Source organism: Carya illinoinensis, chromosome 15 (genome assembly GCF_018687715.1).
Source record: "Carya illinoinensis cultivar Pawnee chromosome 15, C.illinoinensisPawnee_v1, whole genome shotgun sequence".
Classification (NCBI taxonomy): Eukaryota; Viridiplantae; Streptophyta; class Magnoliopsida; order Fagales; family Juglandaceae; genus Carya; species Carya illinoinensis.
This window is the reverse complement of record NC_056766.1, coordinates 41,922,766-41,994,854: the sequence shown is the minus strand read 5'-3', so window position 1 is coordinate 41,994,854 and position 72,089 is coordinate 41,922,766. Positions and strand designations below refer to the sequence as shown.

General features: G+C 34.1%; 3 protein-coding genes and 2 pseudogenes across 9 annotated transcripts in view; 3 read left to right on the top strand and 2 right to left on the bottom strand.

Moving 5' to 3' along the window:
* The first annotated feature begins 15,484 nt into the window (after positions 1 to 15,484).
* LOC122297536 lies at positions 15,485 to 17,273 on the top strand. Of its 4 annotated transcripts, none has more exons than XM_043107635.1 (3): positions 15,485 to 15,645; positions 15,746 to 15,917; positions 16,553 to 17,273. In XM_043107635.1, the coding sequence occupies exon 3, from the start codon at positions 16,606 to 16,608 to the stop codon at positions 17,236 to 17,238; it is 633 nt and encodes a 210-aa protein (XP_042963569.1). In that variant the 5' UTR covers positions 15,485 to 15,645; positions 15,746 to 15,917; positions 16,553 to 16,605; the 3' UTR covers positions 17,239 to 17,273. The 4 variants fall into 4 exon arrangements, with proteins under 4 accessions (XP_042963569.1, XP_042963572.1, XP_042963568.1 ...); XM_043107638.1 differs by having other exon boundaries at positions 15,504 to 15,663; XM_043107636.1 differs by lacking the exon at positions 15,485 to 15,645 and adding an exon at positions 15,657 to 15,675.
* A 3,647-nt stretch (positions 17,274 to 20,920) lies between these two features.
* Positions 20,921 to 21,718, bottom strand: LOC122296954. The gene has a single exon (XM_043106748.1). The coding sequence runs from the start codon at positions 21,716 to 21,718 to the stop codon at positions 20,921 to 20,923; it is 798 nt and encodes a 265-aa protein (XP_042962682.1).
* A 20,001-nt stretch (positions 21,719 to 41,719) lies between these two features.
* On the bottom strand, positions 41,720 to 62,551 carry LOC122296952 (annotated as a pseudogene).
* On the top strand, positions 43,980 to 50,193 carry LOC122297555 (annotated as a pseudogene).
* Positions 62,552 to 68,272: 5,721 nt separating the features above from the next.
* Positions 68,273 to 72,089, top strand: part of LOC122296517 (lupeol synthase-like) — a 6,756-nt gene continuing 2,939 nt past the window's right edge. For all 4 annotated transcript variants that reach the window (XR_006238576.1, XM_043106287.1, XM_043106286.1 and 1 more), the window contains exons 1-8: positions 68,273 to 68,416; positions 68,788 to 68,985; positions 70,279 to 70,464; positions 70,617 to 70,706; positions 70,884 to 71,081; positions 71,360 to 71,444; positions 71,560 to 71,726; positions 71,865 to 72,053. Coding sequence is in view for 3 of the 4 variants with exons in the window: in XM_043106287.1 (XP_042962221.1) it covers positions 68,791 to 68,985; positions 70,279 to 70,464; positions 70,617 to 70,706; positions 70,884 to 71,081; positions 71,360 to 71,444; positions 71,560 to 71,726; positions 71,865 to 72,053 (1,110 nt within the window). In the remaining variant the exon portion in view is untranslated. The remainder of the gene's footprint in view (positions 68,417 to 68,787; positions 68,986 to 70,278; positions 70,465 to 70,616; positions 70,707 to 70,883; positions 71,082 to 71,359; positions 71,445 to 71,559; positions 71,727 to 71,864; positions 72,054 to 72,089) is intronic.

Below are 72,089 nucleotides of genomic sequence, written 5' to 3'. Positions count from 1 at the left end.
ACTCAATATATAAAACAAAACTAAGAGCAGTGTAGCAGTGACCCTACATCATTATTTCTTGACAAGGCCAAGGAAGAGACCACAGTGAGGGATTCTTTTCTGATATTTAACGGCATTACGTGTAATTATGAAATACATACATATATATATATATATATATATATATTATAATTATTTTGAAAAAGAATATAATTTATTATTAAAAAATTAAACTTTTTAATTAGATTTTATTTTTTATTTATTTTTTTAAAATGGTTACGTGATAGTTATATAATTTATAATTATAAATATCTTTTTTATCTAAATATAAAATTATAATATAATTCGTATATATATATATCATTGTTCTTGGATGCACTGTCTCTCACTACAAGAGAAGTGAGCTTTTGTGACCAAGTTTTAGTGACTAAAAGGATTATTTTCTACAAAAATTATAGAAAATAGTCATTTTAATCATTAAATTTTGATCACAAAAACCCACTTTTTCTGTAGTGTCTCTTAAGATTGTATCGGTTCTTGTGAGAACCAAACAAACAGATGTGGCAGAATGTCGTATTCTGCATTAGGTTGGTAAGAGGTACCTTTCGTATCAGCCTCGATTTTAGGGTATAAATATAAAATATAATTATAGGAGGAGAGTGACTTTCAAGTTTATTAAATTAACGATATGTATCACGATCGCTCAATGATGTCGACTCATTGGCTTGGCAATATTATTTATTTTTGCACTCCTAAGATCTTGTAGATCGATAGCTCACTCAAGCCACATAAATAAATTATATTTTCCAACCTGGTAATTAGATCTTGCAGTTCATAATTTATTGTTGATTCTTCCAAGCAAATAGGTCTTTTTCATATATAATAGAGGAAACCACGATCCCATTCTAGCTAAATAGTGCATGTTTAAGATCTCGATCATCCCATTCTCGCTAATAGCAAGTAAACAAGGTTACAATATCTACGAATTATATATTATATATTGGTTGACAAGATCGAAAATATTGTATCTGTCAAGGATTCTCTCAAAGATCCTGTCAAGCAATATTGACACTACACCTCTACGAAATGAAGTTCAATCAAAATCAAATGTATCATAGGGAGTTCTAGTCAAACACCGTAAATAATTCTTAGTAATAATACATATTGTACCATAATTGGGTGAGTTGAAATTATTCAATCAAATCCGTACCTTGATCAAGAGCCAATTGACTCATGTCAATTTTTTTTTTTTCCCTATGGAGGACAAAGCCTCTCAGTACTCTAAATAACATCTTTCATCCCCTCTCTTCTCTCTGCTAGTCGTATCATCAAAGACCTTCCCTCCTTCTATCTACCCATTCTAAATTTCACTTTCATAAAGCTTATTTGTGACAATTATCTTCTATGGAAGGCATAGATCACCCCTACCTCAAGGGTCTTGATCTCTTTGGATATGTCGACGGAACCACACCCTACTCTCCTCCTTGTTAAAAATTGTTTTGACACATGTAACGAAATGCATAACGTCAAGACAAGAAAGGAGCATCCTTGAATGCATGTTTACCTCCTCTTGCCCATGCTCCATGAATTTACACTACAAACTCGCTATCCTCAAGAAAGGAAACACCTTTATCTCAGACAATTTTCATAAATTCACCAGTTTGGTAGATACTTTAGCCGTTGTAGATGAGCCCTAAAATGATTTTGAACTTGCTTCCTTCTTGCTGATGGGTCTTGGACTTGAATATGACTTGTTTGTTACATTAGTCACCACTAGAGTTGATCCGATCTCACCGAAAGATCTTTATGGCCATATGCTCGCTCATGAGTTTTGCTTGGTTACTAGTACTAATGTTGCTCTACCCAAACCGGTGGTTCTCGTGATGGTCTTGGCTCTAGCTTTAGCTCTGGTTCCAACTATTATTCTCGAGGTCGAAGGTGTGGTAGTGGACCACCCTCATCCTCTAGTCTGAAAGTTGTCTGCCAGGTGTGTAGCCGAACAAGGTACACTGCCTTACGGTGCTATCACCACTTCGATGAAGCCTATCAAAGTGATTCTCCTTCCAACGTGCAAGCCTATTTTAAAGCTCCATCACAACAGTCAGAAAAAAATTCTCACCTTGACTCTAATGCATCGCATCACCTTACATCCGATTTGGCCAATTTGAATGTGACCTCCAAAGAGTACAATGGATCTAAGCAGATCCATATAGGTAATGGTTATTGTTTACGAATCAAGCACTTTGGCACAAATTAGCTAACCACACTTGATATTTATTTCATTCTCCATAATGTTCTTCATGTGCCTTACATTAAGAAAAACTTCCTTTATGTTCAAAAATTTATTGCCAATACTAACACCTGTTTTGGATTCATACCTTTTTTTTTTTTTTTTTTGTGAAGGACCAGGCCACTGGAAAACTTTGTTGCAAGGTTGAGTAAGCATGGACTTTATACATTATCAACCTCCAATAAAGATTGTCCACATGTTGCGTTTGTTGGGAAGCATACTTCTCTTTCTCAATGGCATTTAAGAATGGTTTATTTAGTGTTTAGAGCTATTTTTCATGTCTTTTCTCAATTTTCTCTTTCGACCTTATCAAATTGTCACGATTTTTCATGTCCAACACTTCTTATTTCTAAGAGTATACAACTTCATTTTCTTGAGTCATGTAATTGAGCTTCTGCCCTACTCGAATTAATTTTTAGTGATGTTTGAAGTTTGTCTCTTGTTACTTCAAAAATTGAATTCCATTATTATTATGCTACTTTTTGGATTTCTTTAGTTTACACATGGTTCTACCCTATTTCTTACAAAAATGAAATCACGGGTTTTTCTTTGGTTCCAATCTTTATGTGGAATGCTTTTTTTATTGCAAAATTAAATAACTTCAATCAGATTAGCGCGGTAAGTTTCAGCCTTTATCCAGAATACTTGCCTCCCTTGGCATTTTTCCATCGCCTCCTTGTCCACATACACATCACCAAAATGGTTTTGTCGAACTCAAATACTATCATATTGTTGAGATAGAACTTGCTCTTCTTTATTAGCCATACTCATCTTAAGTCTTGGGATTAGGCCTTTCACACTGTCTGTTATCTCATTAATCGTATGTCTACACTTCTAACCATTATCTCCATTTCAACTTTAATTTGTTCAAATTGTCTCTAGAATACTTTTTTCTAAAGATCTTTGGTTGTGTGTTCTAACCTAGCCTCCATCCGTACAATAAACACAAACTCTAGCCCCGTTCCACTTGTTGTGTTTTTCTTGGGAAATTATTCATCTTCCCTATTGTCCTCTCCATATCAAACTTTTGTCTCTCGCTAAGATAATAAGTCCCTCTATTGTACCTTCAACTCCCACCATTACTACCATGCCAACCTTCACTGACATCCCATGATCACACATTCTAAGAACAACAAATCTTGAACCTATATTGACGGCTCTATCAAATACCCATTGCCCAAAGCCTTTCTTGCCACCATGAATAAGGAATTCGATGCACTTTTAAAAAATGGAATGTGGTCCACCCCATGTCGCCCACAATGTCATTGGTTCCAAAATGAGTTTTTTCGCATAAATCACAAGGTTAACATTGAGATTGAATGGTACAAAGCAAGCTTAGTGGCCAAAGGCATTCTTCAACAATCAAATATTGACTACTCAGGAACATACAACCTACTGGTCAAGCCGACAATGGTACTCCTAATTCTCTCTATCATTGTTTCTTTTGGTTGGTTAATAAGGCAAATTGATATTCATAATGCCTTTTTACGTGGATCTATTTATGAAGAAGTTTACATGACCCAACCCCTTCGATTTGCTCATCCTCAATTTCCTTATCATTTGTGTAAATTACATAAAGCCCTATATGGTTTAAAGCAGACCCCTCGAGCTTGGTTTTCTTAACTAAGCAACTATTTACTGGACCTTGGTTTTCATAGTTGTTGATTTGATTCATCCATGTTTATTCATGTTTCAAGTAACTTTACCATATATGTTTTTATCAATGTTGACGACATTCTCATTAACAGGTCAAATAAGAATGCCATTGATAGTTTGCTACAAGCCTTACATTCTGAATTTGTAGTTAAATATTTGGGATCACTTGATTTCTTTATGGGCATTGAGGCTAATTCATGGATAGGGTTGTACACTTTTATCATAGGAATGTTATATTTTGGATATTCTTGAATGAGCTAAAATGTCTAAGGCCAAGTTGATTAGGACTCTCATGGCCACATCCATGAGTCTCACAGCCTTTGATAGTAAGGATTTTATAGATCCTAGTCTTTTCAAAAGCATCGTAGGTGCCTTAGGATATCTTTAACTTACCAGGCCAAATATTTGATTAAAAATGAACAAGTTTTCTCAATTCATGCACAATCCAAAGCTCACTCATTGGCAAGCTATAAAATATCTATTGCACTACCTCAAGCAAACCATTCATTTGGTCTTCTATTACAAAAATCATCATGCTCATAGTTGCAAGCATTTTCACATGCAAATTGGGCTGGATACTAAGAAGACCGATGCCCAACTAGAAGTTTTTGTATTTTTTTAGATGGGATCTTATTTCTTGGAATTGTAAGAAGTAGGGCTAGGCTAGCCTGCTCAAGCATGGAAGCATAGTATAAGGCTATAGCTAATACTATAGTAGAACTATAGTGGCTACTCTCATTGCTCAAAGAGCTTGGCATCTCAATCGCTAAACCACCAATTTTGTAGTGTGACAAAATTAGTGCTACTTATCTCTAAAGGTCATTGACATTTAGTTTCTGTCCATCATAGACCACAACTAGTAGACATTTTCACATAAAAAGCCATTGTCTTAAAGATCATTTTTCATTAATCAGAATCAAGCTCATTGTTTCTCCAACCTTGGGATTGCAGAGGATTGTTAAGGATTCTCTCAAAGATCCTGTCAAGCATGACACTACACCTCTACAAGATAAAGTTCAACAAGACAATTTACTAGCTGTATCATAGTCAGACATAGATGCTAATTTTGTATAGCTACACATTAACTATTTAGTAGTGTCTCTTAGGGCATGTTTGGACACTTGGAGTATTTAAGACCTTTTGAATGGTAATGAAATCGTTTGAGTGAAAATATTTTATTGGATTTTAGGAAAGGAGAGTGAAAAAGTTGGATAAAAATATTAAAAAATTAAAAAATTATAATCTTTGTTTTAAAGTTTGTAAAAGTTATATTGAATTTTGTATTTTGTTTTAAAATTATAAAAGTTGTATTATTTTTTGTATTTAAATAATGATTAGGTAATGACTAGATGAAAATTTAAAATTGAAAAGTATTTTTATTTGAGTGATGTTTGAAAATGAAATTATCAAAAGTTTTAAAAATTTTGAGAATTCCCATTGTGTCCAAACATGCCCTTAGACTTCTACTCAAACGCCGTAAATGATTCCTATTAATAATAAATGATGCACCACAATTGGGTGAGCTTAAATAATTCAACCAAGTCCATACCTTGATGAGTAATGATTTGTACAAAGTCCAAATATAAAAGCCTCACATAGTCTCTTTGTAAAACAATAGATCTCACCATGAAAAAGTATAAAAAAACGTTTATGATGGGATTTACTATTTTACAAAAGCCTATGCAAGACTTGCACAACTTAGATTTATATATAGCGTTACTCTAAAATGATAGTATAATATATATCATTTTTTTTTTGTCAAACCGAGAAACATACGTGGCTTACAAAGTAGTATGACAATTCAAGTGGTACTGTTATATTTAGATAGAGTAATGATACTAGTCCCAGATATATAAGTCTCGGTAGGCCCTTCGTAAAAAAAAAAAAGTGGATCTCACTATGCAAAAGTATAAAAAATAACTTTATTTTAGTTGAGTCTACCTTTTTATAAAGGATTTGCGCGAAATTTTTACATACACTTAAAACTTATACTTAACATTACTCATCGATCTAGATGATAAGTCAACTTTAAATATAATTATATAAAACAAACAAATAATTTTTTTTTTTCGAAAAATATATAAACAAGAGGTGGCTTAAAATCCTAGAAGCCTCATAGCCTCACCCATGGGTGGCTGACATGACGATGAGCTTTGGGGCGGGGTCTAGCCACCCCATGTTGGGAAATTAACGCACTCCAAGTTCACACCAACAATGCTATAGACAAGGGGTATTCACTCGGGTATTGAACCGGGTATCTAGATATACCTGGCTTGGAACTTGAATTTAAAACTCGGGCCAGGTTTCGACCCGGATATACCTGGGTGAATCCGGGTTTTAGGAACTCGGAAATCTGGGTATCGGGTTGTACCCCTTTTTTTTCTCTTCAAATTGGGTAAAACTCGATTTTCAGAAACATACCTTTTTTTTTTTTTTTTAATAAAAGTCTATATTTATATGAAAATGTTGAGATGCATGATTCTCATATATTTTAAAATATTAAAAAAGTGTTGAAAATCATAATTGTCATAAAAGCCATATGTTATATAAAAAAATTTTCTAACCCATTAAAAAGCATAATACTAACTAACATTTTTCAGAATAATAAAAATATATAAAAATGAAACAATAAAATATATGCAATTCACTACATATTACATTATTTTATTATTTACACATTACATTACAATACAAAATACAAAATTACAAGATATGAATTACAAAATAAATTCGGCAAGTAGCAACTTCGAGTGATCTGATTGAGATAGATCCTGCACAATTTGTATGCAAAGAAAGTCAGTAGTCTTTAGAGGCTTTAATTAAGTAGTATTAATCAGCTAATTTACTACTAATAAGATTACCTCTCCTTAAAGCTGATGAGGTTGTTTTAATAGGGGCATGATCTTCAATCTGTCATGCCCATATTACAAATGGGTAGTGAAGTGATAATAGATTATATTGGCACAAAGAAAGGACCAAACATGCTAAAACAAGATTAGATTTAGAAATTGGTTCAATCTGCCTAGAAGAAGATAATTCTTTGGCCTAGAGTGAAACCAACTCAAGAATTGTGAATCCATGATTTATTGTTTACCCATAAAAATAACAAGTAGGTCATGTCAAGGCAAGAAAAAGTAATTTCACAACATGTTACTGCAAAAGTAGACACTTGAAAAGCAAAAAAAAAAAAGAAAAAAAAAAAAGAAAAAAAGAAAAAGAAAAAAAGAAGCCCATAATATTAGACCTTTAACATGATCTTTTTAGGAAATGAGCTAAGGAATATGACTAACTTCAGCTCATGAGCCCTTTGCTAAATAGCATCCCCAGAGAAGTAGTGCCACAGTCAACAGGCTTTTCAATCTGCATGGCTTATCATCAACCTTCGTTACAATCATAGTTATCTATGCTTGCAAGACTTTCATATAAATGCTAAAGTAAAGACTCAATTTTTTTTTTCATAACTAATAAGTTTGTAAAGACTCGAATTTTGTTTATTATAATGCCTTTCGTAGGCCACACTTGCAGGTTGACATATGGAGTAGCTTTATCACAATGCTTTGTACAAGCTAATTCAAGAAGAAACTATTTTTATTTTTTGGAATGTAATCATAACCTAAACCTTATATTTATTTGAAAAATGGAAGAACCATAAAAATAAAAAGTTAATAGATAATCTCATAATATGGACATGTGTTACTTCTATCCCACCATATTAGTAAATTTAGTTACATGGTCTTTTGTGGCAGAACGAGAATACTACATCATTTATACTCTAAAATATTTAATAACTTTTTTCTAAGTAGCAGCCTGCACGCAATAGTGATCATATATCCTTTGTAATCTTTAACCATGTATAGGCAATTAAAAGAATCAGAACTCCACATCAGGAGAAGTCATACTTATAGCCCACCAAATCCTATATATCCCACATAATTAAACAAGCTACCCCTCCAGAATTCATACAATACCAAATACAAAAAACTACATCATGAAATCCCCTTAAGCCCAAAAAATTAGATGCATAAACGGTCAAATAATATGACATCCAATCAGAATAGAGAATTATCTAAACTGCATAGGAATTATGAGGAGTTCATCTATTAATTGAATAGACCAGATCATCAAAAGCAAATGGCAAGTAAACTTTGTCACAACAACATGATCATACAAACACACTCAGTCATTATAGTAAACTGAAGCTCTTGAACTTTAGTGGTAAAACAAGCTAAGTTCCTGCATGTAGTATACAAGCTTAGTATTTCGATTGATGGTATCTTGAAATACTGAGATAATAATCTTTTTAGTGTTTAATCACTAAAAATTATAACTATAACCTATAAAAACAGAAATTATATTTAATGACAAAATATGAATCAGATTAGATAATAATGGCAAAATATAGTTAAAAGATGATGAGTAATATGTTTTTAAAAAATATAAAAGTCAGCTATTTCCAAATGAGTTTTAACATTTAACATATAAATCGAAGTTCATGCCATGTGGTTCGAGTCTGTTCTTCTGTTCATGACAAGAAAAGAGGAGTATATTGGACTGTCGAAGTCTAGTAAAAAAGCAAAGGAACGGATTTCATTTTGTGTAATTTAGTAGAGAAGACATGCTTTTATTTCATGAAATGTGGGTTTGGTTGTCTCTTTATTGTTTCTGGCACCCAGTTTAGTTGTCCAGACCCTGCTGTTATATTGCAAAACTTTTGAGAGTTTTTGGAGAAAATTGTGTAGTCGTATTTTAGTGAATTGTGTGAGAATAGTAGGGGGTCGAAACCCAAAAATATGCTTTAAAAACTATTGAAATGTTTCTGTGAAGAAGTTGGAGTTTGTTGAAAAAGTACTTTGGGATTAAAACAAACACGTTTCTGCCAAAAGTTTATGTTTTGGTGGAAAATGATTGTGTTCTAAATTAACATTTTTTTTTTTATTGTATTAAGAAACCAAGCACATAATATTCTATTCAGTGAGAAGTAGAGAACAGCCAAATCAGAAACCACACCAAACAAATCACAGCCACTAAACAAACCACACCATAAAATAAAGAACCAAAATGGAAGAAGAGTTAATAAAAAACTAATCTTGATTTGTAGTGTTTTTGAGGATGACGAGATGAATGCGAGTTGGAGATGACGGGGATGACAACAATGACAGGAATGACGGCGACAATAGACTGAGGGAGTGAGGCTAAGGTTTCTGGAAAATTGGTAGAGAGAGAGAGAGAGAGAGAATCAGAGAGAAGCGAGAGATGGGGGAATCGCGTATTTGGGGGTAATAACCCAATGCCAAAACGACGCCTTTTGGCACTGGGTTTGGGTTTTAAAAAAAGTCGGGTATTGGGTTTAAATCCGATACCCAGCCTAGGAACACTTGGGTTTTAGAAAACAGGGTATCGGCCCGGGTTTGTTTCGGGCCGGTGTCTGTAACCGGAACCCGGTTATTAGACATGTAAGTTATGTAACGGGCAACAAGAAAGTAAACAATTAATTATATGAAACAAAATTAATGTGGTTCGGTAATGTACGTACATTTATAGAGCTACAATTGATTCTATCCATAGAAAAGTAGGAACATTGTGGAGCAATACAATGTCTCTCCCTCACTCTCTCTCTCTCTCTCTCTCTCTCTAAGACAAGGGCTGAATCTCTCACTTTTTCTCTTTATTTCACACTTCTCAACCTGCACACAAATTAAATACATATAATAAAATATATATAGTCATACGGTAGAAACCCTAGAAAGACAAACTTTTTGGTTATTTGCTCGAATGGAGTGTTGAGCGTACCTCGAGCGAATCCTATATCTGATATTCCCTCAAGCGGCCTGTCGAACAAGACTTGAATGAACTCTCTACCTAAACTTCACTTCAGTGACCCATCATGCAATTGTTAAGCGAACTCTTCATCTGATGTTTTCTCAGCTCACAAATCAAACTTTATTGAGTACTATGGAGTCTGGTCCACATCGCTCGAGTGAAGACAAGGCAGAGTGGAATGCTCGAAGGCAGCTTAATAATGAGCTCGAGCGATTGCAGGAAGGAGGTTTGCTTGATGCGCGCTCGACATGCCACTCGAGCGAACATTGGTTTTACATAGATTTTAGGGTTTTTCCACCATTTGAGTATATATATGTTATTTTTGACATATGGCTATACTGTAGAAGAACAGTAATCGCCCCACCATTGTATTGTAATTCCTTAGTAATAAAAATTCTCTACAGCTCTCGTGGACGTAAGGAATTTGTCGAACCACATAAATCTTTGTGTTATATGTGATTAATTTCTCTTTCGTATTTATTTTTCACTTTATTATCATCGTTTTTATTATAATTGGTATCAAGAGCCAAGGTTTGGGTCTGAGGAAAAACGATGGCTGGAGACGAAGTGAAGATATCGGGGATCGAGAAGTTTGATGGCACGGATTTTGGATACTGTAGGATGCAGATAGAGGACTACCTATATGGAAAGAAACTTCATCTTCCACTATTGGGAAAGCGATCGGAAAAAATGGATAAGGCTGATTAGAACCTGTTGGATCGACAGGTTCTGGGGGTTATTCAATTAACCCTGTTGAGATCCATTGCACACAACGTTATCAAGGAGAAGACGACTACGGATCTCATGGCGGCTTTGTCAGGTATGTATAAAAAGCCGTCAGCGAATAACAAGGTAAAATTGATGAAAAAGTTATTCAATTTGAAGATGGCAAATGGTACGTCTGTTGCACAATGTCTGAATAATTTAATACTATCACGAATCAATTGTCGTCTGTTGAAATTAAATTTGATGATGAGATACCTGTATTGATATTATTGGCTTCACTGCCAAATAGCGGGGAAGCCATTAGAATGACTATAAGTAATTCTGCCCGTAAATCTAAGTTGAAATATGATGATATTCGTGATTTGATTTTGGCTGAGGAGGTGCGTAGGAAAGATTCAAGTGAGACCTCGGGTTCAAGTTTAGCACTAAATGTTGATTCTCGAGGGAGATCACAAGACAGGAATTCAAACAGAGGAATATCAAAATCAAAGCACAAGGGCAAGAGCAAGTCGAGACGTGGTTATCAAGCAACTTGCTGGAATTGTGGCAAAGCTGGCCACATAAAGAAAAACTGTAAAAATCCTAAGAAGACCGATAATGATAGTGCTAAGGTGGCAACTAAAGAAGTACATGATGCACTATTGCTTACAGTTCATAGTCCAGTTGATGACTTGATACTAAATTCAGGGCTTCCTTCCATACATTTTCCCACCGGGAGCTAATACGGAATTATGTTGGTAGAGATGTGAGTGAGGGTGAGAGTTGGTCCAGTGCACCCATTCCTATTATTCTACAGTTAGTTTCAGAGCCGTCCACTCCAACAGCTGCAGTTCGCGGGTCAATTAGGACTATATGTCATTCACAACGTTTCTATTCTGTTGATAGATGGTAGAGAACCGCAAAATTATGAAAAAACCTTCCAAGATAAAAATTCTAGCAAGTGGAAATTGGCCATGAAAGATGAGATGGATTCCCTGTTAGGGAATTAGACATGGGAGTTGACAGAACTTCCATCAGGGAAGAAGGCATTACACAACAAGTAGGTGTACAGGGTGAAAACTGAGCATGATGGCAGTAAGAGGTACAAGGCCAGACTTATTATAAAAGACTTTCAGCAGAAGCAGGGTATTGATTACTCTGAGATCTTTTCTCCTGTGGTGAAGATCACAACCATCAAGATAGTACGTTTATAGTTGCTACTGAAGATTTATTTCTTGAGTAGTTAGATGTGAATTTCTTCATTGAGACCTTGAAAAAAACATCTACATGCACTAGCCTAAGGGGTTTGTAGTACAGGGAAAGGAAGGTTTAGTTTGCAAATTGAAGAAGAGCTTGTATGGCCTGAAGCAAGCTCCTAGACAGTGGTACAAGAAATTTGATAACTTCATGCGCAATGCAGGGTATATCAGATGTCAGGCAAATCACTGTTGCTATGTCAGGCATCTTGACAATTCTTACATTATTCTGTTGTTGTATGTGGATGACATGCTTATTGCAGATGTTAGTATTAATGAGATCAATAATATGAATAAGCAGGTGTCAGAGCACTTTACAATGAAGGATTTGGGAGCTTCAAAGCAAATCTTTGGATTGTGAATTGTCAGAGATAGAGTTAGAGGTATGTTGAGACTCTCACAGGTTAAGTATGTGAAAAAGGTACTTAGCAAATTCAATATGGACAAGGCCAAACCAATTGACACACTCTTGGGTAGTCACTTCAGACTCAACAAGAATCAGTCACTTGAGTCAGAGGGGGAACAAGATTACATGCGTAAGGTTCTTTATGCATCAGCTATTAGTTTACTTATGTATGCTATGGTTTGCACAAGACCGGATATTGCCCATGCAGTAAGAGTTGTAAGTAGATACATTAGTAACCCAGGAAAACAACATTGGGAAGCAGTGAAATGGAATTTGAGGTACCTAAAAGGCTCTTCAGAAACGTGCTTGTGTTTCTCAGAAGAGATCTTAGAGGTGCAAGGCTATGTTGATGCTGATTTAGCTGGAGATATTGATAATAAAAAGAGTACCACGAGCTTTGTTTATACTCTTGGTGGTACTATAGTGTCATAGGTTTTAATCTACAGAAAACAGTTTCTTTGTCTATTATAAAAGCTGAGTATATTGCAGTGTCAGAGGCTGCAAATGAGATGATATGACTGTAGGGCTTTTTGATGGAATAGGGTAAAAAGAATCAGAAATGCACTATCTGCAGTGATAGTCAGAGTGCCATATTCCTTGTCAAGAATCTAGCATTTCATTTTAGGATCAAGCACATTCAGATCAGGTATCACTTCATACGATCATTGTTAGATGATGGACAGTTATTACTTGAGAAAATTTGTGAAATCAAGAACCCTGCTGATATGTTGACAAAGAGTGTTAAACTTGAAAAACTGAAGTTGTGTGCAATTTCAGTTGGTCTTCTAGCATGAAAACAGGGGTAGTGAGTTGCAGAGGTGAAGGATATCATGTTTGAGGAAGAGGGCGATATAGTGAGTGTACCAGTCTCCAAGTGGGAGAATTGTTGAGTATTGTAGAGTCTGGTCCACATTGCTCTAACGGAGGCATTGGCTGCTCAAGCGAAGAGAAGGTAGAGTGGAATACTCGAAGGCAGCTCGACACTGAGCTCGAGTGGTTGCGGGAAGGAGGTTTGCTCGACGTGCGCTCGACATGCCGCTCGAGCCAAATTGGTTTTACACAGATTTTAGGATTTTTCCGCCATTTGAGAATATATATGTTATTTTTGACATATGGTTGTACTGTAGAAGAACAGTAATCGCCCAAGTACCATTGTATTGTGATTTCTCAATAATAAAAATTCTCTGCAGCTCTCGTGGACGTAGATAATTTGTCGAACCACGTAAATTTTTGTATTGTGTATGATTGATTTCTCTTTCGTATTTATTTTTTACTTTATTGTATCGTTTTCACAATAAACTCTACATACCCAACACCACAGTTACTGTTCTGGATCAGCCACCCTCACAAACCAAATCAACCTATCTCACGAGAGTTATGTTACGAAACGGTGGTCGACTCTCCATTCCAAAGGCGATGGTCGATCAACCATGTGGTGTAGTTGGTGCCCCTTGGGGTGTGCTTAATTAAAGCGCGCATTTGAGTAGCTAGAATGGTCAGAACTATTTTTAATTATTTTTTTCAAATTTTAGTTAGTTACGTCATGCTATGAAAGAGAGCTACGTAATAAATTAGTAGTTTGTACCCCCAGCTAACATTTATCGAAAGGAATCAATTTAATTACATCCATTAAAACAAAATTACTTATTTGTGCTGAGTTATTTTTTTGATAAGATGACTCTATTTTTATTGAAAAAATATAGTTGTAAGTATAATTGTGTACTAATCTGTACATCAATATAATGTGATTGGTCAAAAAATAGATTTTATTAAAAATAATATTAATTTAAATTTTAAGTATGAATGAATCAATATTGGTACACAAATTAGTACGCGACTGTGTTTGTATATAGCAAAACTCATTTTTCTTACAAATAATTATTTCATTGCAAATAACTCATCATAGATATTGATTTTTCTTATAGCAATTTTTCATGCAATTCGCTGAATATATAGTTAGGTATTAATTAAGCAAGTTTTAACGTATATACTAGCGGGAGGCTTTGAAAAAAATACAAAAAAATAGAAGAAAGAAACAGTTATATATATTCACCCATATTATTATGAATTAATCTTACTATTACCCAAAAATAAAAAGAAATTAGTTATATGAGTAAATACGGAATGAGTTTTGCTACATACAAGCACAGTCACGTACTAATCTGTGTACCAATACTGATTTATTCATATTTAAAATTTAAATTAACACTGTTTTCAATAAAATCTATTTTTTGACCAATCACATCATATTGGTGCACAATTGTGCTTGCAACTATATTTTTCCATACGGAATATAGTGGGGATACCTTTCCTCACACGAAGTAGGGTCTCAAATCTCTCTCTCTCTCTCTCTCTCTCTCTCTCTCTCTCTCTCTCTCTCTCTCTCTCTCTCTCTTGTTTTTTTTTTTTTAAATACAAATGGTAGGGGTTTTGAACCAAGTTTTCCATTTGGAAAATGTGATCATATGTTATCAAGCTATCAGGCTCTTAGCTAAACTTAGTTCTCATTGAACTATAAAATTAATTATCTCCAAATAATTTATCTATGCAATTTCTAGTGAAATCACCAATATTAGTGTAAAAACTTTAATTAGCTTTTGGGAAGATGTGAATTTTATTATTTATATTTATGTCTTCACTCTCTCTCATGTATGTGACACTCTTAATTCCTTTATAAGTGACTCAATACGTAAAATATTTATTTAATATAATGAATCTCAGGATTTATACTCTGATATCATGTATAATTATCACTTAATTTAAAAGAAAAATGCTATTGATGATAATTTTCACACCACACATAAACATGTGATTTGTCATTTTTATTATTTTATTTAAATACACATTGATGTGGGGTTGATAAGTAAAATTTTTCATTTTAAAATTAAATTTAAACTAATAAAAAGAGATAGATTTTATTATTTATATTAATTAAAGTTATTCTATTATTAAGCACAGCGGCGTGTTTGGAGTACACCATGATCTATATAACTTAAATGATAAATTTTAATTTGTAAAATTTAAAATTTTAAACTTAAATTTTTTAAATTAAATTATACCTTGTAAACTTTTACCATATTTACTCTACATAGCGGCTTCAAAATAGATTCTTTATGGTTCTTAACATTTATAACGGCACTTTTGTCGGCCAGATAAAAATACAGTTAGTTTTCCGTAATTGTTGGTGCCGTGGAAGGTACGTACGTAATTGAACAATTAGGTGCAGAAAATGATAGTTTAGCTGTTAACAATAAATAAGATTTTGAGACCTTTGCGTGCAAATTATGCTACCAAAGTTAAATGGCCATGCAAAATGCGCGCCATGATCTTCTCCGCCGTGCCTGCATCTATCTATTAGTATTATACGCGGCGTAGTTACTGTGGGGACGAGAATACTGCTAGCATTTATGGAGCCTTTGCTTGTTGGTTGTTATCTGTTGCAATAAATACCCGCGAGTGTTGCGTTGATATGGGTATCCGCACTGTTCACGAAATTGTTCCCATATCTTCTTGTCGGCTTCTTCTTCGGAAAGGTTCGCAAGACTCGCCAAGTATATCTATATGTGATAACTCTATCTCATCTCTCTCTCTCTCACAGTGGCGACTTCTCAATATTTTTCTTGTTTGTTCTAGGTTTTTCCCTGATGCCCATGATTTTCCCTGGCACACATGAGTAGTGCTCTCTATTGTTTATTAATTTCCTGGAATCGGATCGATTCCCTTTGAGCTTTAATTTTCCCAGAAATTTCTAAGCGGATCTGATAAGGCGACGTTCGTGGATCTTTCTTGTATTACATGACATGGGGTAAGTTTTTCTGATTCCCATTACAGATTTGGACTTCTATGGGTATTTATGCCTCAATGAGTCTTCAAGCTTCTGAATTTAATTTGCGAGTTTTTTCGCTTATGTTTCACTTAGAAGCTGCTGTACTGGTTTTGCGGTTTGGTTCATGAGACCCGATAAAAAAAAGTTGTTTGGTTCGTCAGAAAACAAAGGAAAAAATAAGAGTAAGGGTAGATACAAGTTCTAAATAGATAAATCTAGTGCGAATTCTTTGTTAAAAAATGAATCCCACGATTTTAAGATAGGGTTCATGTATTTTTTTTTTTTTTTTGTAAAGGATTAATGCGTGTGACTTCTCTATTTATACTCGTAGAAAATATTTCTAAAGAATAAATTACGATTGAGTAAAGAAATGAAATTGTCACTCATCATGGAGACCTGTATATCATATTGAGGGTGTGGCTATTTGTTAGTCACGGATTGTGCTTATTTCACTCCGTATATAACACTTTTATGGACTGATTTTTATGCTTTGGTGGTTCTTGGTCTGTATTGGATAAATACGATTTATAACTTTCTGACTTTTGCTTGCTATATGTAACGAATCTCTTGTCTGTTGGAAACTTGCACGTGCCCTCTAACTAGTATATATATAGGCAGGCTCAGGCTTTTAAGTTTTCGTGAAGAACATTAGTAGCAAAGCACGGTGATGGATGTTGAAGGAAAAGCTTTGAAGGCAGGTGGTTGGAGTTCGAGTACTCCAACTCTGGCTTCATCTAGGAAGCGCAGAAAGACTTGTTGTTTGGCGGTGATCGGCACTACAATCGGCATCGTGATATTGATTGTCATATTGGCTTTCACGGTGTTCAAAGCCAAGCGTCCGGTGACAACTTTCGACGACTTAAGCATCAAAGACCTCGACTTCTCCTTCGACATTGCCAGGCTCGCCGTGCGCTTGAACGTCACTCTGGATGTCGATGTCTCCGTCAAGAATCCCAACAAGGTCGGCTTCAAGTACTCCAACTCCACCGTCATTCTCAACTATAGAGGCGAGCTTGTCGGTGAAGCCCCTCTGCTCCCCGACAAGATATCTGCTGGCGAAACCAAGCACATGAACCTGTCGCTCACCGTCCTTGCCGACCGCTTGCTCTTCAACACTAAGCTTTACTCCGATGTCACCTCCGGTATCCTACCCTTCAACACCTACATCAAACTTCCTGGAAAAGTCAAAATCCTTTTTTTTAATATCCACGCCACTACGTCCTCATCTTGTGATTTCGATATCTACATCTCCAATCGAACCATTAGCGAGCAACGATGCAAATATAAGACAAAATTTTAAGTATCAATAGCAAGTACGTAATATCTTTTTTTTTTTTTTCCCGTCCTCGTACAGTAATTTCCTCGAGATCTTATTTTACTTTTTAAGATATCAAAATGTCGTACCTTATATTTATGTTTGCTTTTTATTTTTGGTTGAGTCAATTCAGATATTTGTAATTTTTACTGTTCATATATATATATATTTATATATTCCGCTGTCAAAAATACTATCTACAATCATTTTTATATATTTTTTTTATATTTTATTAATATGATTGGTTATATTATTTTTTTAATATAAAATATCTACTTAACCAATCATATTAATAGAATATATAAGACGTACGTAAAAATAATTGTATATAGTAGAACTTAAAAGCAAGTAAATACAGAATTTAAATAAAAAGAAAATTAATTTTTTTAATAAGAAATTTTTTTGTTTTTTAAAACGACCATTTGCATAGTTCACGATGGTACGTAATATTATTATTATTCATTATACCTTGTCTATTTTTTAGCCGGAATAAGTTTATTTATTTAAAAAGAAAAATAGAAACAGCAAAAATCAGAATTCATAATCAAGATAGAAATAAAAATGTTGCGTTGTGATCTTTTGTATGATTGTGAGGTGTAAAATGCCTTTGTCTATGATCTAGTACTCCCGTACACGTAAGTTTCAGGTCATGTGGTCGGTGTTTACGCGTTGTAGGTGACTCATTCATCAGTTTTCTCACCTAAAAAAAGCCCACTCTCGACTGTTGACGTGCAGTTTGATTGGTGCTTTCTCCTTTTTGTAGTTATAAATGTGAGGCTGAAATCATAGTCAGATTTAATTTCTCATAAAAGAAATCATCTTTTTGTAGAAATAAAAAAAGAGGAATAGAGGCCATTGATCTGATCATTACAGATAAAATCATGAATCTAATCGCCACGGGTGAGGATATAGAAGGATACAAAATGCCTGAAATGACAGAAACCCAGGATTTATTGCACTCGGGCCCACTGCCATAGGTAATTAAGAATAGACATTTTGAAAAAATATCTCCTCAAGTTGTTACAACTCGAATCTTAAAAAATATTAATTGCATATTTGAATTTAAAGAGAGTAATATAGCTTATAATTTTAGAATTTTTAATTTATAAAATAAGTTTTATTAGTTTTTAATAAAATATATTGTATTTATTAATAACATACATTATAACTTTAATTTGAAACATACATTACAAGTCAATTATAATATTAATAACTTCTTAATATACAATTATGTCTGACATGATCTAGTCTATGCTGTAAATTTCTATAGACTATTGTCTGAAAGACAGCACAATTCTATCTAAAATAGAGTTAAACGAATCCCATACTCTGTTTAAGGAGGAGTAGATGACATACTTTATAGATAAAAGTTCAAAAGACTGTGATCTTTTTTTGTTTTTTTTGTTTTTTAAAACAACATACATAATTGAAATTAAAGATATATGAAAAAAATAAATTACATTCTAGAAAGATATAGATCCACATTTTTAACCTTAGAGGAAAAAATTACAAATAAAGTGACTGCATGTAAGAGCTATCCGCCACCCTGAGAGTATGGTGGTTAATCAAGTCTGAAGTAATTAGTAGATCTGGACTAAAAAAAGTAGCGCATGGCGGCAAAAGAGCACTCTTTGTGGTAGCGCATGGATTTCACACGCCTACTTTAGACTGTGCGTGTGGCTCACGCATAGCTTCATTTTAATTATTCACCTATATGAAGGATTGGCGTCTTGAGAAACCTGCATTAGGGCATGTGGTGGTTGCCAAACACCAAAGAGCAACAGATTTGCCTTTCGGCATACTTAATCATGAAAAAATAACCAAAAAATGAAAAAGAAAGAAGAAAACTAGATAAGAGAGGGAGAAGGGATGAAGAAGGGACTGCATAGTTTTTGATTTGATGGTGATTTTTAGAGAGGAGGAATCTCTCTCTAAACTAATAATATGTTTTACTATTAAAAAATTATTTATTGTCTGGTAACTATATGTTCAAAATATTTTTAAATATGTTATAATTGTTAGGAAATACATTAAAAAAGTATTTTTTTTTTAAATTATGACCATATTCATAAAAATTTGACAATTATAATCATCTAAAAATTGTAAAAGTTATGACCATATTTGTAAAAATTTCAAATTATCTAAAAAAGCACATTTGATAACATACATCTAAGTGATAAGATTTATTGGATGTTTAGGTCGTGTGGTCCGTGCACGTATCGTAATCTGCATTTTAGGTAACTCATTCACCAGTTTTCTCACTTAAATGAGAAAAATTCTGCTTATTACTTTTTACATCACGTACTAATATATAGTTTGTCATTTTTATCATAAAAAGAGCCAACTCTCAACAGTTGATTTGCAGTTTAATTGGTGTTTTCTCCTTTTTTTTTTTACAACAAATGAGAGAATGATCATGAAGTCATGATCAATTTTAATTTTTCATAATATGAATATGTTTTTTATTTTTTTTGGTCGTGAATCTCATCACCATGGATGAGGATCAAGAAGGATGGAAAAAGCTGGAGGAGAGGGTAGGATTTATTGCTCCTATGACCATTAGGTAAATAATAAATATTTTGAAAACAAAAATTTTATATTCAATCATTTTTATGCATTTCAGTGATATGATTAGTTAGGTATTAAAAAAAATTAATCCAACCAATCATATTAGTGGAGTGCACATGAAGTACGAAAAAATAACTATACGTAACATTTGAGTAAAAAGGATTATAATTTCTAACATAATAGTCATAGTCGTAAGTGTGTACATGCCGTATAATTATTTTGAAAAAAGTGAATAAATACAGAAGTTTACAAAAAAATTAATTTTTTAATAATAGACCTTACTTTTTTTTAAAGTAATTACACGATGATACTGCTTGCGTACTTTACGATTATATGTAGTATTACTCAATTAATAAAATTACTATAATGATTTGCCCTTCGACAAGATCTCTTTTCCAAAAAATGAAAGGAAAAATGAGAAAAAATGACAAAAAAAAAAAAAAGTTCTATAACATTCCTTAATGAATAATACAATATTCGTCGTTTACAATATATGTATATATATATATATAAGGCGACCATTAAAGTGTTGTTTCAATAGTTAGATCAGATAAGATGAGTTAAAATAAAAATTAAAATTTGAATAAAATATTATTAAAATATTATATTTTAATATTATTATTATTTTAAAATTTAAAAAAATTAAAATTTTTATTATATTTTATATAAAACTTTAAAAAATTATAATGAAATAAAATAAAACGAGGGCTTAAACCTAACAAAAAAAGACAGCCGATCATGCCAGAGGTTGAGAAGCCCATTATACTGGCCCAAGTTAATGGGATTTGTTGCCATCCATCGTGAAGATTTTGATGGGTTACTTATTTTATCTCAACGGTTATGATTAAACAAAAATTCTATGTGCAGTTATTTTCGCGTACTCTTTTATGTACTTCAGTGATATGATTGGTTGTATATTAATAAAAAAAATCCAACCAATTATATCAGTGGAGTGCACAGAGAGTATACAAAAATGACTATATGTAGCATTACTCATGACTAAATTGGAATGGGAAGTATTAGTTTTTGATATTTTGAAGGTACAATATCTCGGTATTGGTAGTTTTTTTTTTTGAAAGGAAACCTCAGAATCTTTTATTCATTCAATTTTAGTAACAACATTTTTTTCCTTCAGTACATAAACTTGCATACCTTCCGAACCCTCTTCCATCCATATTCTATCTTCATTTACAGTAAAAGAAAATTTTGCAAGAAAATGAGCTACATAATTGCTCTCTCTGTATGCATGTATAACCTTCCAACTAATCCTATTTCTCAGCACCTTCTTGATATCTTCAACCACCTGACCATGCCATTCCCAGCTTGACTCAGGATTGTTCACTGCTTTAACCACTTTCAAAGCATCTCCTTCGAATATCACATCTGTTATATTCAAGTCTGCACATAGTTTCATAGCTTGTCTTAAGGCCTGTAGTTCTGCCACTAAAGGATCTCGCACATTCCTTCTCTGTGAACATAAAGAAACCATCACATCCCCATTCTCATCCCTTATCACCACACCAATCCCCATCCTACCTTCCTTAATCTTCAGAGCAGCATCCCAATTAACTTTAACTTGGTCTTTTGCAGGAGCCTTCCATCTACAAGATCTCCCTCTTCTTATACCTGAATCTTGATTCTTATGACTCTGTTGTTGAACTTGTTTAAACTGAAACAAGCTGTCAGCAGCTAACTTGAATAGCACATCAGGCTTTTCAAATTTGTTTTCAAAAACAAAACTGTTTCGCCTCAACCAAATTCTTCTAAGAACCATAACCATCAACTCCAGATCATTTATACTCAGCTTTTCACACCAATCTGCCCACAGCTCTTGCATCTCCCTTTCATTTGAAACCCATTTCTGTACAGGACTAGCATTTTCTGCCCAAACATCCATGGCTCATTCACAACTCCATAAAGCATGAGATACCGTCTCCTTATGAATTTTACAGACTGGGCAGTAGTATTAATCTATATATGAATATTGACTTATTTATACTTAAAATTAAAATTAATATTATTTTTAATAAAATTTATTTTTTGACTAATCATATTAGATTGATATACATATTAATATACAATTATACTTGTAATTAAATTTTTTCTTCAAAATATATGATGCAACATAGTATGATCGATCATACTTTGTTAAGAGACGTATTTTAATATGAGTATTATTAAATATAATTGTAGAGTGTAGGAGTATCTTATATCTTTAATTTTTTTTATATATATTAAATTTTTTTAAAAAAATACGTGATGTTTGTACTATTATTCTACTGTAATATATATATATATATATATATATATATATATATATATACACGTGTGTGTGAAATGATCAATTAAAAGCTTGAAATTCCCATGACAAATTAACGGTGTTCAATTATTCTTGACATAGGTGAGCCGGCGGCCGCTCAAAAGTTTCTGTGACCATCACTTTCATGGGACACTCACTGTCCATTCACTTGGAATTGAAATTGCCCATAAACAGACAAAATGATCTTTCATAAGCGGTTTAAATGCTTTGACTTTTCAGTGTTTAGGGTATTTTTAAAATATTTTACTAATTTATATTTATTTATCTCAATTGACGAAAGTCTTAATTATAGATGGGACAATTGGGTACATGCCCATACTTCTGAAAGCGGTCCAATTTATAAAAAAAATATTGACTTGTTGAGTTCAAATTTATGTGTAAGGTACGATGTATACGTGGAAAAAATTAAACTAAAAAAAAGACTAATCATAAGTACTAATAAGTTCTCATTCAATTGAGATATTATCTATTTGTTTGATCAAAATAGATGGTCTAATATAAATGGTTAAGTTGAATATTTGAAAATTCTAAACTTACACTATTAAATTAAATATTTTTAGGATTACATAAAGTGTTTATCACTATATATATATGAACTTCTAATTCGGCCAAAAAATTAGAAATGATATATTCCTTTTGATTGACCACTTGGTTCCGTACAAAGTTTGAAATAACAATTTTATCTAATTAATTATCAAATTAAAAAAATTGAGGGATTGCTATTTTGTAATTTTTTTAATTTTTTTTCTAATTATTCATCCTCTAACAAACAAAATGTTGAAGTCAAAAAGAGAATGCCAAGTGAAACTGTTGGAACGGTGGCTTAGTTTTCTGTTGAAAATGTCATTCTAGAGACTTGGTTTGACTATGGCTTGATCTTAGCTCAAGCAAACTTTATCTCAAAAGTCCGCACGAGTAAACTCTAGGTAGATTTTTCACTTAACACTTAACTCGAATGAATATTCGTAAACTAGGTTTCTTGCGCCGTTAAGTATAAATACATACGTTTTTGCATAGTTTTGAACAAATTTGCAGCTAAACCATAGGGAAAAGAGAGATAAATCATTTTGTAAGATTTTGAGAGCTCATTGGATGTACTGGGGCCTTTGGAATTGATGAGTGATTTGTGATAACTCTCTTGTATTCTATTTTTGTGATAGCGAATTCTTTGAGACCGACTTCACTAGTGGATGTAGGCTTGTTCAAACAAAACAACGTAAATCTTGGTGTTCTTTGTGTGATTGTCAAATTTTCTTTTGTTTATTTTATTCTTCAAATTAGCCATTGATAACCTGAAATTCCCAACAAAATAATATAAGAGTGCCAAACTCTATGGGAGGTCTTAAGGAATGGCTATGGTAAAGTTTGAAGTGAAGAAATTCGATAGTCTAAATAATTTTCGTCTATGGCGCATCAAGATGAAGGCTCTATTACGACAACAAGGCTTGGCAAAGGTCTTGGATGATGAAGATCAAGCCTTAATTATGTTGAGTTAGTTGTCAGTTTCATTTGTTAATGTTTTGAACTCAATGTTATATGGTATATATATTATCCTCTTGGTAGATGTAAAATCTGTTTTGAATTCTATCAAGTTAAGAACAAAATTGGGTGTACAAGGTACAGATAATCAAGCCGATGACTTATTTGTGAAATGTTCTTTTGGTGGTAGATCTAGAAAAAGAAGTCCGGAAAATAGTAGGAAAAATTCCAGAACGAGTGCCCCAGATTGAAAAAAAGAAGGAAGGTAAAAGTCCTTCCAATATTATTAGTGTTGAATAACAATATTACAACTCTGATATTGTCCTGGCAGTCAGTGGCTCTATCAACCCTTTTGGTGATAAGTGAGTCATAGATTCAGCTTGTACGTTCCATATATGTCTCAAGAGATATTGGTTAACTACTTACAAATCAGTTAACGGTGATTTCGTTTTGGTTGGGAATGATACGACTTGTGATATTTCTGGGATCGGTTTAGTCAAGATTAAGAAGTATAATGAAATCGTTAGACCTTTGTCTAATGTTTATCATATTCCATCTTTAAAGAAAAATCTTATATCTTTGGGCATTCTTGACATCTTTGGTTATTAGTATTTAGCTGTAGGTGGAATCATTCAAGTCTACAAGGGTTCTTTGGTGGTAATGAGAAGGAAGAAGATGAACGTTCTTTATTTTCTTCTTGGTGAGACAATGATTGGTGAAGCTACATCTTTAGATGTCCTAGATTAAGGTATGGCATGGGCACATGTGATTGGGCCATATGGGTGAACGAGCATGGTCATTTGTGACTAGACAACTTTTGCTTTGTGTGATCAGAAGATAGGAAAGCTTAATTTTTTGTGTTGGCATTATAGTCTTGTGAAGTAGTGTAGAATCAGGTATACTATAGTTTATATTCTTGTGAAGTAGTGCAGAATTAGGTAAACTATAGTTTATTTTTTTCTATTTTTTAGATACATCTTATGCAAGGTGATGCCCTGTTTGTACTCATGTTGTTTGATGACCATTTTGAGGAAATGTTAGACTTGATTTTCTGAAGCAGTGAGTGATGATGTATTTGATGAGTTCAAGCACTTGAATGCTAGTGATCTATAAACAAGAAGGAAGAGCTTTTTTTAGATTGTACAGTTAGGTCCACTCCATAGAAATAGGGTAGCTGAATGGAATGAATTAGACTCTTGTATGAGAGCTTACGGTATGCTTTTGGTATGCCAGGCTTGTACAAAAATTGGGTAAAGCGGTCAACACAACTTGCTATTGGGCGAACCTTTCTCCTTCCCCAGCTTTTCAGTAGTTGTTTAGGAAATGAGAGCATGGTTATAGTAAGAAGGTGAAGTTGCTGAGAGAGCTTTACAATAAAGTACAGATGGTACTCTAGATCATGCTATTGGAAAGTAGTTTATTTTAATTTTGGCATTGGTGAATAGTGAGAGCAAGTCTACAGTTTCATCGTGTAGATAGAGGAGGCAATTTGGCAACCTCCGAGATATACTCATGCAGATTTTGTGGTGTACTTACTTTGACAGAGAATATTTATTGTTAGCCTTCGTGTGTATTTAAAATTCGTTGTTCAAGTAAGCAGTTTATATTGTAGTGTGTTTGCTTTTGTGTGAAGAGGTTGACTCTCTTTATTAGGACCAAGCTTATGATTTGGTCAAGTTGTCTATGGAGATTAAGACTTTTGGATGGAAATGGGTTTCCAAGAGATAGGCGTTATTTTTTTAATCTTTGGTGGGCATCTTTGATGTCTTTATTGTTGAATGGTAAAATTCGATTTGGTGGAATTTATTTTTGTTTAGGCTTAACGGAATTCAAGCTAATGTGGAAATTTGTTGGAATAGTGGCTTGATTTGTTGTTGAAAATGCCATTCTAGAGACTTCGCTCGATTGTGGCTTGACCTTGGCTTGATTGTGGCTCTTGCCAACTTTGGCTTGACGCTTTGCTCAAGTGAACCCTAGATAGATTGCTGGCTCAACATCTGCTCGATAGTTCGCATGAGCGACCTCTAGGTAGATTATTCACTTGACACACGCTCGATAGTCAGTTTGAACAAGCTCTAGGTAGATTGTTCGCTTGACACCTCACTCAAGCAAATATTCATAAATTAGGGTTCTTGGGGCATTAAGTATAAATACACATGTTTTACACAGTTTTGAATATTATTACAGCCAAAACTGAGAGAAAAGAGAGATAACTCATTTTGTGAGATTTTGAGAGTTCATTGGGTGTATTGGAGCTTTTGGGATTGATGAGTGATTTGTGATAAGTTTCTTGTACTCCATTTTTTCAAAGTGAATTCCTTGAGACTGACTTTGCCAGTGGACGTAGGATTGTTCAAGCTGAACCATGTAAATTTTGATATTCTTTGTGTGAATGTCAAATTTTCTTTTGTTTGCTTCCACATTATACTTCAAATTAGCCACTAATAAACAGTTAATCCCAACAGAAACTTTAGCAAAGTTGACAAAATATCAACGGGTTATATAGTATAAATTAAACTAGGAAAAAAAGAGACAATTTTTAATAATCTTCCAATCCCTTGAATGGGATGAAGCGCCATTGTCTTGCTACCCATGAGCAATGTAGAACCCAAACATTTAATATTATTGTAGAATCTACGTATGACATTTATCTTTCTTTAAATGACAAATGGTATTTTGAATAAAAAAATGGCAAGAAATTCTTTTGTAGATCTTAGAGATTTTTAGGGTCTATTTGGCAATACAATTGTGTAAAATACAGAGACTCAAGTTGCAAGGAGAAGTGCAAAATATTTTTGATCTTTTCCAAAAAGGTAAAGCAGCATTACACTGTTTGTGTTTATATATAATCTAACAGAAACTATAGAAACAAGCTAAAATGTATACGTGCATACTTAAAATAGAAAAAACTAAACAACTAAGTGCTTAATAATAAGCACGTGATTGATATACATCTAATAATCTCCCTCAAGATGGAGAATAAATGTTTAAGATTCCCATCTTGCATAAAAAAGCAGAAAAATACTGAAAACCAAGTGGCTTGGTGATAGTGTCAGCCAGATGAGAAGCAGAAGAAACATGTAGTGTTCAAATTAATCCAACTTGAAACTTCTCACGAATAAGATGACAATCAATTTCTCTGTGTTTTCTATGCTCGTGGAAAACAGGACTTGCTGCAATATAAAGTGTAGCCTGATTATCATTATAAAGTAAGGCAACTTAAGGGTGAGAAATTGAAAAATCAGCAAGCAAAGAACGAAGCCAAGTAAGCTCACAAACTGTAGAGGCCATAGCACGATACTTAGTCTTCGTGGAAGACTTGACATAGTGGACTACTTCTTAGATTTCCATGACAACAGAGACATACCAGGAAACACACAAAAATTAGTGATGGGTTTCCTTGTATCAATATAAATTGGCCAGTCTGATCAACAAAGGCTTTGAGGTAGAGTGGAGAATTTGATAGAAAAAATAAGCATTGACCACATGTGGATTTAATGTATCGTAGAATATGATGTGCAATATGAAGGTGAGGAGTACGAGGATGTGCCATGAATTGACTTAAGGTATTAACTGAAAAAGTGATAACTAGTCGAGTCAAACACAAGTATAATAGATAACCAATCAAACGTCGATAAGCACAAGAATCAGATAATAATTCACCCACAGAATGATTATGTTTCAAGTGATGTTGCATAGGAAAACTTACAAGTTTAGCTTCAAGAAAACCTATATCTTTAAGAGTGTCAAGGGCATATTTCCATTGGCAAATAGAAATTCCCCTAGTTGATCGAGCAACTTCAAAGCCTAAAAATAATTTCAGGGTATCCAAATCCTTGAGTTTAAATTGGCTATTTATAAACTTTTTCAAAACAGAAACTGCATGAGCATCATTCCAGGCAATGACAATATCTTCAACATAGACAAGGAGAGCAATGAAAGAAGAACCTTGAACTCAAGTAAACAAATAATATTCATTCTTAGATTGAATAAAACCATGTTGAACCAAGGTGGTGGAAAATTTAACAAACCAATTGCAGGAGGCTTGCTTTAATCCATACAGAGATTTATGTAACCGACACACTCGAGACTCCCCCTTATTGCCAAAACCAGGTAGAAGAGTTATATAAACCTCTTTATCATGATCACCATTCAAAAAGTAATTATTAACTTCTAATTGGTTCAAGGACCAATCATTGATAGAAGCCAAAGCAAGTAATTATTTGAATAGTCACCATTTTAGCCACAGGAGAAAAAGTCTCCAAGTAATCCAAACCTTCAAGCTATGTATATCCCTTTGCAACTAAGCAAACTGTATATCTTTTAACTGAACCATTAGCTTCAAGTTTAACTTTATAAACCTACTTACAACCCATAGGTTGCTTCCCAATACGTAAATCAGTAAGAGACCTGGTTTTCTTCTCTTCCAAGGCTCGAAGTTTAGTTGCTATTGCATCTCTCCAGTAACTAATGCATAGCTTGTTTAAAAGAGGTGGGATCAAACTAATAAAAAACGGATAAGGAAAAAGTTTGATAGGTGGAAGATAGGTTGGAATATGAATGTGTATGAAAAAGATCGTAACACTTACCTACAACAGGAGATGGGACTGTAGAAGCAAAAATAGAACCAAAATTATAATCATGCATATAGCCAGGTAACCGAGAAACACGAGTAGATCTTAGTAAAGAACAAGAATGAAAAAAAGTTTTTAACACTAATTAGAATTTGATGGGAACTGTAAAGAGTTAGAATTGGTGGAATCAGATATTGGAATAGGTAATATAGAAGGAAACTATGAATAAAAAACTAGGGAATGCTGAGAAGTATGAAGATTAAAAGAATGGAATGGAAAAATAGATTCGTGAAATAAAACATCTCATGAGACAAAGATGGAGTCAGTGTCAAGATTTAAAAGCTTGTAACCCTTGACACCATGAGGATAACCAAGGAGAATACATCAATGAGATCTAGGATCAAATTTAGATTGGTTATGAGAAAGAGTTATAGCATAGCATAGATAATTGAAAACTCTAAAATGAGTATAAGAAGGTAAAACATGATAGAGCATTTCAAAAGGAGTTTTCTTAGAAAAAACAAGTGTAGGAATTCTGTTAATTAGATGAACAACAATAAGTATACAATCTCCTGATAAACAAATAGGAAGATTAGCTTGAAACTTAAGAGAACAAGCAACATTTAGAATGTACTGATATTTATGTTCAATAATGGAATTATGTTGAGGTGTTTGCACACAGCTATGCTGATGAACAACACCTTTAAGAGCAAATAAACCTTGTATAGAAAATCCAACACCATTGTCTCTCTGGATGGTTTTAATTGTAGTTTGGAATTGAGTTTGAACCAAAGAGAAGAAGGAATGAATCAATTGGCACATTTCATTTTTATATTTCAATAAATAAACCCAAGTATGCCTAGTGTAGTCATCAAAAATTGTAAAAAAAAGGAATCTATTAATCGTAGGAGTAGACATAGGACCAAAATATCACAATGAACCAAATCAAAGATTGAATTAGTAACTCGAGTACGAGTAAGAAATGATAGTTTCTTTTGTTTTGTAAGAGGAAAAATTGAGCAATGATGTTGCTTATTACAAGAATGAATCTCAGATACAACATCATGAAGAATAGTCAATTTGGAAAATGAAAGGTGACCTAAATAATGATGCTAAAGATCAATAGAATTGTGTATGATAGGAGAAATAGTAGGAGATACAGCAAAAATGAAAGGCTTGTGATACACTGGCTGCTACATAATGTAGATATTGTCATGTATGCTACCCAGTCCAATAGTCCTCCATTCACTAAGGTCCTGAATGAAACAATATTGAGACATGAAATGGAAACAACAATGCAAAGAACTAGTAAGCTTACTTACAGAAATGAGATTGAAAAAGAATAAAGGCATACAAAGGACATTTTTCAAAACAAATGAATCAAAGAATTGTATGGTTCCAACATGAGCAACTGGAACAGAAGATCCATTTGTTAACTTGATAGTGAAATAAAAATAGAAGGTATGGAAGTGAAAAAAATGGTGGAAGGCACTATATGATTAGTGGCGCTTGTATCAATGATCCATGCGTCATAAGATAAATTAGAGAACAAAAAATTACTAGAAAAAACAGAATGTGTAATGTCAAGGGGAAAAATTTGTTTACCTGAAGGGCGTAAAGTGGCATTAGCCAAGGTGTTATTGGAGACCATAGTAATAGTCACATGACCGGAAGAAGATTAAAGACTATGTTGACATTGAAAATTGATAAATGTCAATAGTTGTTGACATTTTTCTACAGAGATTGAGAATTGAGGAATTGGAGCCATTGAAGGTGTAGGATCTGGATCTTGAACTAAAACCTGATTGGCTGAAATAGACTTAGGCTTAGTGCAAAAGTCAGGTGGGTAACCATGAAACTTGTAACACTTATCTATGACATGGCTAGTCATACCACTATGAGAACAAGTTGGTTGATCTTTACGAGTAAATGATTTTCCAGAAGGGGCTCAATTGTTATTCACTGACTTGGAAAACAAAAGAGTAGATTCCAAAGATGAAATGGTCATATGACTCACTTGTCGTTGTTTTTATTCTTGTAAAATAAGAGAAAAAAACTCTATTGATGGAAGGTAGAGGATCCATGGGGAATTGGGGAATATTTGGCATTTGATGCTTGTAAAACTCTTATTAAGCCCCATAAGAAAATGAAGAACATATTGGCGTTGCTGGTAGTCAATTAAAACCATTCAAGCTCCACAAGAATAATGTGGTATGGGAGAATAATTTTGTAATTCATCTTGAAGCCCTTTTATCTATGTAAAGTAAGAACTAACAGACATATTCTCTTGAGATAAAGAACAAATATCCTTCTCTAACTAAAAGATACGAGGACCATTATCATGATCAAAAGGTTCTTTAAGATCAAATCAGACCTCATGGGCAGTTTCAACAATAGATCACGCTCGCAGCAATGTCCTTAGAACCATAATTAAGAAACCATGATAAAATTACGTTATTACAGCATTCCTGAGTATGAACAGAGGATTAGTAGAATTTGGTTGCCGAATCGAACCATTAACAAAGCCAACTTTATTCTTTGCCCGCAGTACCATCATCATCGATAGCGATAGTTCTCTCCTTTGAGAGGTTAAGTAACCAAAATGAAGCTTGGATTGTGGTGCCCTTGACTCCTACATGTAATTTGGTGGAAGTTGCAACATTGAGATGTTGGCCACTTGGGTCACACAGCCCCAGCACACTATGAAAGCAATTGTGTGCATGCATGCAATATGATAGTGTGTAGTTAATTTGCAGCAGTAAAAAAGATAAAAGGATAATCAAGAATTCTACTAGTACCAGAACTTAAAGTTATAACATTGAAAAAAAAAAAAATAAACCACCGGTATTCCAAACTTCAGCATTTAAATAATACAGTCACCCAATTTAAAATTAAACCACACTTAACAAAGGGGAAAAAGAGGCCCCCAAGTCTTCACTTCTTAAGTGGAGCTAAACCTCCAAGCTCATAATCATCCTCTACATCAAAGTCTACAATTCTACTCTGCGGATTTGCAGGTGGGGACACTATAGTGAGATTTTGCAAAATCTCAGTAAATGAAATCAAAACTAACACTTAAAATACAAGCAAGTGGATAAATATGAAATCATGCAAAATAGAAATTATCAAAGAATTATAACATTTATGACTTTAAAAAACACGAGTATAACCATCTCTTATACAAGGCACCACACACTCAAAAAGCCCATTTTTATTCTTAAAACCACAATTTGATTGAGGTATGCACCATGGTCTCCCCTATGGACCATCTACATACTTTGGCTCCCTTCGTCACACCCATGCATGGCTCGTATATGATCATGCATCCTCTAACCTTCGCTAGCGAAGAGGTAATAAAGTCAACTTCAGAGCGTTACAGTCTCACCCGAGCCCTTTGTAGCCGAACGACAACCCCAAGGATGCCACTCAACTTTATGCACTCCCGAGTGATCAGAGGAGCTCCATTGAGATAATGTCTCATTTCAACTTAGGGTTGTGATATGCACACACCCACAAAATTATTCTTTTGGCACTAAAAACCACAAAATATACATAGTTCGGCATAAAACATGATTAGAGCACATATACAGAAACTTTAATCACATGTAATAGATGTAATGCATATATGCAATAGATAATTAATGAATGACATAACACAACATTACTTATTAGGTAAAATCATAAAACATATAATTTCATAGCAAGTCAATTTCCAACACTTCACAGATTCACAATTTCTCTACTACAAATTATTCCCAATGCTTCGTGGCTCTTAGCCACTTCACAAATCCACAACCAATGTCTACAATTCAATCTCAATGCTTCTCATTAGTCATTTGATCATCATTCCCAACCAGATTGCACAAATCATAGATTCTCACTTTTCCATTTACGAGTATTTTAAATTTAGTTCAACAACCACTTACTAATGCGATGGTAAAATTTCTGGATGATCATAGCACACTGAGTCCTAATTCGCTAGTCATGGCGGTTCCTCTCAGGGTGAGAGAAAAATTAGTGTGTGTTAGCATGCGTTCAGGTTGCTGAAAAGGGATAAAATTAGAAAATCAAAGTGCAAACGTGAGACAGAAAAATTGAAAGGCATCTCAAGAGGTGGAGGATCTTATTATAGTGGCATCATCTAGGGTGGAGCATGATGGAAGGGAAACATTGATTAGCATGTTTGGATAGAACATGGTGCTTCAATGGGATAAGTAGGTGGAGGCAAATTTGGCAAAAAATAGAGGGGTGAGATGAATAAGAAATTGTGGTGGTTGGTGGCGGTTAGCAACGGCAGAACCTTAGGAGAGAGAAATAAAAAAAAAAGAGAGGAAATTTGAGAGGGCTGAGCAGGAGGGGTATGGAGGAGGTGGGTGAGCGGTCGGATGGCTTTCGGTGGGCATCTATGGTGGCGGATTGTGGTAGCAACGTAACCCTAGGAGAGATAAAATCTATGGGAACGAAAGAAAGGGGAGAAAGGAAGGGTTTTACAGTGTGGTCTTGGAGTCAAATCATGGTTGCGAGGAGTCTTGGCTACGATAGTGACTTAGAGGAAGGGAGATGGGATAGGGTGTTTGACATAGGGTTAAAATGAGAGAGAGAGAGAGAGAGAGAGAGAGAGAGAGAGAGAGAGAGAGAGAGAGAGAGAGAGAGAGAGAGAGAGAGAGAGAGAGAGAGAGAGAGAGAGAGAGAGAGAGAGAGAGAGATGGGAGAGCTTGTCAAGGGTGTTGAGGTGAGGAACGACGATGGTGTAGGTGTGGGCTACATCTAACAGAAACACAAATCACAACAGAGAGAGAATGGCAGTGAGATAGCAGGAGGTTGACAAAGAGAGAAACAGATGGAGTAGACAACTTGATGGTGGTGGTTAGATGGTGGCTGCTAGAGTAATGGTGAAACAGAGTAAAAGAGAGAGATAAGAGTGTGTGTGTGTGTGTGAGAGAGAGAGAGAGAGAGAGAGAGAGAGAGAGAGAGAGAGAGAGAGAGAGAGAGAGAGAGAGAGAGAGATTAGAGGATTGCTCTATGCAAGGATGTTGGGGGGTGGGACGAATAGCACTGAAAATGTCAGTAGGCCTGACGAGTGACGATGGCAGGGAGAGAATATTCATTCAGGGAGGCCACAAGTTGCAAAGAGGAAGGGGCCCACGAAGGGTGCAGCTTAAGAGGGAAGAAAGGGAGGAGGAAAGAAGAGAAAAGAAAATTAGGGTTTTCATCCTCCCTCCACCCCTACCCCCCTAAAAAAAGAGGTGCAAAATGGCTTCATTTTAAGGGGTGAGGGGCTGGGCCCTATCTTGTGATTTTGGACTTCTACACGAGCCCAACGTGGATGATCTCCACTATGAAGGAAATATAGATTCAAAGAATCCTCAGAAGTAACGAAGGAAATATCAGAGGAAGATGCCATTGACGAAACCCTAAGTTGATACCTGTAAAATTCATAGACTCAAGCTGCATGGAGAAGTGAAAAATATTTCTGATCTTCTCCAAAAGGTAAAGTAGCATGACACTATTTGTGTTTATATATAATCGAATAGAAGATATAAAAACAAGCTAAAATGTACACGTGCATACTTAAAGTAGAAAAAACTAAATAACTAAGTGCTTAATAATAAGCACGTGATTGATATACATCTAATAGACTATGCTCAAGTATTCTTATATATTTCATTTCTAAAAATCACTCAAACACAAAACATTTTCAATTTCAAATTTTAATTTTTTCATTTAATCATTATAACTTTTCCAAACTTCTAAACAAAATACAAAAAAAAAAAAAAAAAAATACTACTTTTTTAAATTTCAAAATAAAAATAATATTTAATTTTTTTTAACTCTATTATATTTTTATTCAATTTTTTTTAATCAAATAAAATATTTTAATTTAAACCATTGCAATACTATTCATAAACATAGGTTTGGTAATTCAAAATTATCATATCATCATTACAACTTTTTTAAATTTACATATCAAATATAATAAACAATTCAATTATTTCAAATCCTAATTTATTTTTTTTAATTTTAAAATAATAATAACATTAAAATATAATATTTTAAATTTTTATCTAAAACTAAAATTTCTCACCTCTCTCCCCCAAAACATTAAAGTTGTCATTAAAATTCCACCTAAAATGAATTCGGTGATTGACTTTGTTTCAAGTCACCAGAGCTATGAATATTTGATGGGTAGATGGGCCGATACACTCATATTTAATCTACAAAACAATATTCAGCTGTGGATGCATGTTTCGGAGTTACCAAGAACAACTGAGGGAGGTTGTATTGAATCTTGAAACCAGAACAGGCCGAGTAGTTGATATATAACTGGCCGTACGTCTAGGTCAAAAACTAAGGGGCTGTATTTAACTTGATGATTGGTTCTGGTGAAATCTGTAACAGCCACGTCAGCTAGCTACCGTGTGCAAAATAGAAAAAGAGAATAATCCTTAGTTAAAAAACAAATATTACAAAAGTAAACTTGATGATCTGGAATGTGATATTATAAAACTTTATTTTATATATATATATATATATACATTTTAAAGTAAATTTAATGTTTCTCACTGAATCATATTAGTTTGTAAAATCCCTTTATAAGTATATTTGCAAGCTGAAATGTTGATTTTTCTCGTTAGATATTGTGAAAGCACTCATGTTTATCTCAAATGTTTGTATTAAAATCATCATAGTTTTTTAGTTCTAATTATAATTTTTAATATTTTGTATTAAAACCATTATATAGTTTGAGAAAAATTTCAACAACTGTGGAATTATTTAACATTTATTATATTTGAATTTTATATTTATTTCAATTTTTTGATTTACACTTAATATCAACGCCTTTAAATGACATTTCATGCATTTGAATGCATATTTTGTTCTAATTTTCAAACGAACTGCTTCATATTCAAATGGGTATGGTGTGAAAATGTAATGTTTGAACAGTTACTGTTGTAATTCTAGGGTTTAAGCAAGAACACCAAATATCTCAACAAGATACCAAAATTGATTTAATAAATATAAAACAGAAAATACAATTAGATTGTAAATAAGAAAATAGAACGAATATACCAAGAACACGAGGATTTAACGTGGTTCGATCCTTTTAGATTTACATCCATAGGGGGAACTGGCCAGAGATCATCTTATTAGAACTTCCAATTGCAACAGAGGAACAGGTTACAAGATTCAGGTCATAAAATGACCTTAACTCCCTCTCAATCTTCACTGATTTTAGTTTCTCTCATAAACTCTAATTTCTCTGTTAGCTCTTTTCTCTTATACGGCTCTGTCTCTCTCTTCTCTCTACAGTGGCCATCACTTGGCCTTTTATACTACTAACTTGTAACACAGCAAAACCCTAATGCATATGATCTAAACACATGGCCATGTAATAACAACCGGATTACAAGAACAGAATAATAAGATACAAATTACAAATATGTCCTTCTATATACAAATTATTGACACATAATACTACAATCTCCACCTTGTCATTAATTTGACTTCAAGGTTCCCCATCTCTAGTCAGATCCCACCTTTTATTCCCTGGTCAACTCTCCTCCATGTTGATCAAGTCTAGGCAGTTCTTGAACTTTGATCTTGGCAATGGTTTAGTCATCATATATGTTAGGTTTTCTTCTGTTGGCACTTTCTCCACTTTGACAGTGCCACCTGCAACCATATCTCTAACAAAGTGAAGTCTAATGTCAATATGTTTTGATCTTTCATGAAAAACTTGATTTTTAGTGAGATGTATAGTGCTTTGATTATCACAGTAGACTGTGATATTACCCTCAAATAAACCTAATTCATTTGTTATACCTCTCAACCATAAAGCCTCCTTTATAGCCTCTGTTATCGCTATGTATTCAGTCTCAGTTATTGACAAAGCTACAACTGATTGTAAATTAGATTTCCAACTCACAGCACCATCAAAAGCAGTGAATACATAGCCAGTCAGGGACTTCCTTGTATCCAAGTTTCCAGCAAAATCAAAATCTACAAACCACAGATTTCTTGACCACTTAACACATTGCCACCAAAACTTAACCCTAAACCAGAGGAGCCTATTAAGTACTAAAACACCCACTTCAATGCTTGCAAGTGGGGTTTCCCATGAACCTACTAACTAGACTAACAGCATAGGTAAGGTCTAGTCTTGAACAGACCATTGCATACATGGTACTACCTACCATACTTGCATATGGTATTTTTATCATAAATTCCCTTTCATCATCAGTTTTAGGGGACTGATTTACAAAAAGTTCAAAATGTTGTCCAATTGGGTGGGGTATTCACAGATTTAGCTAAATCCATGCTAAATCTTTTAAGTACCCTTTGTAGATATGTGTTTTGTGCTAAGTAGAGTAATTTCCTTTTTCTATCTCTAATTATATCCATACCTAAGATTTTCTTAGCAGGTCCAAGGCCTTTCATTTCAAAAACAGATTTTAAAATTTCTTTTACATGCTCAATTTTACACTTATCTTTACAAGCAATGAGCATGTCATCCACATATAATAAAAGGTAAACAGTGACATCATCAGAAACTTTAAAATATACACAGTTATCATAATTGCATCTTTTAAAACCATTCTCAACCATATGCGTGTCAAATCTTTTATACCACTGTCTTGCGGATTGTTTTAGTCCATACAAAGATTTTTTCAACAAACACACATGGTTTTTATTGGATTCGTTTATAAAGCCTTCAGGAGGTTGCATGTATAGAGTTTCTTCTAATTCACCATGTAGAAAAGCAGTTTTAACATTCAACTGTTCTAAAAACAAGTCATGATAAGCAATGTAGGCTAACAACAATATGATAGAACTGTGTTTTACTACAAGAGAGAAAATTTCATTGAAATCCATACCTTCTCTTTGTGTAAAACCCTTTGCCACTAACTTACCTTTGTACCTAGGTTTTTCTACCCCAGTTATACCCTCTTTTTTCTTAAATATCCATTTAGACCCTATGATTTTAACTTTTTCAGGTTTTAACACCATTTCCCAAGTCTTATTCTTATAAAGAGATTCCATTTCTTGTTGCATTGCAAGAAGCCAATTACTAGATTCTTTACTATGCATTGCTTCTTTATAACACCTTGGTTTAGGACCTTCAATGTCTTGTGCTACACAGAGAGCACAAGAAATTTTAGATTAATTCTAGCAATTAATTTCAATAAATAATGAAAATAGAAAAGACAAGAGACTTGCTTTAGTTTCAATTGAAAATTTTGATAACTTCATAAAAAATCGCTTCCTCCGAAACCTACAAACCGGATTGAAATAGCTGTAGATTCGAAAATATTAAGATTTTACCAAAAATAAAAAATCCTAATAAACACACTAAAAATAAATATGTAAATAAAGAAGCAATATGTAAAAAAATATGGCCAAAATTGGATCACAATCACTTCCTGACCGAGAAATGAAATATTATCATAACAGGCAAAAAATATCTAAAATTAGAGATTTGAAGAGGAAAACAGTTGAACTTGAGCTCGAAAATGATGCACACCAACCATAGCTGGACAACCACAGTGTGCACGAGCACTGAAAAGAACTTTTTGAATTGGGTTCATACTTCTTATGTGCAAATTCGATACCTGTGGCCAAAGTTATGGCTAAAATATCGATACGTGCTCAAAACTGTCCCAAATCAAAGAAAAATCACTATTTCCTACTTAACTTGCGTTGACCTGCCATCTCGAGGTGGTTCAGTGCCATCAATGTATAATCTGACAGCTCAATATCATCTGACTCAGATCCCCCTCCATCAAATTCTAACTGACTTTAGATTAATTTGAACCAATTTCAATAGATTCAAAACTATATTTATTTTTAAATTGTCCCATAATTGAATTTTTATTTATTTTTAATTATTGTACAAAATATGATGAAATAAATATATAGTAACTTTTTCATTATTGTATTCAATAAGAATCGCATGAAAATTGAATGATAAAACATATAGTTCTTTATTTTCTTTAGTTGAACAAAAAAATTAAGAGATGAATGTGTATTTTGTATTAAATTTATGGTTGTGTATAGAATAGTAAATTTGCCATGTGCTTATAACTTAATGATCTTTATCTTCTTTGCATGAGGCAAAAAAAAAAAAAAAATGCCAACAACTGAAGTTGAATATAAAAATTACATGTTCAATGAAATTTTTTAGATTGATGATATCATATTTTGATTCAAATTAGTCAATGAGTTTATATTTTATACTCTTTTGTACATGATATTAAATGCTTGAATATTATTATATATGATTTTTAATACATTTTACCAATTTTCCTCTCAATTTTCCTCTTTCTCATTAGTTCTCTCTTTATCTCTCTTTATCTCTAATACCTTGCTTTTCCTTTCTATCTTGTCCCATTCCCCCATTTTTTTACACTCTTGATGATGGCTCTTTGATGGATGGAGTCTGGTATATATTGGGTCTGGTATTTTTCTCCCAACAAATGCCATATTATTTTGGCAGGAAATTAAATTTGGATGTTAGATTGAAGTGGGCTACACCTTGAATGGAGTGATTTGCAATAAAATAAGAACTCAAGTTACTCACTACAGGAAATTGCTCCATTTCCGACGGGTCAGGTCGCCGGAAAAAATACATAATTTAGCTGCTATTAGTTATTACCCGCTATTTCTAGTCACCACCAAATAGTCGCTATTAAAGAGCCAAGTAAAAGTTTTTCCGCCTACTTTGAGAGTTGCCAGAAATACCAATTATTTTGGACAACAACAATAGCCGCAAATGAATAAAATTTTATCGCAATAATTTTTGCCAATATCCATCATCCATTGCCAAAAATAATTTCCGGCTATATTTTTTAGTCAGAAATATTTATTTGCGGCTACATTTTCAAAGCCGAAAATAGGTACTGGCTAGTTGTAAGTCACCAATTTCTTTTCCGGCTATATATTTATAGTCGCAAATATGTATTTGCTGCTACATTTGTAGCCAGAAATAGTGCTAGCTTGATTGGCTTTGCCAATTTTATTTTCGGGTTATATATTTGTCGCCGGAAATAAATATTTGCATCTACTTTTTTAGCTGGAAATACTTGCAGGCATTGTTGGCTTCCAAATTTATTCCGGCGGAATATTGTCGTCGGAAATGTTTGAAACCTGACCCTATTTTTTTTTTTTTTTTAATTCATACATTGTTTTTTCTTGAAACTTAAAGGTACTTGCTTGTTAATAAACAAAGCAAGTTAATAAACCAAAAAAATACTATATTTGGAAAAATTCAGTTTTTGCTTGAAACATCATTCATATAATCTCAAAGTACATATTTGAAGCTTAACCACTGCACTGCCATTGTTTTAAGTTTTACATAAAACCATCCAACATAAATTTACAAGTGAAAGTTTTTCTATATGGGTTTAGCTAGCTTTTCCATCAATCTTTGACAACTTCTAAAATATTTTTGCTCTATTTCTTGATATCTTGGTTTAATCTTGTGAGAAACAAGAACAAAAAATAGGTCATGAGGCTTTAGAGATGTCATCAAACACAAGCTAGCTCGCATGCACAACCAACCAGATAGAATGCAAAATGCAATAAATCTTGAGGCCAGATATCGTCAGTAAGAATTACATCATATGCAGTCCTGGAAAACAGAGAAAAATACAAAACTACTTGTAGCCGAAGAAGATCATATGAAGACAATAAGACAATTCAAGAGGTTCACAAAACAATTTCAATTTGATTCTACCAGTTAACATGAAACTAATAACCTATTATAAGTTATCAAGACTCAAAGTGGAGGGATATGAATTAGAAAAAACCGAGAATAAAGGGTGGTAACCCGCTAACTCCATCCTTCTTGGGTAATTCAAACCAAACCCATTGCTCATATAGAGGAGTATTCCACCCAACCCTCCCAATTTTGACCACAATGACTACATATTTAACTTTCCATAAGTCCAAAGAAACATAAAGGGCATCCAGAAAATCAACCTACAAATCATGACTAGCAGGAGGAAGTAAAAATAAGGCTCCCATACCTCATAAGAGGAACCCTTGCCCTCTATTCCCTAGTCTCCAAGGCTAGGGAACCGACATATCACTTTTTTTGTTTGTTTGTTTAATTTTTTTTAAACTTCCAGTATGGTTCCCTGCATTATCATTATTTTAACTTTCCATTAACGTAATATTCCATTGCCCAACCATCTCTCCATCAAATTGTACAATGCTCGGGGAATTTCATCACTATGATGTACCATTGCCTTACAATAAACTACAATTCCATCCCTTGACAACCATTCTCAAACCAACCAATTAAGACAGGCTACAATACGATCATCAAACACTTACTTTAAAAGATCCTTAATTTTCGTTACTTTACTGCATCTCACTAAGATGTCAAGGTGGCAAAACTGAGAATTTGAACTAAAACAATTGTTGTAAAAAATGGAGTTGGGGGACAGAAGAGAGAACTGCCAAGAGAAGAAAAGATGGTGTGAAAATGAAAGATATTATTGCACTGTATATGATTCCTACACGAGAGAGATATTTATATACAACACTTGAGCTTAAATCCTTTGTTTACAAACTAACCATTTATAACTAATTTGTAACTAATAGCTAACAGTAGTTACAATTCTAATACTCCCCCCTCAAGCTGGAACAGCTTGAAGTACACAAAACTATTGCAAACAAGAAACAAATCTATCACAAGTAGATAAAATTGTACATGGTAAAATCTCTATACTCAAGCAAGTTCTATGCAAAAAAATCCACTTGGATGATGGCCGCCCTTGATTTCTTTTTGTGAACACCCCATCTGACAAAAGCTTCCATTGTTGTTTTTTTTTTTTAACAATGTAGCAACAAATTTCTCACTACAGGAAATTCTCCATATAACGCTATCGACTAGTAAAACATAATTGCACCCTGTATCATTTTGTTCCCATGGAGGTTGACATAGAACCAATCATAAAGCACAATACAGCTAACAGCTTTGAAGGAGTTTTACCTAAGGTGTGGTCAAATTAAAATCTAGTTATCAACAATGACAACCAAATTCGGGCGACAAAACGACATGAGCCATTGCGAAACTACAAAACAGGAGATACTCGAAGCAAATCTCCCTATATTCTTGAGATTCATTTTGTTTTTGTGAAAGTGTCTTCCTTGACAACATTAGTGTGTTTTTAGTTCCAGTCAAAGGATGCACTTATGACCTAAGAACTCCAGAAAAAAATTTGCTACATAAATGGGAAATAGAGATGAACACATCATTTGTTTTTGGCATACACCAGTGCTTATACTGGTCCTGGTATTCCAAATAACTGCATCTGATTTCTCAATTATTATATAAGCAAAAAATTGACAAACTATCCAGGGAGCCAAGTACTTCTTTTGGGAAATGCCTATGGATAAGAGTCTCAATGATATTTAAGCCACCTGCAAACATGACTAAAGACAACAATACTCAAAGCAAAAAATTCAACATCGTGGAAACTAGTGATTATGACACATTTTGGTGTCTTATCTGACATGATTTACAAAAGATCTGCTCATTATTGCGAGTTTTTTATGCTACCATACAATGTTTGAATTTTTGAATCGTGTTTAACATTAGACTAATACTTCAACACATTAAACATCGCAGACATAACAATATATACTATAAGCACATCCAGGAGGATCTTTTTCCTTGATAGGTAATCAAGAAGTTTTATTCATAAGAAGAGAAGACATAGCCCAAGTACACATCCAGGAGGAGTTTACCACTGACGAATGCGCTTGGAAACTTGAAACCACTGATGCATCCACCAGATCCCAGAAATAAATGAAGCCATCCTCAGATCCACCAGTTATATGGGCATCAGTGTTGGTAAGGTAGCAATCCAGTTTGTAGGACTGATATGAGAATGAAAAATATAGACTTGCAAAGCTTGTTACAGATTTCAAACATAGGTAGAAGATGCTTTAACATGTGTGAGAATTAAATAGACTGTCTCTTGTTGGTGCACATAAAAAATAAGCAAATTATATATAACTTGTATGTAACCATCACTACAACATATTTGACCTTTTGCTGCCACTTTATTTCCAGCAACTTATAAATTGCCGTAAATGCTTAGTTTTACCCACAAAATTAATGCTTGGAAAAAAAAAATAGATGCAATGGTGACTAAAACCCATTTTTTCAACAAGAGCATGTTGCCAAAATATTATTTTGACCAAAAAAGTCAATTTTGACACTTTTTCAATATTTTACAACCACAATCATTCGTCACTAATTTTAATCGTGTTAAATTTAATTATTTACCGCGATTTAAATCACTACACAAAAGGCCAATTTCCTTTAATTTTTCTCCCTCTCCCCAATAGTCTCCCCGTAACCTATTCCCTTTCTTGCGCAAACACACCAAGCCCCCTGCCCGTGACCCTGCCTTGTCTTCCCCCCTCCCCGTCTCTCGCACCGACCATTGCCAGCCACCATAGAGCCGCCATGAGCAATAGCCACCTCGAGCACACGCACGAGGGTGTCACCATCGAACGCTGCCCATAACCTCTCTATCTCCCTCTCGCCCCCCCTCTCTCTCTCTCTCTCATCCTTATTCATTGCAGTTGTTGTGCCGCCAATCCAGTTGCCCAATTCGGTCTTCCCTATCGTGCACCATCGCAGATGTAGGAACCGACGTAAGTCGCCCTTTATTCTCACTATTGATTTCACTGTATTCACTGCAACGAAATTTGGGTTAGAAAGCCCGAGCATTAGTTTCGAATTTATACTGTTGTTTTCGTGGCTTGTACATTAGTACCATTTGGAAAGTTGCTTTGGTTCTGGTTGTGTAAGAAACATTAGAGTTTTGACTTCTTAGTTACATTGATGTGTAATAACCTCTGATTTGGGGTGTTGTGGGCGGAGAAAACTCGGTAGTGTGGCTGTTTGGGTTGCTGTATGGATTGTGTGCGACGTGGGGTGTTGCTGGTTGTGGCATTGTTGGTGAAGAAGACTTGACTGCGTGGCCTAATTCTCTCATATTAATAACATTTTATGATTACGTATCTTGGCATGGCCTAATTGCTTTATGTATATGTAACTGGTTAACTTATACTGTCATATTTGGTATAGTGTCTAGACCTTTAGCTTTAGTATGACCTCAAAAGTGATAGTTAGATGGCAGTTTTGTAGTTACTTATCACTTAAAAGGCTGGGTTGTTATGGTTACCCCGAACAATTTTTTTATATGTTTCAGTTCTAATTGTATCTTGAATATTGGGTTTTGTGTTACATAGAAATATTGAAGCTTTACTCACTAAATATGCTGGCTAAACATTTTGTTTGGGTTTGAGTTAATTTTGATTATGAGTTATATTCATTTTGGTGGTTCAAATATCTACCATGCTACCACTTGGATCTGTACCTCGTTTTTAGGGTAGATGGAAGGTTCAAATGTGGGATTTACTTTTGGATAAATATGGTAATTTTTGGGTCTTCCTCATTCTCATATGGGGTGTCACATTTTGGGTTAATTATAAAAGGTAGAAATAATTTCTGGATTTTGTATTGCTAGTTTTTTATAATTTATATGTTTAAATTATTAATATACGTTTAAAATTTATAATTTTATCAATAAGATCCTATCTTGTATTTTCGTTGTATCTAACTTTTATTTTATTTTATTTTATTTTAGCTTTGAGTAGGGTTTGAGGCTTTGAGCCTCCTTTCTAGGGCTTTTCTTTCTTCACTTTAAAGCCCTAAAAAACCCAAGCCTATTAACTTTTCTCAATCGCAAAACCAACATCTCATGGCTTCTCAGCGGCCTAGTGTTTCTCCTTAGCCACTCTCAGCGTTGGGACGTAGTTCTGATAGGCTTAGCCTTCCGACGCTTCAATCCAAGATGAAGTCCGACCTAGAAGGGTACGAGTTAGAGTTGGTCCTCGTCTACAACCAATTCAAATCCTACTTGGAGCTCTTCCAGCAACAAGCTGCGCTTAGCTTCACCTCCATCACCAGCATCACCACCGACCCCACCGTAGCCAAAGACCTCGGCGATAGGGCCATGCTCTTCGCCCATGTCACACCTTTTTATCCTCATCACCTTGCCGACTTCCCCAAGCAACTCTCCCATTTCCTAGCCTCCTCCGCGTGTTCGCTGCCCTCGAGTTTGAGATGTCATATCGTTCAATTGCTCATTCTCCTTGCTAATAGGAAGGTAATATCGCTAAATCTCACAAAGAAAAAATAAAAATTGATGTGATTTTTATTTTATACGGAGCTTTTTCATATTGAAGTTGGCATATTTCGTTGTTTTACTTTAGATGGTTGATATTGGGGACACCCTAGCTTTGTTCATGGAGCTACATATTATGGGCAATAGGGCTTTAAGAAAATTGGCGTTCTCTCATGTTGTTCATAGCATCAGGCGAATGAATTAGAAGCATAAGAACGAGGTTAAGAATCGTTCGCTTCAAAATATCTTGTTTTCACTGCTTCAGGTTTGTATTAGTAATTTTTTTGCCTAATCAATGAGCAAAGCTTCGTCGGAGTGATAATTGATTTTTATATTTTGTAAATATTTTGATAGCAAGAGGATGAAGCAAAAGCCAAGAGATCGCTTATCACCCTATGTGAGCTTCACCGAAGAAGAGTTTGGTTCGATGATAGAACTGCAGATGCAATTTGTACTGCATGTTTTCATTCTTCATTAAGGTATATGAGTATTGTTTTTTTGTTGGTAATCATGGGTAATTTATAATCTTTGAACATTTGAAAATCACAACCTGCATTTGAATTACTTAGGATCATGATTGCTGCTCTATCATTTCTCCTTGATTATGAGAAGATTCAAGATGACGATGATAGTGATGCTTCGAGCAGTGAAGATGACTTGAGTCCTCAAGTCACTCGAGCTGTCCTTTGTAAAGAGGCTGTTTATAAGGTTGGTTGTAGATTTCACTAGGTTGTTCACACAACAATTCAGATTACCCCAATATATTTTAGGAGTACTATGGGATGGAATTTACAATTCTACTCCCGCCCAAGAAAATTACCTCCCACTGCAGGGACAGCTGTTGGGTAATGAAGTAGATATTTTTTTTTTTATTGCGTTTAAGGCAGTAGATATTTTGAGAAGTCACTTGTAAAAATTTAAAAATTCTTGTAAGAATACAACACTTCATGGGTATCTTGTATTGACTATAGGCACACCATAAAGGAACAGTTTCGAGCAAGAAGAAAAAGCAAGCGAAAATACAGCGTGCAATTCGTAGCATGAAAAGACAGCAATGCTTATCATCAGAAAAAACGACCTCATTTTATTATTATTCACCTCTTAGCCATCTTAGGGATGCACAGGTTCTTATGTTTTTTCATTATCTTTTGTCCAATTACTTCTAATATTTTCCATGTGGATAGAACAAGATTTTACATTTCTATTCACTTGCAGGGATTTGCTGAGAAGTTATTCTCTCGTCTTCAAACATGCAATGAACGTTTTGAGGTGAGAAAAGTTATCTGCATTTTTTCCCGAATGACAACCTCGGACGTTTTTTTTATAAGATGTTTTTATAACCAGGTAACATATGTCAATGTGTTGCAGTTCTTCTCTTGCTGTATTAGGTTTTCTCTCTTTATGAGTCGGGCTAACTAAGATTGTCAATGGGTACTTCTAATGTTCTTTGGAACCCTTAGGGGTTGGCTCAAGTGGTTGAGGCCTTGGTATTGGTGGTATGCTCTCTCCAGGTCTAAGGTTGCTCCTTTGGGTGCAAATAATTTTTAGGACAGTGTAAATTAAGACTTGCTTTACACAAAGAGGGAGGATTAGAAGCTTAGTGTAACACCCCCTTCCCATAGAGTTAAGAATGCTACTAAATTATGAAACATAACATGAAGATGTTTAGTTAACTCGCAAAACTTGGTCTATACCTGGCTCGCTTCCTCAAAACATCCACGTCACCACCTGGGACATTCGAAGTTGAATATGCATATGCATGGCACAGCATTAATTGTGACATAGCAATATTTGTATGCATGGCTATCATATCATGACATCCTTGGCATGAATCTTGCATGGAGCGTAATATCCACAAACAATACCATTGTAATCCAACAAGGATTCATAAAGATACATAGATGGCCTTACATAGATACAAGTGAAAAAAATTTTTCCAATACAAAGAACATGGAGTGGTTTTTGGGTGTTTCATTTTTACCTTGAATTTGCATCAGCCATTAAGGAACTTTTCCAATGATTTTGAATGATAAAAATCCAGGACAGGGAGCTGTGAAGTGGGTGACACACTGATGGCAGCAGTTAACAATCTTTTTTGGGTTCCCTTTGGTGCTGTAAATGCATGGACAGCAGCACTCAATGAGAGCTATAATCATATAGGTGGAGTTGCATCAAAGGGAGTCTGTAAATTTTTAAGGATGCTCAGTTAGATTTGTTGTAAGATCGGGTAAAGCAAAGAGAATGGTAATCATGTAGTTTTAAACCTGGAAAGCCAAAACAAGGGAAAAATAGTATTTGTACTTGCCACATAATAGGGAATCTGGAAGGACTTTTTCTTACAATTTTCTTACCTGGGTTTTGGGAAACCTGTTTCTATGGATAATGGTGAAGGAAACTTGAAAGAACAAGGCTGCAAAGGGGTGGCAAAGAAGAAACTTTGGATTGAACCTTTACTAGAGTGGCTGTTACTTCCATAGATTTTTCTCCAATAATTTTTCTTTTTGATAAGATGTTTACTTCCAATAATTTAGCAATAAAACTCGAGGAGAAGGCTTGTAGAGTGGCAGCAGTGGGCCTCCTATGACTTTAAACCAGAAATTGAGTTAAAGAAACTGAGGGTGGTGGCACAAGTTGTGCTACCAGTCAGCTTCTTTAGACCTAACCTGAATTTAATTTTTTTGCAAAGAGAGAGGAAGAGGAGAGTGGTGGCACAAACAAGAAAATTAGGGTTTTGTTGCTGAGTTTGGAGATGGTCTTGTGGACAGAAACAGGGGAAGTGTTAGATTTTGGAAAGGAAGAGGTTTATAAAGGGAGACAGACAATTTATTGGGTCAACATTTCAGGAAAATATGCAAGCTTAATATGCTTTGTCTTTATTTCAAAATGATGGAAGGATTAATTTACCGTGTTTGGAATGTACTAAGAAGTAAATCAAAGAGAAGTGAGAGATTAAATTTAGGAATACTTACCATGTGGATATTAAGTAAGAAAGAAGTGGATGGAAGTGGCAGGGGATAAAATTCTTATTGGTTCCACTTTCTACTTCTCCCCAAAAGTTGTGAGAAGTGTAGTGGAATCATTAAGTGTATGCGAGGGTACCACAGATTCTTCTACATTCCCCTTACAAACTGATGTGGTAGTGCATGCGGCACTTGCCTTATCATCTACCAAAATGACATGGGCAATCCATGTGCCATGTAAGCCCTGAATTTTGTTTTAAAAAAGGACACAGTGATCAGAAGGAAAAGAAAAAAAAAAAAAGGAAATAGTGTGGGGAGAGTGAGGTGGAGTCGCATTTGTGCTTGCGGGTGATATTGGTGTGAGAATTATTTGTCTTAGGAGTCTATTGGCGATGTCTCCTAGGCTGACGAGGTGCGCCAGGGCTCCATTGGCTTTGCCGCCGACCAAGGAAACAACCTCTTCTTTGGCTCTCTTGGCATATCAAGAGAACCTTTTCTTAAAATATTACACAACTCCCATCTTGTATTTCCCTTTAATCTCCTTCTCTTTCTTACTCAAAGAGAAGTGAGAGGACAGGTTTAAAGGTGCAGAGGGTGAAGTGGATCTCTTGCTCTCGAGATGAAGTTTATGAAACTTGGATCAAAGCCAGATTCCTTTCAGGCTGAAGGAAACAATGTCAGGTGAGATCTTTTGGAATTAAAGAAACAAAAAAATATGAGAGATATAAGAAGTCACGGTAGGCCCCTCACCAAATAAGTAAGGAGCAAGCACTCCAAAAGCCTTTTGATGATGATTACCAAAAATGTTCTTGATGAACTACATGACACATAAAAAACTTAATTAAGACCAAGATCAAAGATTTAAGCAAATATAAGAAGCTTCAGCTTGCTGAAAATACTTGACGCATAATTGCAGAAATATGAAGATATCTTCATTTCTTAAGCAACTATAGCTGCTCTCTCCTTTGTTTCCCTGCTTCTTTCCAAGATCTAGAAGGAGCTGCATATGTAATTCAACATGCATAAATTATAACCATAGTAGGAATTGCTTGTATGCTTGATATGGATTATTTTTTGTTGAATCTGAAGTTATACAAAGAGCCAAGAGCAGAAATTTTCATTCTTTTGGTCAATTAGCTTGCTTTATTTTTTGGCATCATCCAAGAATATCTTCCAAATAATAAAGTATTTTTGTATGCCATTTATTGAGTAGTCCAACTCCAAATGTCCCATTAACATTCTGCCAAAAAACAGATGCAGGTTCTATGACTTTTTGTTTTTGTTTTCTGTTTTTCTTATGGTTTTGAGTACTTAATAATTATTTATTGGCTGGGGATGAGCATGCATGGCTGTTATGGGGTCGACCCATCTCTGCTGTAAGAAATATATATATAAATTTTGTGCTTCAAATCAAGTAGAAAGTATTTGGCTTTTCAGAGATAGATCAATAGGCCACCAACATTATCTTTCACTCCCAAACAAAGCTCTTTGCCTCATGTATTTTTGCATTACTCGGTTGATCGCCAAGGCATATAAAACAAATAAAAGACAAAACTAAGCCCCACTAAGATCAAAATAAGGTGTTGGATACCTGCAGCTTGCTTTAACGCCTCTAAGATTAGAAAGGAGCCAAGTATGAGCAACTCATCAGTGTGCACCTGTATGGATGTGGCGTCAGTTTCAAAGTTTGTGTCTCCTTTAACAGCCAGCCTTGTATGGGTTGACAATGGCAGTACTTGCTACCATCTTGGTGCAGAAAACCTTGAGTAAGGTATGCAATTTCCACACTCATCCTTGCTTAATATTGCTGATTAAGTCCTAATTTACTGTTTTTTGTTTTACTCCATTTAACACTATCATATGCTCATTTATGGTGAATTTGGAAATCCTAAACTTCAAACTGTCCATGCTTTAGATTAAATAAATAGTTTGCATGATTGGAAAAAAAAATGCAATTGGTGGCTGAGAGTACAGTGACTTGAATGATGGGATAGGGTAGTTAGTAAGTGTCAAGATTGACATGATATTGGACATTTATCAGCCCTGCTATTTAGAAAGCAACTCATAGGTAAAAATGTTGGATTTCCATGACAATAACTCATGATATATGTGCTCAAAGGTATGTATTTCTGACAGTTGGATATCCATTCAAACTATCCCTGCTTTAGATTAACTAAATAATTTGCATGGTTGGATAAAAATACATACAATTGGTGGCTGAGAATAGAGTCAATTGCATGATGGGATAGGGTACATAGTAAGTGTCCAACATTGTCATAATATTGGTAATTTATCAGCTCTGCTATTTTGGAAGCAACTCAACTCTAAAAAAATGGATATTCATGACTTTAACTCAAAATATATGTGCAGGGAGTATGAAGCATGGCAGCAAGAGGAGATTTCAAGGAACTGTCCTGATGAAGACACAATGAGGCCAACCTTGGAATGATGTGGACAATGAGATGTGTTTTTTTTTACCCAAGATCCCCACAGATATCTTTGACCAGGGAAGAGACTAGAAACCATGCTATATATATTGATCTGTAATAGTTCTGTTTTAGGACATAGAAATGGGACTCGTGTGAATATGTTGTTTATGTATATTGGCTGGGCATGTCAGATTGAACAGGATGCCAATTATGGGAAGCATGTAATTAATGAGACTAGAATTGATGATTAAGTCATATGTGTTGATATGATCATAAACAAGATTTTGTGGTTTATGTTGGCTGGATATTGACCAACTGAACAGGGTGCATTTGGATGGAAAATATGTTTAATGGAGAACTAAGTGATATATAAAACAGATGTGTTCATTTGGATGTGCCTTGTTTGTGAGTCCTTAGTTGGGTAATCAAATATTTGTGTCCACTTGATTTCTCCAAGTTATTTGGAAATGTGCTAAGGGGGAAGATGTCAAGTTGATCTATAGTAACAATGTTGACAATTTTGTTTTATACTTTTCATCTCAAAAACTGATGGCATGATCAAATCAAAGCCATCTGTCTGCGGGAACATGCATAGGTCGCAAATTACTAATTATGTATTGAGCGTTAATTTATGGAGAAAAATCTGGTTGAGGTCACTGTTGTATAGTCATTACATATTTATCATTATTGTGTAGTAGTGGCAAAATGGTAGGGTAGTAAAGTAGCAAGAAATCATCTTTTGCTATGCCAGGTAATTGTGACAGATATGAACATGGGGTTGTTTTGTGGAAATAGAGATTTTCTGACAAGAATGCATCATCAGGACCCTTCAATCTCTGCCAATAAAATGTAGGTCATTGTATTCGGAATTAGATGTAAAACAAATTTGCTGAGATTGAGCTATAGCAGAGAAAACAATGGCCAATAATAGTTATTTTTTGGCATAGCTGAATCATCAATGAATTCCTAAAGTGGGAAAACTAATTAGTCGGCAATAAGGCAGATTGGAGGATTCACAATTGTCAGTAAAAGTATTTTCCAAAAGACATAGTTGCCAATAATAACCTTTTACATAGATGTGTGGTAGTAGCTGTAAAGGCAAAAATTGGCTAGGATTAGATGACTAAATGATAAGGTTTATCTTATCATTATTTGATTAAATTTAGATGAATGATAAGGTTCATCTTATCATTTTTTGATTAAATTTGGATGAATGTAAAATAAGTATTGATTTGTATCTAAACAATATTGAGTCTATCTAGAAGTCTTAGGTGTTGTTTAGCTAAGTCTTTGAGGTTAAAATCGAGTTCTGGAAGATTGGTATTTATCAAGAAGAAAGTTGAACAGAGTTTACGTCAAAAACAGAAGATATTATCGCGAAATGTTAGCAGTCCGTCGGAACACATTTTCGTGTCTGTTGCTAACCGTCAGCAGAGTCCTACTACGACTAGAACTCTTTTGAACAGAGTTTAGTCAATAACAGAAGATATTATCGCGAAATGTTAGCAGTCCGTCGGAACACGTTTTCGCGTCTGTTGCTAACCATCAGTAGAGTCCTACTGCGATTAGAACTCTTTCCAGACTTTCTATTTAAAGGGATTCGGTTTTGTATCTTTTCAAGGACTTCAAGCCATGAATTTTACAGAGGAGATTCTGAGTGTTTATGAGAGAAAATTCACTTGAGAATTTTCATGGGATTTTTCATATCTTCTTGAGTGTGATCGTGCTTTGAGTGTGAAGGAACATCGATTGGATTTCAGCCTCTGGAGTTCCAGAAGGGAAGTCAACATTTGAAGATCGCCAGAGGTTCTGGCTGCTACTGCGGTAGAAGACAAACGGGTCGTTTGTCTAGGCAAGTAAGAGAGTCGAATTGCAAAGGTTTTGTAATTGATTATTGCTTGTATTTGATTCGTTTCATAATCTTGATAATTGAGATATAACCTATTTGTTCAAGGAAATTGGTAGACAATTTCGTGGTTTTACAGGGGTACGTTAGGAATTTCAATTGGCATCAGAGCGTGGTTCACTCATTCGAGTGTGATCCGTGCCCTTGTAGATCATGTCGACTTCACTATACGTTCCACCATACTTCGATGGGGAAAACTATGCTTATTGGAAAGTTCGTATGAGAGCTTTTCTCAAGTCTTTGGATGAACGTGTATGGCATTTGGTTGAACGAGGATGGACTAAACCCGAGACATCTATAGATGCTTGGACAAAAGATGAAATCAACAATTGCAATTTGAATAGCAAAGGACTTAACGCTATTTTCATGGCGGTATCCTCCGAAAAATTTAAAAGAATCTCCATGTGTGAGATTGCTAAAGAAGCTTGGGATATTTTGGAGGTTACACATGAAGGCACAAGAATAGTAAAAAATTCAAAATTGCAAATGCTAACCTCAAAATTTGAAGAGATTAAAATGTTGGAAGACAAAAATTTTAATGATTTTTATGCTAAACTGAATGATGTTGTGAATTCCAGGTTTAATCTCGGTGAGAAGTTGGAGGATTCAAAGATCGTGAGGAAGATTCTAAGGTCTTTACCTGAAAGATTTCGACCCAAAGTTACCGCTATTGAAGAAAGTAAAGATCTTGATGCAATAAGGGTAGAAGAATTGGTAGGTTCTTTACAAACGTATGAATCTTCGCTTCCTCAAGCAAGAAAAGGTAAGTCTATTGCCTTAAAAACTATAGAAGAAAATCAAGATGATTTTTCTGATGAAGAAAATCTTAACAATGAGGATATAGATCTTATAGTAAGAAAGTTCAGAAAATACATGTTTAATAAAAAGTATAGTGGAAAGAAAAAAAGAGGTAGAGAATTTTCTGCAAAGAAAAATTATTTTGAAAAATGGAATAAAGAAAAATCTGATAAAGTAAAGTGTCATGAATGTTCTGGTTATGGTCATATAAGAATTGAATGTCCAAATTTCAAGAAAAGTAAAGGAAAAACATTGAATGTCACACTTAGTGATAGTTCAGAATCTGAAACTTCAAGTTCATCATCTGATTATGACAATACTTTTGTGGCTTTTTCTACTGTTGTTAATGATTTTTCTGATATTGAGCTAACAAAATTTGAAAGTGATGATGACAATAGTGATTCGGAGGTTGCTCTAGTTGTGGATGATCATGAGTTGAGTTTACAAGAAGCTTACAATGATGTGTGTGAAGAAGTGATCAAATTAAAGAAACTCAACAAGAAGCTGTACAAGAAATTCACTAATATGGAGAGTGAGAAAAATAAGTTGTCTGAGGCATTCAAAATTTCTGATATTGAAATAGCAAGATTAAGGGATCAAAAAATTGCATTAGAAAAAGAGTTGGAAAAGGTTCAAGAAAAAACAGCAACACAAAAATTAGAAGAGATGTTGAGTATTCAAAAATCTAGTTGTGATCGCACCGGTTTGGGGTATATGACTTCCCAAGGTATGGAACTTAAAGACTCATCATCCGCTGTCACTTCATCAAAAGATATCATTTTTGTTAAAGGAAGTCAAGATGAGGAAACTCCAAAGAAGGCCGTGTCTACAACTCATGTTCCAAGAGCCTCACATGATAGATCAATGACAAAGAAGCCCAACCAAGGTAAGTGCAAAGGTAAGTTTATTCCTATTTGTCATTATTGTGGTGTTGTTGGTCATATAAGACTAAATTGCTTTAACTTGAATAAAGTGAAGAAAAATGGATGTGAAAGAAATTCAAAAAGGAAAGGAAATAGTCTAGAGAATCAAGTTTGTGATATGAGTCAACAAATCAATTTTTTAAGTCTCAAAATTAGTGAAATAGCAGATTTTTGCTTTCAAAATAAAGAAAAGATCATACAAAGTGATGTTGATAAAAAGAATAGGCCAAAATTTAAAGCAAAGTGGGTGATCAAAGAGGATGCCATGTCACATTAATGGATAGGACTACTTGCATGTTCTTGCATCCTTTATATTATTGCATTAGCCTAGGACATGCATTTTATTTTTCTGTTTTATTTTATGTTTCTGTTTTTCAGTTTTAAATAAGAAAAATATATTATAAAAAAATTCTAGTTTGGTTCAAAACTTTTCTTTAAGGAAAGTGCATACTTGATATGTCAAAGTTTGAGCAATTGTATTCTCACATAATAAATTCCTGAACCTATGCATCTTGCTATTTTGTGCGATTCACTTTGTGCATACTAACCCTATAAATTATCTTGGCAAAGTTCATTTATAATGCACTGTGAGGAACCTATATGTAAGCATCCTATAATTAATATGTTTCTTTTTTAGATGCTCATCAAAGGGGGAGTTCATGCCTTGAATTGACTAATACTAGTTGAACCTAGTACATATGTAAAGAGCTCTCTTCTTGCCAAACACAAAGAGTGATCCTTATAGAAAAAGTCGGTGTTAATTCATTGCGGAAAAAGATAAACACCCTACACGGATCTACTACCTTGAGTTCTTACAGAAAAAAATCGTTGCTCTAATCATTATGGAAAAAGATGAGCAGCCAACATGAACAAAGGGGGTGTACAAACTAGTGTTTGGAGGAGATGCTCATGTATCTAGGCCCTAGCATAAAGTTTGACTTTTAAGGTCAAGTAACAAACTCTTGAGAGCATCTATCAAAAGTAATCTTTCTTTGAACAAATGTCTCAAAGATATATTAAAAAAAAAAGGGGAAGCAAAACGAAAAAAAGGAAAAAAAAAGGGAGTTCATAACATGCTATGATATAAGTATACTCACTCACACACTCACATGAACTTTGACATTGATGACCTTATGAGGAGTGAACATCCATAGTGATTGTTGCAAATAAAAGGGTGTACTTTATTGAATTTGTTTTGTGAGTTACACTATGTTTGAACTAAGATACATTTAAGCATGTTACATGCCCTTTCGTTGTTTTTTTATAAAAAAAAAAAAATTATAAAAAAATTCAACGGTTTTTTTTGTTATATCTACTCTATGCATGTATTGAAGACGGTTTTTGAGTGGGTCTTTAGCCTTTGTCATTCGGTTTTCATGGACTGCCCACCAAGTTTTTTTTTTTTGTCTCAACTAAGTTGTCTCAATCATTTGCTCATTGTTTAAACATACATTCTTGCTCATACATCATGTACATTTAATCCATGAAAAATTGAGACACATGTGAGTTGTTCATCATTTCTTAGTATCTTCATCTTGACTCACATAAGTGATATTTATTCTATTTTGTGTCTTGTCAGATTAGTGACAAAAAGGGGGAGAAAAAAAAATTGGAATATCTTGATATTATGAAGTTTAGGGGGAGTTTGAGTAAGTGGGAGTTTAATGAATTTGCTGAAAATAAAAAGGGGAGCAGCAGAATATTGAGGGGGAGAACTAAGTATTGAACATGGTTGTTGATGATGACTAGAACACTTTCTTTTTGTCGGTTTACATTACATCTAACCTTTGATTATTATTGGGACTAGTTTCAAGGAATGTTCTATGTCATTTCTTATCATAACTGTATTAAGATATTTTTCACGAGATCTTGGTCTGCTGGTTTTTTTGTCTTAGGTACACACTACATTCATCAAGTTGGTTTTGTGACCGATCCACCAAAGGGAAGATTGTATATGCAAGACATTCATCAAGTTGGTTTTGTCACTAATCCGCCAAAGGGGGAGATTGTAAAGGCAAAAATTGGCTAGGATTAGATGACTAAATGATAAGGTTTATCTTATCATTATTTGATTAAATTTGGATGAATGATAAGGTTCATCTTATCATTTTTTAATTAAATTTGGATGAATGTAAAATAAGTATTGATTTGTATCTAAACAATATTGAGTCTATCTAGAAGTCTTAGGTGTTGTTTAGATAAGTCTTTGAGGTTAAAATCGAGTTCTGGAAGATTGGTATTTATCAAGAAGAAAGCTGAACAGAGTTTAAGTCAAAAACAGAAGATATTATCGCGAAATGTTAGCAGTCCGTCGGAAGACATTTTCGTGTCTGTTGCTAACCGTCAGCAGAGTCCTACTACGACTAGAACTCTTTTGAACAGAGTTTAGTCAATAACAGAAGATATTATTGCGAAATGTTAGCAGTCCGTCGGAACACGTTTTCGCGTCTGTTGCTAACCGTCAGCAGAGTCCTACTGCGACTAGAACTCTTTCCAGACTTTCTATTTAAAGGGATTCGATTTTGTATCTTTTCAAGGACTTCAAGCCACGAATTTTACAGAGGAGATTCTGAGTGTTTATGAGAGAAAATTCACTTGAGAATTTTCATGGGATTTTTCATATCTTCTTGAGTGTGATCGTGCTTTGAGTGTGAAGGAACATCGATTGGATTTCAGCCTCTGGAATTCCAGAAGGGAAGTCAACATTTGAAGATCGCCAGAGGTTCTGGCTGCTACTGCGGTAGAAGACAAACGGGTCGTTTGTCTAGGCAAGTAAGAGAGTCGAATTGCAAAGGTTTTGTAATTGATTATTGCTTGTAATTGTTCTTCAAATAATAAGATTGACTTTTCTGGGTTTGGCTGCCCCGTAGGGTTTTACCTTTAAAGAGTTCTTTGAAGGGTTTCCCTTCGTAACCAATCGTTGTGTCTTGCAAGTTTGATTATTTATTTTAAAGTATTTGATTCGTTTCATAATTTTGATAATTGAGATCTAACCTATTTGTTCAAGGAAATTGGTAGACAATTTCGTGGTTTTACAGGGGTACGTTGGAAATTTCAGTAGCAAAAGCTAATTGAAGTCAGTCTCAATTTGTTGAACCTCATTGCAATTAAGTTATTGTGGTGCTTCGAAGTTGCTGTGAACTATTTTTTCTAGTAACATAAGTTTCCAATATAATATATTTCCTACAATATGTATGTGTAGTAAGTATTCAATAGCCACAATTAAATTGATGAAATAGCATGTAAGTGGCAAGGTTGCATTCCGAGAATTGAGTTAATTGATCAAGATTGGGAGGGCAGGTTGCATTATTTTTGACAAGAAAAATGACTTGTGGCAGCGGCTTCCATTGCCATAATAAGTAGCTATTTTCCACAAATTTTCAGATGGCCGAATATAGTAGTTAAATTGGCAGTTTATTATCCGCAAACATGCGGCAGGACTTTTTTGCCACTAAATGGTCATTTGCTGCAAATTTTGATAATTTTTTTGGCAAAAGATTTCGCGGCAATAGGCCCTTTTTGTTGTAGTGCATAATTGATAAAAGTCATCTTATAAAGATGACCACATTTCTGAATTATATAATTTCAGAAAGACACTACGTAGAAGACACAAGAACAAAGAATCTACAGGCTAACCTTACAAGTATGGCCTTTGTATTCTTGCAAGAGTTCACCAGTAGATCTACCATAAGAAAGCTAGTAAGGGCAGATAACTATAGTACATATCAATAAAAGTAGAAGAATTTACCTGTCCAGAAGACGTAAAGTAGAATCTAAGCAATTGGCTAATATGCAGTTACCATCATTTGACATTGCAATACAGTTGACTGGTTGACCCAAGTTGTCTGATAATTCTCTATATTATAAAGCAGAAAAAGAACGTCATCATTAGAAGAAGTGGATGATCTAAAATAGGACACTTTCCAGCGAGTAATGCGTAACAACTTTAGGAAAGTTAGAGAAAAAAAGAGAGAATTCAATGTAGCACAAAATATAACACAATTTGTTCACAGAAAAAAGGTAAGAAGTACAAATAATCTCTTGAATGTCTAAGATATTTCTATAACATCGACACGTGAATTTTACAAGCTTTCCACTAGAGTACTACATACCTACCAATGCGCATGTCAAATGTTCGAACAGTCCCATCAACACTTCCTCCAATAATTTCAGTTTTTGTTAAATAAACAGACATTACACTGTCTAAAAAATGTGTCAATAATCTGCAAAGAAAACAACATTCTTCAAAAGATAAGCTATTATAAACTGATAAAAGGGTAACCGTAGAGATGTACTTGATTAACAAAAAATAGAGTAAACCTGAATTGGCTCGTTGCTGTGCGATCTACAGTCCCAAGCACGCAATGATCGATCATACCCTACTGACACTATGACAAAAGAATACTCATTGAACTTTACAGCATTGACCTACAAAAGAAAAAAGAAAAGAAAGGATAGATAGTTAAATAAATTCTAAAAAATAATATGATTTGCAAGGACAACAAAAATAGGAAACAAATGAAGACATTTGAACAAAGAAAAAAACATCTTCTAGCATCTTAACATGAGATATTGTTAATATATATGTCAATGCCAGGTCTAGATAACATTGTTGGTTTGACAAGATCCATAACCTCACCTAAGAATTAAGAATTCAATTCATAAGTAGACAATGATAAGAAATGAAATTTCCATCTGTAAAGAAACCATACCTCTCCATCATGGCCACGAAATTTTCGAATTACTCGACCTGTTGATACATCCCAATAAAAGATTTGTCGGTCACCACCACAAGAACAAAGCTTTGAGTTGTCCCTAATATAATAACCCATTATTAGCCAAATGAGGTGAAAGCTAACAGGCCTCAAACTAACTGTTCTGAGTAGGAAAAGAAATGCCATAAAGATACAGCAACCAAGGCTTATGTTTCAAATGATAGTCTTGGTTTTTAGCCCACCCGGTATATTCTTTTCCTAGATTTAACTCAGTTCTCAGTTTGCAATGACTTAACGATCACAAGTGAAATATTTTTTTTTCTTGGATAGGTAAAAAGAGTCACAAGTCAAATATTATCTTACCGATCCCAATTCACCTAAATTTTTTGCCAGAGCTAGTCTTTTCAATTAAAGTTCCAAATAACTATCTGCGTGCAGCATTACAAGTTGGATGACCATCAGATCAAAGATTCTTATGGCACAAAATGAATACAACAAGCCAATTATGATTTTTTTTAGACAGTAGATCAAAATTTGAAAACTTTACCTTACAAGATATTCCTTGTATCAAGGGAGAACTTGAAACTTCTTCTATACCATATTATCACCTTATATTAAGTTGAAAAAATAGAACTAAAACACCCAGGTACTTTTTTTCTCATGAAACAAAAAAGCACAAGCACACAATGAATCTCATAACCGAAGAATGTTTTGATCAAGGAGCATATGATCTTTTACATTTCAAATTATTATTATTATTATTAGTCCATATTATTCCTAGCTGCACATAGAACAGATTCAGTAGAATTAGATGAATTTGCCCATCTGTCCAACTTATGATCTTTTACATATAACTCAATTATATAAAGCTACTCACCCCACCAATGTCGATGAGTACTAAAAACAGGACACCCAAAATAATTCAGCATTTTGACCTACTGCATGGTTAAAAGCCTAGCTACACAGAAACAAGTAGCTATCTATCAGCTATTAACAATGACGAGAGAAGTCTAATTAATTAATCATACTTTTTCTTATTTCTTGTCTCGTATTCAACATATATCCCTGATCAGTTTCTGCTTATACGAAGTTGGAAACAACCGAGATAGATCATAGCTAGCTATTCTTGCAAAATTGTTATACAGGCATTTATATATATATATATATATATATATGTAGCTAGCACGCTTACCTTGGATTAATACAAGTACTTAATTGGTCTAACACATATTTTAGAATATTATTATTAATTAATTACGTGCAGGTAGCTTTTGAAACTTGAAAGATTTAGTACTTGTACGTATAGAACTCTTCAACCTATTTGAACTTTAATTTCTAATTTATATTTAATTGGGGTTTGAAGTAATTAATTAATCGCTTGAAATATGGAATGTTATCCCTTGATCATCAAGCGGCCACTGTGCAAATTTGAGTGAAAGTTAGTCAAATATGTACATATATAGCCAAAACTAGTTTCAAACAAGGATGCATGCAGTACTACTTACGTGTGTCATAATTAAACTAGCTATAGTTAGTTAGTTATATATAGATTTAACAGATTATGATAGAACTAATTATGAAGTTCATTGTGAAGAGGAACTAATTATGATAGAAGAAGCACCTCAAAAAGTGTGATTTTCCAGTATGGATGATGTTAGGATGTTCTCTAAATATTCCCCTCCAAAGTGTCTGATCTAGTGTATTTTCATAAGTTAATATAAAAAATATGCATACAAATTCACTAGTAGTAACTTTTTCATACATTTAAAAAATAAAATAAAATAAAATACACTAAGAACCTTATGATTAAAATTCTTCAAGGCCATCATCTGTTGAGTGGAAGAAAAGAAGATCCCTATTCAAGGATTCTGCAGGAAGTCCTTGCCCAATACTTTAAAAACTCCATAAAGATGTATGGAGATCTCTGGATATTCTAAAAATTGATACTTTTTTTTGTTTACCCCAAGCCCATAGATACTTCATTTGACTTGAATATTATTCAGCACTAGTTTCTTGAGTTTTGCTAATTTAACCTCGGTAGCTAGACCGGAATGCATGGCATATAAAACTCTTTGTCATATATATCCTACCAAAATAGTAATGTGGGATTTGTACCTAAGTGCATATTTTTGGGTAATGCTCATCAGTTACATGGAGACTTGTGATTGATAGATATATGCCATTACCTAGTTCCTGTTGAAGCAAACAATCTGATTCTGTGAGATAGTAGAAACCATGTCGGTGGGCTATAACAATAGGCATCTTACGTCATTTCTGTTTAGAGTACACACATTTTTATTAAAGCTCATATTATAGTTACTGTCAATTAATGCGTTAGTTAATAACTAATTAACCATGAATATGGTTATTCTCAGGTCATTTGACGACTATGAGCGATGTATTTAGCTATGGAGTGGTTCTTTTAGAGCTACTAACAGGTAGACTATCCGTGGACAAGAATCGACCGAGTAGAGAGCAGAATTTGGCAGAAAGGGCAAGGCCTCTTTTGAAGGACCCCCATAAACTAGATAGAATAATGGACCCCAAGCTTGAAGGGCAGTACTCGACAGAAGGGGCTGGGAAGTTTGTGTTATTGGCTTACCAATGCCTGAGCCTGCACCCCAAATCAAGACCCACAATGACCAATGTGGTCAAGACCTTAGAGCCTCTCTTGGACTTGAATGATAACACGATTGGACCATTTGTGTACATTGTACAAAGTGCAGGAGAAAACGAAAGTGGTGCACTGAAGAATGGACGAGAAGGTAAAATTGAATGTGAGATGACAAAAGATAAGCACTGTCAGAAGCACCAAAAAGGACATAGGCATAGACATCGGATCAGGTCATTGAGGTCTCGCGTTATCTATTCTAATACTACTTTGTCTAAAACTCTTGGGACTAGTTTGTACTCTCCCAAACCAGACCAACTGGACAAACGGGCATAGTTTGCAACTTTGTACTGTTTGGGCAAGCATGTTGTACACTTTGAAAAACAAATATATATATATATATATATATATAGATTACAAAAGATGTTTTTATAGTATTGGTAGATTATTGTAGTCTGTCCAGTTTTTTTTTTTTTTTTTTTTTCACATCTTCCTTTGTAACTCAATAGAAAATAATAGTTTCTAGTCGTCGTGTTTGTTCTTCTATATTTGAAGTACCATGCTTCCAGTTTTTGAACTCTACAAGTTATATTATTAGTCTATAATCCTGGACTATTCATGCTACTTTGATTTTAAGTTTTTATTATCATTAATTATATTAATTGATGTCACATATTTTAAATACAACCAGCATACACATGAGGATCCAAGGATTAGAGTATGTGCAGAAATTAAAAATATTTTCACAATTGAATAAGCCAAAAGCCAAAATCAATTGCAGTACCCTTTGCAGAAATATAGCAAACAAACCGATGGATAGCCTCAATGACAAAGTATCTACTTGCAAACTGAAGTGACAACCTTTTATCATCGAATAGAAGAAGCCAAACCCAAAATCATCAGTTGGTGAACCCCTTTGTAGAAACAGAATGAAGTAAACCGAAATAGCAGCAACAATTACAGAGTTTTTGTACATGCATTTACATGTGCATTTGTAGAAATGAAGCACCATAGTCACAGGAAAATCGTGTTTAAGTAGAACCAATACCAACTAAACACTTTTTCCATTTTTTCCCTTTTATAAGCAAACTAGACAATCTATATGGCAAAATTACGAGAGGTACATTGTAAAATCAAAGACAAAAACGTAAAACAACTAAACTCTTTACATCTATTAATCCCAAAATTACAAGCGATACGGCCGAGAGTAAGCAGCATAGAAACGAATGAGTTACAGAGAGAGAGAGAGAGAGAGAGAGAGAGAGAGCAAGAGAGAGTGATGGAGCATAAAAGAAACTCACCGGCGAGAAGACGGTGGCAAGACGACGGCGAGAAGAGGGTGACGAGACGACGGCTGCACTACCAATGAACAAAAACCCTCGTGTAGAATCGGAGAGAGAGAGAGAAAGCAAGAAAGAGAGGGAAAATGGGTCCGAGTGAAAAAATAAGACGCGCGCGGGAGGATTAAGTGAAGAGAATCTATTAAGGCGACTAAAAGTGGCCTTAATAATATAAAAAGTCGCCGTAACAAAATATAATAACAGTGGAAGCTTTGTTATGACGATATTATTTTACAGAATGGGTTATTTGCGGCTATATTTTTTCCGGCGAACCAAAACCGTCGGAAATAATTACTTTTTGCGTCTACTTTTATAATTGACACAAAAATTTTATCAAAATTTAAAAACAGGCCTTTTGCAACCATAATTCTATCGCCGGAAATAAAAATAGTCGTAAATAATCATTTTTAGTGACTATATTATGTTTTTTAAGGCGCAAGTCTTTGAACCCACAGATCATCCATCGTAGTAGCATAATAATCAATTCAGAAGCTGTAAATTAATCAGTCCAATCAATTCTTTAGACGTACGTACGACTCACTTTGTTATAACCTTCCTCAGAGTGCAACCTTTAGCACCAGATTTTACAAAATAATCAGTAAATATTACTTGATAATTAATAACTTCTCTAATCACTCACATCTCCCATGCATGGAATTATAATAATTAATTAATAAAATCATTAATTTTCTTAGTATCGTGTGCTCACAATATGTTTTCTCACCGACCAATAACAAAATGCCATGTAGGCATTTCAAGATGAAGAACTCTGCACCTATCTTGAAACAAAATATGATCTATTATTAAAAAATAAGTTTTTTAATATAAATCTTATATTTATCTAGTTTATAAAAAAATAAATACATAAAATCTGTAACCCTTAAAATTACAAATATAGTTTTTATACAACATCTATCTTCATGTACACGCAAGACACCATCTCGATCAAATTTAATTGACTTGCTGCATCAGTTTTTATTTTGTTTCTTTTTACAGAAACTACCTCATGTGGAATACCCAGTAAGCCAAACTCATGAGTACCATTCTCATTCATTCGAGATAATTAATTTGCTTCAAAATGTCACAGCTCGTTCATCGAGGATCGAGATCATCAAAGTACAAATTAAGATTAATTTAGAAGAAGGAATATTAATGATAAACTGATAACTTATGTACATCATATTTTTTTAAAATTTTAAACATTTTTTTAATTCATTTGTTTTAAACTAATTGAATTCTTCTATTTATTATCCATATATTAAATATTTGATAAAAGAAAAAAATAATAAAATTAAAAAAAGTGTGGTGCATAGAGGCTGTGTGAATAGTAATAGGTTGTGTAGCTTTTTTCTATTTAGAATGCAACACTTCCAGTTTTTTGTTGTGTTCATGGTAGTTGTGTCCTTTTCTTCTTCTTTCTCCCTTTTATCGCTTCGTTTCTTTTCTAATATCTTCCTTCTGCATGCTAAATTATAATTTCAAAGATAACGTCATAATCAATGGTTATTGGCAACAGGAAATCAATGGAGTCTTTATGAGGAATTGTACCTTAAACTACTCATCGTACATAAGCATCTTCCCTATACGGGCTCTTGGAGAATATAGGAAGCGAGTTTTGTTTGCATAATATCTGAATGATATGGTCGACAATGTATGGATCAATCATTCTTGCACCTAAATAAAGTTTTATGTAATATATGTGCTTAGTGTAATGGTGCAGTTTCTTCGTGTAAGCATCTCCTTGAAATACTCCAGTGTATACTTCCTATGTGAGAACCAAAAGTATATATAAATAATTAATGGATAATAGTTATATAAGCCTTCTAGTTTCTTTTTCAGATTCCTTTTAAGGTAGTGTTTGTAACTTCTCCGAATCATATATATGCTTTATAAATTCACTAGAAGAGCACTCTCCGTGAGTTTATAAGGGTACGTTTGGACGCTTGGAGTAACTTTGAATTCCAAGAATATTATTATTCGTTTGGAGGCTTGGAGTATCTTTGAATTCCAAGAATATTATTATTCATTTGAATCGTGATATGAATTATATATTGCAAGTCAAAACGCTCAAAGCATGCATGCTGCATGCCTTATGTTAAGCCATGCAGCGGTACATGCTGCACACTTACTTGATCATCATATTTATTATATCTATGCTACTAATTTTCTCATATAGTTTAGCATGTTATTGAGGCTTTTAGGCCCTGTTTAGATGTTGAGCTAAATTGAAATGAGTTGAGTTTTTTATGAATAGAAGTAAGTTGAGATCGATGGTAGAGTAAGCTTTGTAGGATCCATCTAAGATGAATTTAAATGTGTTTCGATATTAAGATAAATTTAAATGTATTTATAAAAATTTGAAAAAGAATGTGGGTCCCGTGTGTAAAGAGGTGTTGAGTTGGAAAATCTCGTGGATCCCATGTGGAAAGAGCTTTTGAGTTGAGATAAGTTGAGTGATTTGAAAGTTGAGTATTTTGATGTTAGACTCAACTTAGATTCGGTTTGGCAAGTCAGAATTCTCATTTCAAATTCAACATTCTCATCATATCATTACAATTTTATCAAATTCCTATATAAAATATAATAAACAATTCAATTTTTTAAAATTTTAATTTAACTTTTTCAAATTTCAATACAATAATAATATTAAAATATAATATTTTAATATTTTATCTTAAAACTCAAAATTTTCATCTCAAAATTCTCAGTGTCCAAACCGAACCTTAAAATTAGAATAATCTCAATTTAGCCTAAGTTCCAAATGGGGCCTTAGACTCTTGGTTTAGCCATATATATATATATATATATATATATATTTAATTTCCTTGTTTGTAATGTGGCGCCCACCACCTCTGCTTGTGTTTTGACAGAAATTGTAATGCCAAGATATCGGCCACTCAAGTCATACACTCCTAGCACATTGTGACAAGAAAGTGTGCGCACATACAATATAATGGTGTGTAGTTAATTTGCAATGGAAAAATAAAAAGGACAGTCATTAAAATCTAACAATACTAGAAAAATTAAAACATCACCTTCCAAATAATCCATAAGTCCCAAATTTTCAACTAGAGACGAGAAAACTATTACAGTCATCCCATAATAACAAAAGGCTAAAAATACACTTAATAATAAATGGGCTGGGAAAAAGATCATAATCTTCACTCCTCAGGCAAAGTTGGACCGCGATAATTGTACCCGTCCTCTATATCAAAACCTAAGGTTCTATTGAGCAGAATCGCAGGTGGGGACACCACAGGGAAAATTTACAAAATCTTAGTAACTAGAACTAAGACAAATGCTTTAAAATATACGCAGGTGGAAAATTGAGAAATTATGCAAATAAGAAAATATAGAGAAATGTGAAATTGGGTTATTGCAATTTATCAAGTATGCACCCATTTATTACACAAGATATCATACATCCAAGAATCAAATCAAGATAACCCGTTGTCACCAGAGTAACTCCATTGAGATAATGCCTTATTTTGACTTAGGATTGTGATTCTCACACACCCCACGTAATCGTTTGACACAAAACCCAATAGTTTCACAAATCTCAATTTACCCACATAAAACCAGAGCCTTACAAGAATATCAACGACAGGTACCAAACACAATGCAACAATTAATGCATGAGTGAAAAAGTAACAACATTTATTATAAAATATCCAATATTTAAACAATACAATCGATTCCCAACACATCACACCCAAACTAAAGACTACTGACGGTGAGGAGGGGAAGCGGCAGTAGGACTCCTAACTAAAGAGACAAAAGCATCTAGAGATCGGACTATAAGTGAAGGAAGACGTGGATTTTGTTGCTTTAGTGAATAAACTTGAAACAATGTGTTTTGAGTGAAGGTGACTAAACGGTGTGTTTTGTGCTAGGATAAAATGCAGACGCATATCAGTAGTTAGAACACCCTGTTTCAAGGTAGCTTAAAATCAATGTATCAAAACGTTGTGCTTCATTATACGAAATGTTGCGTTTATATCCTGTGCCAAAATGAGTGTGTTCTTGTTGTCATAAACAGGTATAAGGAGAGGAAATGAGAGTGAACCAGATAATTTTAGATCTTGTAATTTCCAGAATCTTGTGGAGCTTGGATTGCCTCGAACAATCTATGCTTTTCTTCAATGAACTTGTGACGATATTTTCCATTTCTTGCTTCTTTTCATTCAATACTTTTCTCAATGAACTTGTGAGGATTGCTTGTGACGATTGCTTCTTTTCTCTTGCACGCAAGTAAGCAAGCATGAGTAAGCAAGCAAGAATTGCTTCATTCAATAAACTTGTGAGGATTGCTTCTTTTCTCTTGCAAGCAAGCATGAGTAATTTGCAGAATATGTGTACTTTCAAGCTATTTGGAGCACTCAAAACCTGTATTTTGCGAGAAGCTAGCTGGTTAATCTAAAAATTAAGATTTGATGAGGAAGAGACTCAGAGAGATCGAGAGAGGAGTATAGCGATGGCCATTTGAAAAGTCAAGATAAGGAAAGGAGATCAGCATACCCTCATAAATAGGTGATTTGCAAATTCAAAAAGAGAATTGATTGACAAGTGAAAGCTGCATTAATAAGGAAGTTATTAAAAAAAGGATCATTGCAAATAATATGAAAGTTGTAATGATATTATAGGCTAGTACTTGAGTAAATTAATGAATGATAGGTGGCCTGTCATAATTTTCATCGTCAAAAGTCAAAAAAAATTAACGTAAGGTAAAGTACTACTGACCAGAATCTATCTTGTAAATCAAGAAAATGCTGCTCTTTTTATCAAACCTTGCATGCACATCAGAATTTGCACTACGAGAATGAGATCATTAGTATTTCAGTCGATCCGTTCATTTTGTGATGATGTGTGCAATCTGTCATACGTACGTACGGAGTGGTACTACTCAGTGGCTAAGGGCTTAATTTGTAGATGATTTCAGGGTCATTTTTTTAGTCTTGAATACATGCATGGTGGTGGTGCAAAGTCGTAACAGAACGAGATAGGCAGGCAGCACACCTAGCCAAGGTTCGCTCGTCAAAACAATTATAAATATGTTACATATTTATAATTAATTGTTACAGAGCATATCATGATGTCATGCAGTTGATATCCCAGAGAATAATACAGAGCATGACTTGATCATATTCCGAATGCATGCATGCGTGATTATTTATATAATAAAAATGGCTTTTATTTTTTATTTTATTTTTTTATTTTAAGTATTCTTATTTTGCAAGTATGATGTGTAGGTGCATGCGTGAGCTGTTGATACAAAAAATGTCTCCGGCCAGCCTCTTTCTAAAGGCCGGCTGGCCAATTAGCTAGTGCTTGAAGTAAAACATTTCTTTCCAATTCGGGGATCGATCGATGTTTAAACTCGATAGGAGCCTCTGGGTTTGGATAATAAAATAAGATAGTTTTAGATAAAAGTTAAATAAAATATTGTTAAAATATGATTTTTTTTTAATATTAATATTGTTTTGGAATTGAAAAAATTGAATTGAAATTTAAAAAAGTTAAATTATTTATTATATTTTGTATAAAAATTTAAAAAAATTATAATGATAAAATGAGATGAATTAAGATTATTTCTTAATCCAAACCACTTATAAGATTAACAGCCGCTAAAAACAGAAAATATAGATATATATCTCTCAAGGAAAATTCCAAGAGTATTGTCTCCAGCTAAAGGTCGATCGGCTGGCCAATTAGTACTTAGCAAAATATTGCAAAAGACTTATATATATATATATATATATATATATATGAAATATAACTCCTAATCTCACATTTACATCCTACTACGTAAGATGTAGCATATTTATAATTATTGAATAATTATTTATTACATATTTTTTTATTATTTAATAGTAATAAATACGTCATATTATATATAGTAGGATGAAGTGAGATAGTGGTGTGGTGTATGACATTACTCAAAAAACTAAATTTTAAGAACAGTAGAATATTACGTGCGTAATTAGCTAAAGAAGAAACACGAAAGGTTAATTAGGGAGCCATTCAAACTCTGATCTGTTGCTAAACTTGCTATAGGGAACATCATTCAAGAGTAGTTTTGCATTATTTTAGAGAAAAGTGTGCGTCAGAACATGAAATGGGGCCGGGGATCCATTGATCGTTGACACATGTACAGACCAATCGATCACCACCCTCTCTCTCTCTCTCTCTCTGCCTACTTATAAATGGGAGGGAAAGCTACCATTATATTTCATTCCATTAATAAAGTCATCTTAAAACTCGATCGGCGCCTCTTGGCCTGAGTCTGAGGGCACAAACAGAGATCGATCGTCTTCTAAACACATTTTAAGGTACTCAAGAAGAAGAGTACCACTCTGCCACTACTTTTTGTTTATCATTTTCACTCTCAATTTTCTCAAGAAAATTATCATGAACTAATTCGTGTAGTACGTACTGTGTTAGAAAAGATGTCTCCGGCCCGGGTCTCCATGAGATTAGCTATTTTGGCAGCAAACAAATTGGTCAACTTCTTTTTGCATGTGGTAGTAGTCATTAATGTGTCAGTAGTTGCAATGTATCGATATTTGAAAAGTTCAGTGTATTATATTTTCTCTTTCCATGCATGTACGCTTGATCTCTGATCACCTTGTTCCCGCGTACATATTTCAATAGCTCGTTAGTGATCATCTTGTATGCATGTAGTAATTTATTTGTTTCGCAGAGGATGTGGAAGTTGAAGATAGCCGAAGGAGGTCCAGGATTGGCGAGCCTCAACAATTTCGTTGGACGACAACATTGGGAATTCGACCCTGATGCCGGCACACCTGAAGAACGTGCTGAAGTTGAAAGGGTCCGCGAGGAGTTTAAGAGGAATCGGCTTCGGACGAAGCAAAGTGCTGATCTTTTGATGAGGATGCAGGTTCCAGATCTCTCTCTCTCTCTCTCTCTCTCTCTCTCTCTCTCATATATCAACCAGCAAAAATATATTTTGCAGAAGATAGATATTATCTTTTTTTTAGTTCCTTTTCTCGGTGCAACGTTTACAGGAATCAACTCTGTAAACTGGGTTCCTAAGGTTCAGTTCTGATCATGCTTATATATGGACAACTTCATGATCAATTTTACTTGGGCATGAGAACATTGCATAAAAAGAGAGAGATAGCTTGAAGTATGTATGTATATATTTTGATTTATAGGATGTTTTCGCAAAGAAATTAAGGTTCATCCAACAATAGAATTAGTGGTTTATTCCTCAGAGATTTAAATATGCTTCAATATTTTCTATGTAGTTCTTGCCGTCCATTTTAATTTCCGTCGTTGAGGTACATCAAGTAAAACTTGAAGTTAAGAAAACAATTTAACGAAAAAAACCGGCCCAGTTTCCATTGAATGATTGCATTTGAAGTTTGAACATTAGAAATTGCAATCATTTAAAGTAGAAAAAAATTACAAGATAGAGTTTGTTAAGAAAACACTTCCGACTATTGGATGATTTCCATAGAAAAATTTTGTCCTAATATTTCTTTGATCTGCTTTTGGACTAAGTGAAAATGCAGCAGCAACTTAAAAGTATATATGCGTATAACTTTCAAATCCCAGATTTCCGTTGGCTCTTGGCCTTTTTATTTTTTCTTATCTACTTTGGAAAAAAAAATCAATCGCGGTAATTGCAATGAATAAAGATATTCATGCATTTATAATACAACTCATTTTACAATCAATTAATGTAATAATGTCACTAAATGAAAAATACTAATATTTTAAAACTGAATTTCAAATTTTACATGTACAATTAATCATCCGGCCTCTATTTAAAATAGTGTTATAAAATATTTTTTTTTAAAAAATTGTATGTTTATCGATTTAAATGAGAAATGCTATATCCACAAAGAGATCTAAAAAAATCTATAAATTGATGTAATTTCATATGATAGAATATCAAATCTACTTTACATGAAAAGTAACCTTCTAATTATCTGATATACTATATCAAGTTACGTTAATTTGTGAGTTTACTTTTAAAAGATTTTTTATTGATCATAGGCCTAGCTCATATATGTTAAGCACCACCCAAAAATCCTTCAAAAATATCTTAGGATCATATTGTTCATGTACTTCGTGGTTGAATCTAGAAAAATTTAATTGAGGGCTTTGGAATTAGTTTTCACTAGCTAGGGTATTTATCTCACTAATTGATATGAAAACCTCACAGCTTAGGAAAGAGAAACCATCATGTGGGCCAATTCCACCAGTCCAAGTGAAAGAAACTGAGGTGATTACAGAGGAAGCAATCATCACAACATTGAGAAGAGCCCTAACCTTCTATTCATCCATTCAAGCCCATGATGGCCATTGGCCTGCTGAATCTGCTGGCCCCTTGTTTTTCCTCCAACCCTTTGTATGTATTTTTTGCACCATTCTTTTATATATATATACATACTTTTTTAACTTATATCACCCCTCAATGGTACAATTTATTGCATAGCATTAAGACTAATGCTCTACCAATGAACTAATTCTGACATAATTTCATATTTTTAAAATATGCAGGTAATGGCATTATACATTACTGGAGCTCTGAATACCATTTTTTCTCCAGCACACCAGAAAGAAATTATTCGATACTTGTATAATCATCAGGTATAATTTTGTTGGTTTTTAAATACAAAACGTAAGTTTCTTTTTAAATAACCCATTATTCAGGCAGCCAAAAATGCCCCCAAAAACTAAAACTAGGCTAAATTTAACCTATGTACAAAAAAATTCACATATGATCAATATGTAAATATGTATATTGACTATTTATTTGTTGGACAGAATGAAGATGGAGGTTGGGGCTTCCACATTGAGGGTCATAGCACAATGTTTGGTTCAGCTTTAAGCTATATTGCCTTGAGGATACTTGGAGAGGGACCTGAACATGGTGAAGATAAGGCTATGGCCAGAGGACGGAAATGGATCCTTGATCATGGTGGTTTAGTGGCAATTCCATCTTGGGGAAAGTTTTGGGTCACGGTAAGTATAACTGGTTGAAATATGAACTATATTTTCATTTTAGTTGCCAAGAATTCATGGTAATATTACATGTCTATGCAACGAAAAAAAAATATAAAATAGCATATTCTAGTGTCCAACTAGAAGTATCTTCATATTGAAGTGTATATACCTGAGTTTGAGAGGTTAGATTGTAGCCCAAAAGTCCATTTGCCTTACAAAATGATGAAAGCATTTTACTCAACCCTATATAATCTTTACTATATTGTGAAAACTTAGAGGCTTCCTAACATGGATAGGTACTGGGATTATATGAGTGGTCTGGTTGCAATCCATTGCCCCCAGAGTTTTGGCTTCTTCCACAAATCTCTCCAATTCATCCAGGTTCTTTCCTTTCACACCTTTTTGTGGAAAAGCACAATTTGTAATTTATATGAGATGCAGGCAAAATGCAATGATATTGTCTAATACTTGAGGTTGTTATTTATATGAGATACAGGCAAAATGTTGTGCTATTGCCGCTTGGTTTATATGCCAATGTCTTATTTATATGGAAAAAGGTTTGTTGGTCCAATCACTGAGTTGATTCAATCACTAAGGCAAGAGTTGTACAATGAGCCCTACCATCAAATTAATTGGAACAAAGCCCGGAATACAGTTGCAAATGTTGGTTAAATCCTTAGTCTCTATATCTTTCATTTGCTTTTCATGTCATAAACCTCCATCTTAGATCCCACTTAAGAAAATATAAAGATTTCTGACGAAATAATGTATACATGAAACTTACACAATTTGCTAATTTAGGAGGATCTCTATTATCCACATCCTCTTATACAAGATATGCTATGGGGATTTCTTCACCATGTAGTAGAACCTCTTCTGACCCGCTGGCCCTTTTCATTGTTGAGAGACAAGGCACTTAAAGCTGCAATTGATCATGTTCATTATGAGGACAAAAACACCAGATACATTTGCATTGGAAGCGTGGAAAAGGTTATCACTAATTAGTGTTTCAACTACAATGAAAAG

Coding starts and splice junctions, on each gene's coding strand:
- LOC122297536 (XM_043107635.1), top strand. CDS start 16,606: ATGGATGTTGAAGGAAAAGCTTTGAAGGCAGGTGGTTGGAGTTCGAGT.
- LOC122296954 (XM_043106748.1), bottom strand. CDS start 21,718: ATGGATGTTTGGGCAGAAAATGCTAGTCCTGTACAGAAATGGGTTTCA.